At 43.4% G+C, this 71,794-nt stretch overlaps 1 protein-coding gene across 1 annotated transcript; it reads left to right on the top strand.

Moving 5' to 3' along the window:
- The first annotated feature begins 3,323 nt into the window (after positions 1-3,323).
- UMODL1 (uromodulin like 1) lies at positions 3,324-51,200 on the top strand. The gene is made up of 21 exons (XM_032677905.1): positions 3,324-3,441; positions 10,928-11,089; positions 11,501-11,607; positions 13,264-13,456; positions 14,396-14,527; positions 15,335-15,454; positions 16,743-16,997; positions 18,472-18,584; positions 20,676-20,895; positions 24,381-24,518; positions 25,014-25,208; positions 28,717-28,829; positions 35,162-35,375; positions 38,288-38,733; positions 40,030-40,172; positions 41,334-41,569; positions 41,798-41,894; positions 42,426-42,585; positions 45,298-45,385; positions 47,657-47,864; positions 49,549-51,200. Exons 1-20 carry the CDS (start codon positions 3,324-3,326, stop codon positions 47,842-47,844), a joined length of 3,438 nt encoding a protein of 1,145 aa, XP_032533796.1. The 3' UTR covers positions 47,845-47,864; positions 49,549-51,200.
- The last annotated feature ends 20,594 nt before the right edge of the window (positions 51,201-71,794 follow it).

Here is a 71,794-nt window from a genome sequence, read left to right on the forward strand (position 1 = left end):
ATAATCCCCTAGATGGGAGCAATGAGAGCAGAAAGCCAATTTGCTAAAGAGCCCAGATTGATCCAAGCCACATTGCTCAGCAGCAAACTGCTGTCAGCAAATAATTGAACTCTCTGAGTGTCAAAGCTTGTTTTAAACTGTATGGAAGTGATGGATGATGCCAAAGTTGGTCGTGCTGCAACTTTCCCTGCCACCTTCAGTCCAAACTCTTCCAATAAGGGCATCTTTTTGTACCACCAGAGCCATATCTCAAACCTTCTCTTTTGGCTTTAGCAGCCTCATTCTATATCTAGTGTATATATATACACACACACATACACACACATATATATATATATCTAGTATCAATGTTTAAGTATGAAATATGATTTCATATCTGCTCTGACAGCTGTGGCTTCTAATTATAAACTGTGTCTAATTCTACACCATTTTATTCTCAGTTTCATACCTGTGTTTATGTTGCACATTGCTGTAGAGACTAAGCCAGCTCAGCTGACACTGGAATTTTTAGCTTTCCAGTGCTATGTCCTTGCTGCAGCCTCAGCTCTGCATGGACAACGGGAATCCTCTGGGCTCTCCTTCCTCAGCTGTTCCCTTCCACTCCCTGCTTTGCTCCAACCATGCTATACCTGTGCTCTGTGGAAATGGAGGGATCACAGGGATGAGGAACAAGGCTGAAGTCTTCTTCCTACTCTCCTCTAACACAATAACAGTCTGGTTCCCTAATACATGAGGTGTTTGGGTTTTTTTTCTTCTCATTTTCATAGAATAAAATTTGTCCTGCTCCTTCTACTTTCCCTGGTCACCAATAGATGCTTATGCCCTTTTTCTAGAGAAAGGTTATAACCACAGTGATTTAAGTGTTCTCTCTATTCCCCTCTTGTTATTTAGCCTTTCAGGTCCCAAACTAATGAAGAAAAAAAAAAAGGCAAAAAAGCTGAAACAAGATTTATTCCCCCCCCCCTCCAAGCCTAGAAGCATTTGCAGGGATAAGTATTCTTGGAGCACTCTTAAGACGTGGCAAGGGAATGTTTTCTAAAATGCAGTCACAGCTCCCTGTTTCTTATCAGGCACTTGTGCCTCGTGTGAAGTGTTAATCCACCAAATGCATTGGATAAAAAGCAGCATAAAAATCAAATCTCTGATTTCTGCCCCAGAACCCACATTTGTTTTCTTTTCTCATTTCTCCCAGATGGATATATCCTAAAGTTATCCGGGGAGGGAGGCCACTTTGCTTTCCCTGACTCACTTCAGCCTCCATTCCCTCCTGCCCAGCCACAGTTGGGAATAGGCTTTCCCAGTCCTGGTCAGACTTCCATCCCGGCCACTGGGCTCCTCTCCTGGCTCAGGCTGGATGTGGGTTTCAGCCTCACAGCTGGGGACAGTCTGGGTGTCTTCCTACCCCTTGTGACTGTTTCCTTTCAATCTCTTCTTAAGGACAAGCCCTGGTGCTTTTTAGGGATGTGAAGACCTTCCAGCCTCTGCCTCTGAATCTTGCTTCAGGGACTGGACCCAGAGGTGCCACACGTGAGGCTGGGGAGGAGGAAGAAGCAGGGAGTGGGATTTCCAGCTATGCCTTCACTGTCAGTATTTTCCTGCTGACCTGCTCTAAGCAGCAGCACAGATTGCCTGGAGCCTGCCAGGAATTCTCTTGCTCCCACACGTGCTCCCTGTAGCACAACCCGGCGTCAAACTCTGCCTTTTGCTGCAGAAGGAAGGCACAGAGGGGTTGGGCAGAGCAGGGCTGGGCTCCCAGGGGCCGTATTTAGGTACCATATCTACGCCATGTTTTCTTCTGGACTGTCCCTGTGGTCATCTCGTCCAAAACTTTTTCATCAGTCCTGTTCAAATTCTGTAAATATCTTTTGTTTAGCTGGAAAGCTAAAAGTGATAAAAGCACAGATTCCCAAGAGCCTGACAATTCCTGAATTGTTTTTATGTGTTTCATCTTTTCAGGCAGCAGTGTACAAACAAGAGAAGCTGTAAATATTTTAATTGTATGTCTTTTGTGTATACTGTGTTAGCTTCAGTCTGTCTGTTGGCTGACCCTGGTGCCCTCAGAGCTCTCAGAAAAGAAAATAACCCTGCTGTATTTGAATCTCTGCAGCTAATTCATGTTTATCCTTGTTAAAGTTTCTTTTGCTTTGTCTGAAGGATGATGCAGGCATTTTAATTCTATCCGATCGGTTTCCCAAATGGGACACAGAGTGACTCAACCCCTCTGGCTTCTATAATATTTCATTAGGAGCCAGCCTGATGTCTGTGACATGACTGTAGGTTGCTTACTGCTAATTCTTAAACTCCATCTGGATCTGCTGCTGTTGTTGATGTTTCTCTGTGTTGTTTGGTGTCGTTTTTTTTTAATCCCCGTTCCTGTTCAAGTATTTCAGTTTTAAGTAAAACATGTAACAAGTTCACTCCTCATCACGAATGGTTTCAGAACTCTGGGAAATGAGTCCCATTCCCAGACCTGTGTGAAATGATGTAGTTAACGACCTTATCACTGGCTTTGTTTATCCTGTAGTCAATGAACCACTTCAGGTCTCAAGGCCTGATCTAACAAGGTCTGCTACAAATGCAGAGAGGCAGCACAGGAGCTCCAGGAATACCTTCTGTGTCAGATACCTGAAAGTCCTTCCCAGTGATGTACGAGGACCCAGTTTTAGCCTGGAGTGATGTCTGAAGGATGTCTTATTCCAGACGTCTACTGTGACTCATCTGCCCATGAGTTCCCTTCATTCCCTTTATAGCCAGAGGAGAGCAATGAACACTTTGGCATCATGAGGCTGGAGTGGACATGTGAAGTGCTTGGATGACTCTGGCCTGGAAGTGCCTATTTTGTTCTATTTTCCATTAACATATACTCATTTCCTTTCCATTTTCTTGAGTTAAATTGCCCTTTTTTTGCTTTGTTCCTGAAGGCACCAAGAACTCTTTGACTTTTCTGGCAATCTGCATCCTTTGATGACCAAAGTGATGCCTATGACAAGCAGTCACTACTAATTCTTTCTTCTGTCTGGTTTTTTGAAGTGATGTTCTTCCTAACATCAGCTTTCCTGGAAATCATTCATCTGTATTGGTTCTGTCACTGCTTTCTCATAACACTGTTTTCAACTAGATACTCGCAGGGAACTGATGCTCCGGAATGACAAGTTAATGCTGATCCCTTGCTTCCCTGTTTTTATTTTTCTTCCCCAGAAAAAGGCCTCTCTTTGCTAGGGTACCATCTGTGCAACTATACCCTGACCAAAAATGTGCTTAAAATGGTTGCCTACCAAAAGTCCTATGAGAGAAACACGTCCTGTGGAGGATGGATACCGTGGATGGTGTGTCCCCGGACGTACCATAAAACCCAGTATCGCACCATTGAAGTCTCTGAAACCATCACTCTCACAGATTGCTGTGAGGGATATGAACAAGTTGGACTCTACTGCTCTCTAGGTAAGTTTTGGTCAGATTAAGAGTTGAAAAAAAATGCTTCTTGTGGAAGAGCGTTCGTCCAGTTCTGGGGACATGGGTTCCTGTTCACTGGAACCAGTGAGTCTGCAAAAATGTGGAGTAAACTGTCCAACAAAGTAAGGAGTAGACATGAAAGACTAAAGCTTCTGGTTCTTGCTCTTTGCCACAAATCCACTAAAATTCCAGGGGATCTTGAAGAAGGGACCCCCTTGCTCTCCCCCAGGGGCTCCTTACCTGTCCTGGTTAAGGCCAATATCCCTGGCCAAGTGCAATAACTCCCCTGTGCCTGGTGCAGTGTCTGTTCTGAGCCTGTTTCCATTTACACGGAGAGCTTTCTTCTCAGAAGTGATTCGGGATGCACTTAGGATAACATCTCCTTTGATTTGAAGCAGGATCTATTCCTAGACAGAATGCAAACCCAATTTTGGTTTACGTTTAAAACAACCTGTGACCTCAGGGCAAGTCAGTACCAACAGCTTTCCAATCAAAACTATACTAGGGCCCATTTTCTCCTTGGTTATCTATGACTCTGGGGGTGCTATGAAAACTGGTGAACCTTTTGGTGGATCTGATCTGACTTCTGAGGGTTAACAAGGCTCTATTCAGGAAGACTTAAGCATTTTTGCCTCAAGATAGAAGCTTGTTCCTCTTCTCACATCAGGGCTACCAGTTGTCAACAAGAAATTCCCAGTTTTATTAGAACTTGAGATGTAGATGGAGGAGATTCCTTGAATCAGGAATGTTTTTTTTTTTTGATGGATAAAGTTACATGCTTTTGAGCTGAATGGACATCTTGGATTAGCTAGGCCAGCACTGAACTGTTCTGTCATGCAGAAAAGTTCTGCAGGACATAATTTAATCTCCTATTTTCAGCGTGACATCGCATTTTCTCCGTGTTCCCTTTTCAGTGTGGACCTGGGCATTTACACAGTCACACACTGCAACAGCAGATTGCAAAGGAAAGGTCCCATTGCAGCTCTGGCCCTTGTTTTGGGTCATGAGACTTGGGTGACTCAGATCTGTGGGAATGTCCCCAAACCTGCTCCTGCACCAGATCATATAACGTGGCATGAGAGGGTATGAGCCATATGTCCTGTCATGGGATCTGTCAAGAACAATGTGTTCATCCTACTTTTAAGCTGCTTCAGAGCTTTGGAAAAAAGAACCTCCCAGCAATTTTTTTCCAGGTGTTTTCTCAACAGTAGTAGAACATCATGTATAGCAGGAAAGTGCTTTTAAAAGAAAGATGAGAACACAGTTGTTGTGTTTTACTTGTTCCTAAAATTATTTGCTGTAGAAGAGAAATTAAAGCATAATTAGAGAGACATGATTCTTAATTTACTGTATCCTCCCATTGGTTGGCTCTGTGGCTGTTGTGGAGTGTCAGCCAGGGCAAAATTTGGCCTGCAGGTTACTGGGTGCCCAGGCAGTCTCGTCAGACTGGCAAAGGACCCATTGTTGATCATCTGCATTTTCCAAATACGAGTTCCACAGTGGAGAAAATCTCCAGTATGTCTAATTATTGTTGAAAAATTACTTCAGTAAGGTCTTTTTGTTACACACTCATGTGCATTCTTGTGTGCATGCATGAGTCAAATGACAAGACTAAGAGGCAATCAGAGAAAATGGCCTCTTAATTCTGTAGTGCAAGGAAAGAGCTGTGCCAGCTAAATGTGGAAGGGTCACTTACTAATTGTGGATATCACAGTTTGCACAAGAAACTCAGGTGTTTTGAAACTCTGAAAATCAAGACCATCTTCTTGTCTGGGGAAAAAAAAAAAGCAGCCTGGAAACACTTTAAATATTTTTTTCCTAGCATAATTCTATGTCTTTTAGAGGCATCTCTAAGGATGTTTTGGACTTGAGAGCTGTTGATGGGTTTGTTTCATCTAAAAGGAACAAATCTGTACATCTCCTGTAAACCTTGCAGAATTTCCACTCTGCCCTTACTACGTTGCTGGTGGGCACTCTGGGCAGGCTTGTCCATGAAATAATGTGGTCACCTTGACTCTTTTTCCTGTCAAAGTTAATCTGTGAACATTTTAAACCGTAGAAGGATTTGAATGGCTTCTAGGTGATTTCTGTGTTTACATTATTCCGGTATCTTTGCTTTTCAGGGCATTAGTCATAATTTCTGTGAATGGTAATGCACTGTCTAGACACAGTCTTAAATAAATGATGAGAAGAGAAACTGGAACTGCTGAAATTACTGCACAGCACACTGTTGAACTACTGTTATTTTTTCCTTGACGTTATCCATGCTGTCATGCTCTTCATCCTGCTAGGGGTGGGAAGGTCTCCATGACCTTTCCCAGCAACCTGCTCCTGGCCACTCCTCACCTTTTCTTCCTACAAGGAAACATTTACCCCTGCCTGGGATATGGCAGACCCTGTTTTCTTACTTCTTTAATGATGGGAAAAAGTACCTACATTGTTAAATGACTTTGTAGTTCTCATTAGTTGCCCATCTATCCACTGGGACAGCATTAGAGATGCGCACACAAATGACTTCAACATTTTTAAATAACAACTAAAAAGTTAATTATCTAAAAGTTAGGAAGTGCTAGAAGTAATTCCAAAGGTGGAATTAAATGAAACAACCTTTGTTTTCTCTCTTTGGGCCTGTGAAGATTAATAAACTCTTTTAATTACCTAATCCAGCTCTGCCGTGTCCCAAGGACCACATTTCCATGTGGTGCCCAGGGATGATGGAGCCCCTCTAAGGAGCTCCCCAGCAGCATTCTGTGTTGACCTCCACATTCAGTGCATGGTGCAGTGCTCTGCTGAGCCTCTCAATGAAGAGAGAATTATTTATCACCTCTTAAGGTGAATCCTGGGGGATCTACATGCAGCAATTTGTCTTCACACAGACTGCAGGAAGTGAGGGAGGTTCTCCGTCTTTCACAGATGGGCAACTGAGCTGCAGAGATACTGAGATCCATCCATTTTGTGCCCACTCTCAGACACCTTGGAGGCAGTTTTAATTTTTTTTTTTTTTTTAATTTATTTTGCTTTTCAGAGTGCTTAGAGCTGCCTTTAACAACTTGTGTGGTTGGGCCACAGAGATTCACATCCTCAATGGTGACTTTGAGAGGTCCCCCAACTGCTTGGCAGGTCCAGGGCTGCAGGTCAGGCTTGTGGACCTGCAAAACCCACGGCTCTGAAAGGTTGTTTCACCTTACAAAGCTTTCCCAGAATCTTGCAGGTAGAGACAGGGTGTAATTCCCCAGGCTAATTTCCAGCTGCTAGAATGGATGGTATAGTTAATTCTGCTGGTGGCTGGCTGCCTGCCCACTTTCCAGCACAAGATGAAACCAGAGAGCTCCTTATCTGTCACCCAACCCTGCTTGATCCCCAGCTAAGGAGGGAAAGAATGTATCAGCATGCAATGAACCCTGGTTTTTAAGCACACAAGTCTCTAAAACACTGTTTTAGTTCAAGTTCCCTGAGCACACTGTTAATCTGTTACCTCCATGAAAAACACCCTGAAATAAGAAGGCCCAGACAACTTTAATCCTGGATTTTCTCAACTTGAGAGTGTTTGATTTGCAATGTTAAGGTCACACTTTTAATCAGATCGCTCTTTGTGTGCATAACTTCCCAAGGTTTTCAGAAAAACCACTGTGAAGTAAAAAATGTTCATTTTTGGAGCCCAGGAAGCTCCTCAGCAGGACTGGGACATTTCAGGGCCAGTGTGTAGATGTTCCCATACTGACTCCAGCTGGAGCAGTGAGGAGCTGTGGCACAGCTGTCCCCTGTGCTTGAGCTGTCACCAGAAAGCCATGGGATGGTGGTGTCACGTATGGGTGGTGTTACAGCATCAGCCTGGGGTGGGAAGGTGCCAAAATGCCCTTTGGAACTTCACCCAGGAGCAAGTGTCTCTCTCTGCCCTGCAGTTTGGGTCCCTTGTGTGCCCTCAGCAGCTGCAGAAATGGGATTATACCTGTTCCCTGTGGTATCTGCTTATGGGAATCCTGTCTGGGAACTGTCTTGTCCCTTTTTGAGCCCACTGAAGCTGTCTGCCTCCACAATCCGTTTGGGTAAAGAAATGTGTGCTTTTGCTCATTTTGTTACTGTGGGCTCTGGTGAAAACCATCTCTGCTTTCACCTTACCCCCCACCTTTGGGATTTTGTAAACCTTGGCCACATCTCCCTCAGCCTCCTCTTCTTCAAGACAAAAGTCCTTGTCTTTTTAGTAGCCTTTTCTTAGAAGTCTTTCTTTGAAGGCCATGGTCCCCCATTGTCCAACAGCTGCATCCTTGCCAAATTTCAGCCCATGGCTTCTGAATGTGTTCTAGTGAATGACAGAGCTTTCCACAGGGAAGGGTGTTAAATATTTGTCAGATAATGGACCAACACACAACCTAATTAACCCTTGGAGAAGGAATCAGGATGGAAAACATCCACGTGAGCAGGTGAAGTCTACCAATGCTCAAAGTCTCACAAAACATGTGATGAAAACTGCCAGTCTGCCTTTGGAACAGACTTTGCCAGGGGCTCTTTCTATAATTTCATGGATTTGTCTCCACCTTCTGATACCTGAGACAAATGAAGGGTGCTGGTCCCTGGCTCTGCCATACCCTCTGGATGAACCCTGTCCCCTCCAGGTGGAAGGAGGGAGAGGGAGGGTATCATGGCTGAGATAATGGTGTCCTTCAGCATCAATCTCCAGGGAGATCCCTCCCTCCTGCATCCACAGCAGATCCAGTGGCTCTCCAGTGGGCAGGCTGGTAACTGACCTTTGGTTGCTAAGCACTGGGTGCTGCAGCTCTGTTTCCATACATTTATGTAAATAACAGAGGAGAAAAGCCTGTACTTCATCCAACTGACAGAGGAGTTGGCTGGCTTGCTCCCCAGTGCTGGCAGCATTGCTTGGTAGGTGACTGTCCCCAACGTTATTGAAGTGGAGAGCATAAATTGAATTTTCAAAGTGCATCTGGTACAATTAGGCAGAAATGTGAAGTGAATCCATCCCTGTTTCCGCTGATCCGAAAACGATGACCTTTTGATTTCAGATAAATGGCCAGGGAGGCACTGGGCCAGGATTCAATAGTGTTTTCTGAGATTGCATGTGACTCATTAAACCATTTACACTGCAGTTAAACAAGTAAAAAAAAAAAAAAAAAAAAAAGAGACTCAGGTGGAAAAAATTCTGCTTTGAACCTCAAACCTGCTTGAACTGCACCTGGATCTCAGAGCTGGAGGAATTCACATGCTTGGGTCCAGCTTACTAAGATCCACCTGGTTTTGAATAGTAAGGAGCACTGTTGAACAAGGAATATACTAATACAGGGAAATCCCTTGGTGCTCTGGTGTGAGGGGCTGCTTAGCTCCCTGCACAGGAGGCTGGGATGGAGCAATCACACGAGACTGGGAATGTCTGGGAGACTCATCTAAGGGCATCCGAAGCCATATCACACCTTATTGTGGTTTTAGACTGAAAATCAGGAAGAATATTTCCAGGAGTAAGACGTGTTTGGGGGGACAACCTGTAGTGCCAGCCCGAGAGCCAGAAGCAGAGGTTCCTGGTCTATACTGGGAAGCAGAATGGGATTCCTGGTGCTTGCTGGGCCCAGAAGTAACTTGAGTAAGATTGCACAGGGTCGATTTTTTTTTTTCTCATCCTATGGGGCCTGTGACTCAACTTTGGAGGCAGAGTTGGTCCTGTGAGAGACTAAAGAGAGTGAGTGCCTTTGGTTTACAGGCATGAAGAGGCTCATGACAGGCTGCATTAGGTAGCAGGACAAATCCTGCTCCCTGTAGGGCAACCAAACATTCATTGGGTTTGGGAATAGGGACAGAGTTTCGTAATTTGCTGCCCAGAGCTCTTGTGGGTCTCACACCAACTCTCTGTGAAAGATGCTCAAAGTCTTGTTAAAGCTTTTGCTTGTTGGGTGTGTGCACACAAAATACACACACAGAGTGGATGAAATACAATACAAAACAGTGTGGGAAATGCCATCCCATGTGCTCTGCATGCAGGTCTTTAAAAATATGTGTGTAAATGACCTGCATCCTACTGAGACAACTCAGCTCGGTGTCTTCCCTGTTCCCCAGCATTTGGATTTTGGAGGGGTTTTCAGTGGAGGTAACTCCCATCATTAAATTATGCCTACTTTTCATAGTTACCTTTCAGAGGCCCTTGACAGGGATAGTGTGGGCCCTTAGAAGGACACAGACCACTGCTCTTAAGAGTCTAATTCTTTGTGCAAATATCTCTGTATGTCCACTTGCGTAAATGGTTGAAAATTGCACATGTTGAGTTTTGCAGGCCATAGTTTGAGCTCAGTCCCTCAACTGTAGATTGAGCTGGGGATTTGGGGTGCTAAAAATGAGAACTGCTATGGAGTGTGCCAAAAAGTTGAGGCTTTCTGCTTGCAGTAGCCTCCAGTCTCCCATAGGCTAGTGGAGGGGGGAACCCGGAATGTGCATGTGGCAGCAAGTTACAGAGATTTAGTTTAAATCTTGATTAATTGAGATAATTTCCCTGTTTAAGAAGGTTACTTCAGTGAGGCCAAAAGTCAGTATCAGTATCCCCTTCTGCTTCTCAGAAACCTGGCATTTACTGTCATCTAGAGTCTTGGGATAACAGAAACTGTAAACCCACAGAACTGATGATTCATGATAGATTTATAATTTGTTGTGGACTTTTCACTTTCTGTGGGCTTCATTATGTCAAATGTGGTTTTTCTGCACCACAACTATTTCCATTGCAAGAATCAGGTTAATTTTCCTCCTGGCTGACTTTAATTGCCCAGTAATGGATCAAAAATCTGCAGGTGCAGAATGAATGGAAAAGAGAAATCTTTCAGGTTGATTAGAAAGATCAGAGCTGAGCATTACTTGGAGCTGTGTTTGAGACCGTGGGTGAAAGTAGTGATTGTAAGGCTTAGAAATGTTTTCTCTTTTCCTCTGGAGAGAAATATGTCCTGGAATTGAGTCAGGACCACTGACTGCCCTTGGCTTGGAAGCAGCAACCTTCTGCCTTAGCTGCCCTCTCTGCAGGGCTCTCTGGCATTGGCTACCAACCTCCTGGAGTGGCCAGCTGGTACAGAGCAGGTGCTGCCAGGCTGCAGCCACGGGCTCAGTTCTGCTCTCCTGTCCTCCTGTGTAACCCACTCACCTGCACATGAGAGCTACGTCGTGTCTCTGCTCTCATGGAACACCCACAATTACTGTAACTAAAGGTCAGCCTTGTGCCACGGAAGTTTGAATAATTATTAATGGAAATCTACAAATTCAAAATTTCTGTAGCAGAAATGTCACGAGAGAGAGAGAAAGATCTGAGAGCATTTACGCCCTTGGAATTAAATAATGGTATTTTTAGGCTGTTGTTTTCTCCCCGTGAAAACCTCAGAACAGACGGGCTTCTAAAGTGAGGAGGAGGTGTTTGCTATAAATTAAATAGCACAATTTTGGGGAAACAATTTTCTATATTTTTGTTCTCAGAAATGTTTTTGTTACTTAGCACTCAACAGATCCAGTGTGTTTGCCTCAAGACCTGGTATTTGTCCAATGGAGAATATGGAAACCTCTGATTATCCCTGCACGTTCGACGCTGAGTGTCCAGGGCTCAAAAAATGCTGCAGCTCATCCAAAGGAGCAGGCTGCGTGGACCCAATGCCAGAGGGTATGTTACTGATAAATTCAGGACTGCTTCTAACAGAAATATGCTTAAGTTTTCCTTCTGAGGGTGGGATTGGGCAGGAAAACTGTTACCATAGCTCTTCATAAAACAAATACGGGAATCCACCTTGGATCAGTTCCAGGATATTCAGCTTCAGTGCTTGCACCCGGGAGCGCTGAGCAGTGTGTGGGTGCTGCAGGTCATGTGGACCTTCCTTGGCTTCTTCTCCTTTGCTGGCACCTGCAAAGGAGGTGGCATATGGCAAAGGAGCCAGTAGGTGATGGGCTGTACCTGGGCCCTTCGTGTTTGCCAAGTTAAATCCTGCTTTGTTCTCTCAGAGTTTCCCTATAGCTCTGTTGCTTTCTATAGCATCAGACCTCAGATGACTTTGCTGTTCTATTTCATACATTTCAGGAAGAACATTCTGGTACAACGTGACAGTGCTTGTGAAAATGGATTTTAATGAATTAATCAGAGTGGACTCCCACCTTCTGAATCATTCCCGCCTTTTGCACTCCATGGTATGTACAGACACCAACAATCCCGTGTGCTGCTTGTTTTGTCCTTGTTTCTGTTACTCAGGGGCCACCCCTTACTCCCCCTCTTTTCTACCAGATTGATTTTTTTGGCCCTAATATATTTCTGATTACTGAACATCAGCTGCATCCTTAAGCAATTCAAGTAATGTTGATTTATCAGCTCCTTCAGTAAATTTTTCACATCTCTTCCAAGGGCAATTTAAAGACATTTTGAAATATAGGGGTTTTCCTGCTTAAATGGTGATTGCTCTAGCACTGATTGAGTTAAGTTTTGGACCTATGACTGACTGGGACCAGATTTCAAGACTTTCAAAGTGTGATAAGGAGTTTCGAGTTAAACCTTTCAAGAGACAAACCTGATCTCTGGCACTGGGACCTGCAAGGCACGTGGACTCAGCAGTGCCAGAAGTTTCACTGTGAAAAAACAGGATTAGGGCAGGAGATTGTGTTGGGACAAGGGTGTTGCCTTGTCAATCTTGCCCCCAGAATCAGGGCTGGGGCAGACAGCAGAGTGTTATATTTTTGCTGTAGCACCAAGGCTCTGCCTTGGGAATGAGTTAGCAGCAGTAAATCTGTCCCTGTCCCCAGCGTGTCAAGGAGGAAAAGTTGCAGGTAACCAAGGAAAACAGAGCCCTGGAAGAGGTGTGAGGCACACTTCCCGAAAGGAGGGTCTGCAGGAGGGACCAGGCCACAAACTAAAGCCTTGCTCAAACAGGGAGGCTCTTTCTGTCCTCTCAGGGGTACTTAGGAAATGGATTGATGAACTAGGACAAGACCCTCCAGGCCACAAACCCAAGCATTTCCCATGGAAAAAAGCAGGCTTGGATATGGCCTTTGAAAGGCACCCAAGAGGTCCCTAATTCCCTACATTTTTATTTCTGGTCTTCCCCAGTTTCCAGCTGGGAGTGGGCAAGTAGCAAAGGAAACCCATCTGCCATAATCTGCCATCACTGATGGGCAGGAGACTAGAAATGATAGCAGCAGCGTGGGTGTAGCTCTTCCTCCACCTGATTTACCCCTTCTCATATCCTTGTAAAAGCAAGAAATCTTGGTCCTGTCACTGTGTGGTAAGGAATAGAGGGCAAGGATCTAAAAAGACTTTTATATCTTGGTCTAAAACAAGCTATGTCAAGGTCAAACACTCGAGAAATAGAGACGATAAACAAGCTGCTATTCAGAGGGTCTCTCTGTGGCCCTTAATCTCACTTTTCATCCTCAGTCTATTGCTTTTCTTCTTTTTCTTTCCTACCCCTTTGCCAGCAGTCCTTTTAGCTGCTGAAAGTAAGAAGTGTTGGACAGCTTTTTTACAGATGAATTGTAACAGCATGTGTAATGTTTGTCCATTGGGACTTTGCAAAGCAGGACTTTTCCCGTATACTCCTGGATTACATCCTTCTGCCTAAGTGTTTTGAGATCAGCTCCACACCTCCCTTAGCTTGGCATTACTGTAATATAAATTAGCTGTGAAATGTGATAATAAGAGTGCATAAAGACAGGCCTAAATGTTACCACTTTGCCATGTTTTCTGATTTGGTGCTTTCTCCACTCAGATTATGATAATAATCGTGGCATAATTTACGCCTCAGCTGCGCTGAGGAATGAACGAGGTGCTCAAGTGTTTGTTCCCCCGTTTTCCAGATCACTGGTGCGTTGCAGCCCTTGAATGCCTCTGTGCACCACATCCAGAGCAATCCTGCAGGGATATACGCCGGGACAGTGGCCTCCCAGGTTCTCCTTGGGCTGCACCAACCAGCTCTGCTGGCTGAGGTCTCTTCTTCCCTGGGTGACGTGGTGAAACGCGTGTATGAAGTGATTGACACACAAGTGCAAGGTCATTGATTTACAATCCTGTCACGGGGAGGGGAAGCTTTTTTTAGGAGGTTTCATCCCCCTTCACTTGCATTTTCATTTATATGACTATTAATTTGCTTTAAAAGATTGTGTAGCGGATCTTGTAAAATTTGCAAATATGGCCCTGGCATTTCTGTTAAAGGATGGTGAGGGTTGTAGTTAATAATAATAATAATTTTAGATCGAATAGTTTAGAAGGGAATGCTCCTGAATGCTCAATTAAATTTATTTTCTCCCAATAGTATACCCCATTTTTAAAAGAAAAAGCAAAGGTGTCCATATATGTTATGTTGTCCATATTAGTTGTATTCAACAGGCCCTTAAGAAAAGTGTTTTCTTGGGAAGCAGATATACTCTATTGCTATAGATGTGTTGCTATCAGTAGCTTGCATGAAACAAGTCACATTGATAGTCTGCTAATTCTTATAACGTATTACTACCTACTTTTTAACTGTTAGGTGAACATTTCAGTATTTTAGTTTTAAGTTTTGTGAATCTACTCATTAGTGTGTAGCTGTCTGAACGTTTGTACTCCCGAAGTGCATCCATAAGCCCCACTTTCAATGCTTCTTATTCTGTGTTTACTCAGTCCAACTGTCAGTGGAATCACTTTCAGCAGGTCTCCTTCCTCTTCTGCTGACATCTCTTAGGTTTGGATGACATCCTGCAGCTGTAAGCAGGAGCTACCCCCTAACTGTCCTCTAATTCCAAAGAAATGGAGTAAAAAGTGAGAGGGTTGTAACTGCTTTGGGGAAGGGCAGGATTCCAATTTCATTGCACCCGTGTACATCCAGAATTATTTTAAGAGTTACTGCAGATTTACACTGAATTTATCATATCCAGAGCCTGGTTTATACACACTGCAGATCAGTCTCGATGCTGATATCAGTGTCTGTTCAAGGTGTGTTCCTCTCCCTAGATGTCAACGAATGTTCCTACGCTGAACTCAACGCCTGCCCCCAGAAAAGCACCTGTGTAAACCTGGAGGGTTATTACAGCTGTGACCCTCACACCCATGTCACCCCTCACCAGCTGAGCCGAAGGAAGGAAGGTAAGAAACGAAGATCTCACCTTGGGGAAACACTGAGGAAGTTTCTGTGGGAATTTGCTGTCTGTCACAGGAGTCGCCTGCAGGGCAAGGATTTCTGGAGGACTCAGTGCCCCTTTTCCTCCTGCTGGGAGGAGATGCCACATAAGCCAGCTGTTACCTGCTTCTGATTGAAATGCAGTGTATTTATTTCACAGTCCCTTGCTGTTTCTCCTATCTCACCCTCAGCTGTCCTCACTCATCTGCCAAAACCTCTAACTTCAGACCCTGACTGCTTCTCAGAACGTCATTCACCACCAGTGCACCTCCCCAGCCTCCTGGGAAACAATTAATTATGTTATTTATAAAAATTTTTAAGTTTTTTCTCCATTTTGACTGCGTGAATGCAGCCCAGACTCAGTGGTTGTGTGATCCCACCCTGAGCTGCTCCACTGCCCCCGAGCCCTTTGCTGCAGAGAGCTGGAGTTTGGCACTGGGTGAAATAATACCTTGTGGTACCAGCCCAGCAAAATAGAGAGGCATGTACTTAAAGCCCACAGACATCAATGGGCTGATAATAGGCTTTAAGTTAATGAGATGAGTAACTGCTTATAGATTTGATACTTTAGCTAGAGAACAATTCTACAATCCTTTAATCTCAAAAATTAAGATAATGTGTTATTTTAGGCTTTTGTGAGATGATAATGTACTTATTTTCTATTTATGTTACTTCTATTGCTGCTTTCCAGCTGTGGAAAACATGAATGGTATTATTTGGGATTTGCTTTGTTAGGAATACTCTAACTCTTTGATAATACTATTTCCCCTTAGGCATTGCAGCATCTACTCCAAGTTCAGCAGTAGATGCCCTTAGTACCAGCAATAGCTCTCCTTCTGTAATGAATTCAAGTCTTTTGTCCATAACTAACCAATCTGAAGATACTGGATGCTGTAAGTAATCTTGGATTTTAGTGAATATTGTCTTGATTTTAATTCAGTCACTCCTAGATCCCTTTCAGATAAGAGTTATCACAGCCCTTTTAAAAACACCCTGTCCTTCTTGTGAGAGGAAATAGCTTTCAGTAGTTCTTTGCCGAGTTCAGAGAGACAGGCTGGATATTCTTGATCTTCATCCACATCTTCTGATCCAAGCCCAAACTGGAGGAATTAAAGTGAGGCACCTCTAGTGCAGGAGGGGGATGGCTTTGGGGGTGTTTGGCAACCACCTGGCTCAGAGTCCTGGAAACAATTATGTCTTATTGAAGCAACTTACAAAAACAAACGTTTTTTCTTAGTCTAACCATCAGCATGAAAGAATTGAAGTTGTGGTAGCAGAATGACACGGTCTCTGGGTTAGCATGGGGTGTGATGCTCATCTCACCTGACCCCAGCTTCTGCAGGAGAGGTGTCTAGTCTGGGATCTCTCTCTAGTTAGTGGAGACAGACTGGCTCTGCTGGAGGGCAATTCATCCTACCCAGTTTAGACACCTCCTCCTTTGAGGAGAGGAATCATCTCTGAAGGGTCCTGTCTTTTCCCATTGGCATGACAATGATTGCACTGGACTAGAGAGGAATAACAGGTGCAGTGCTGCACACCACTGTGCCCCCAGCCTCTGCAAGCTGGGGTCTGTGGGGGTTTTCTGGGCATAAATCCAGACAACCTTTGCCTGAAGAGGTGCATTTTGATGATTAAAGTGACAAGAGGCAAAGCAGGTGTCAACACACGTAGAGTACACAGATTCACTCTTCCAAACTATTCCTGTTGCTTGCACCTGTAGCTCACTGCCTGATTATTAGTGTTCCTAGACATTCAGTGGAGATTAGTTTGCCAGGAGAAATCGTGGCTGCCACATCCCTGGAAGTGTTCAAGGCCAGATTGGACGGGGCTTGGAACAACCTTGGATAGTGGAAGGTGTCCCTGCCCATGGCAGGGAGGTTGGAACTGGATGACCTTTAAGGTCCCTTCCAACCCAAACCATTCTAGGGTTCTATGAGTCAACACAAACAAATATAGCAAAGGGAACTGAAAAGAGTAAGCACCAAATTAACCACTCCAGTGGGATGGTTCATGGGTGAGGGGACCTGGTAGTGTGAGGGGGGCAGATTCTGCCCTGACCTAAAGAGGACCTTTACCCTATTGATTGTCAAAGTGCTTGTCTATAGTGGACTTAGAATAGCACAGTGCTTTAGAGGTGAAATGTTGCTTTTTCTGGGCTAACTCTTCCTGGGACTTCAGTAGATCCTTCTGCAGTGACAAACCACCGAATCTTCAGCGTTACCGGCAACAGTTTTGAAATGTCCTGGCATGTCACTTCTCCTCTGAACCACACTTTCCAAGTCCAAGTTTTCAAGGGCCAGGAGACTGTCCAAGACCTGAAGACAGAGGAAATGAAAATGAATGTGTCTCATCTGGAAGCAGGTGTGATGTATTCAGTCGAGGTCAGCTACGAAACCTGTGGAAAAACCATCATTTCCCGACAAAGTGTTAAAACAGGTAAAGAAACACCTTCAAATATGCACACATTTTAAGATATATTAAAATAGATATACAACTTAAAATATATTCCCTCTCTCCTTCCTTCTCTCTCCCTGAAGCTGCTCTCCATTCACCTGCAGTTCAGCAATGATCCATTTGGTCCTTGCTGAACAACACTTCCCATCATCATCACAATTCATCACTTTTTTTCCCAGCATTTATCCAAGCCAGACTATCAAACACTGGTTGATAAAGCAGTGCTGGAGCTGACTTAAACTATTACAGAGATCAGGCTAATCTAGAATTCTTCTGTTTTTTATTTCTTTGGTGCCTGGCACTGCATTCTGCTGCCACCCATCACCCATCAGGTCCCATTTTTCCTGGCTGATGCCTGTGGCCAGCGAGAAATCCAGTCAACTGGTTTGTCAAGGGCTCAGCTGAGCTAACAAAAGTGCCAGGAGGAAGGGCAGATTCAGCTGAATAAAGGATTAAAAGGAATAACAAGAGCTGAGTAAGAAAGCTTACAGACTGCCTGCCTGGTTTGGTTCAATTAACCAGCGATGGTGGCTTCCTGAGGCCCTAGTGTGTTGATCAAACGTAATTTTGCTTTTCCTTTGGCCTTAAATTATTTCCTAGGCCTTCATGCAAATAAAGAAATAAATCTCTCCCCATTTTTTTTTTTTTGAAGAGCAGGCAATGAAGTATTTATTACTGACCACAGTGAGACTGCTGCTGTTCATGTTTATCCATAAGAGCCTTCCCTTTGATCAGATGAGGGATGACTCCAGCTTGGGTCAGAAGGAAATTACTCCCTTTGTAGAGGGAAAGTAGGAGGTCTAGTGGTTATGAAAACAGAGGGCTGAACTTCAGAGTATGAAGCTGGAACCCTTGAGAAAAAGAAGTTTTCCAAAGATCAGTCCAAAGAGTAACAGCCTCAGATTGTTTATACAGGCTACAGCAGTTATAGATTCCTTGGCTCTTGGTTTTGGCTCCTGTGCTGCTTATGTTATCTATCAGGGATCACCAGAGAAGTGCCATGCACTGCTTTTTGTTGTATTTTCACTTTAGGAATATATATTTATTATCCACTCTGCCAAGACGAGGAAAATAAATAAAAACATTTTGATTGGTGGGCCAAAGATGAACTTACTGGCAATTTAACCCTGGATGTAATTTCAAGTCAGGAGTTATGTAGGGTCAGGTCCAGATATGAGTATACCCACATATAAAGGTATGTGTATACCCAGTTCTCATGCAGTAGCAATCAGGCACCTCAGTGTCTCTATGGGCCTGATGTAAGTGCATCTTCTCAATGTGTAGGAAGCTCGTAGCAGCCTTTTGCCTGTATTTTCTTTATTTGATACCAAACTCTCTCAATTTCATCCTCCCTTCTCCTTCCATCATCTGAGACTTTGCTCTGGGTACATCAGTTTTGACTGAATCCTTTCCTCTCCTGTTTTCTCAGTGTGTGTTTTAATGTTGTGTCCTACAGAGGCCCAGATATTTGATGTCACTCTGAGGATTCTCAACTACAACTTCACTGATGATTTCCATAATTCCAGCAGCTCAGCGTATGAAGAATTTTCAAGGCTGTTTCTTACAGAGGTAACATTAAAATATCTGTGGGCAATACATTTTTTTTTCCATTTAAAATTCATTTAGTCTACTAGAGGACTTTATGCCTGGCTGAAATATCCCTTGAAAATGATCATGCTGCTTCCTGTGACCTTTCTTTACAATTAAAACAAAATTCAACTGACTAGACAGATCAAGCCCTTGGCCTTGTTAGCAATGGAGCCAACGAGAATTTTCCCCTATGGAAGAGTAAAGGAATTATAAATGCAGGCATGCAACAGGATCTTGGATCTTTAGTTTGGCAATAAACTCACACTAAATTGACTTGAGGCTTTTTAATGGATTATTGAAATGACATTCCTGGCATTCATTTCAGCGCTATCATCTCAATAAATGTCTGACTGCTCTCAAAGCTCTTTCTTCTTTTAGGAAAAGTGGCTGGATCAGGCTTTCTCCTCCAGCCACGTTCACTACCTGCACACTTGTAGCCACTGTCCATGCTCAGGTGTAACCAGCCACAAACAAAACTTGAGTCATGAAGCCTATTACCAGCTCTCAGCTTCCCAAAAAGGGGGGGGAGTTTCAGATGGAGCAATCTCCTACAGTTTTGCTGCAGAGAACAGGGCCCATACAGAGGAATTGGGATCTCCATCCAAAACGAGACTTTCCCAAAACAAAGGGTGACTCATAAATATAAGTAAATTTATATCTGAGGAAAAAAAAAAACAAACACCAGTAATGGAGCTTTACTTTCAAAGGCAGCAGGGGAGAGGAGTTTGCTTATGAGAAACTGCAAGCTGAACCTCCTGACACGGTTTCATTTCCCACGGTTGCAAATTGTTCACTTTTGTTGTGTAGGAGGATTTTGGTGAGTGAATCTTCTCTGAGACTAATGCAGATCTAATTGGCATCATGGGGTTGTGAAGGAAAAGGAGCATTTCCCATCTGTGTTGTCTCTGCCTCCCTGGGTGTTTGGGAGCATAACATCCCCCTCTCACTTCCTCTCTCCTCTTTTTCTTGCCTCCCCACCCTGATGTGAGCTTAGCCCAGTCAAACAGCTTGTTTGTAGGAATTTTTTGGAGCAAACTCTGACTGAATGGGAATGAAGCTGTGCTGATTTATGGCTCTGCAATGCGTGCTCAAAGGCATGCTTTGAGGTGTATGAAGGAATAAAGGCTCAAGCAAGGAGCTGCCTTCTAGAGGTGTAAGGAAGAACTTCCAATTCCTGCACAGCTCAGATACTGACAGCAGTGTGCCAGCCTTATTGTTCAGAGCAATGCCATTTGTTCAGCTGATGTGACTGCTCACCAGGCTGGTAATTAACCATGGTGTAATTGTGATATTGCCTTGAGGCTGGGCTGTCTCAAACATACTTTATTGAAGTTATCCACCCCCATTTTTCTTGTCTCTCACCCTGAGATTTCTTTATTATTGGACTCAGCTGCAGGATGAATTTGAACTGGTGAGTTCCAAATAATCCCTAGGAACTATATCTATGCCCACGCTGGTAAATGAAATATTTCCTGAGCCATTCTCTGGCACTAACCCTAACTGGCACAAGCTAGCCTGCATCCATGCAATTGGGTCTCCCAAAACACAGTGGTCACATTGGGATTGCCTGTCGGGACTGGCCCCAGGGCCATGGTAAAAGACAAACCCTCCCTGGGGGACTCCTAGCTGGTAGTAGTCAAAATCAAGCCAGATACTGGTCAAGCCACAGTGGACATGATCCAATTCCAGAGTCTGGGAGTGCAGAGGTGAGTATACAGGACAAAACACTTACATGACATACAGAGCTAACATGAGCTGGGCCAGTTCTGCTCTGGCCCAGGCAAACAGTACTAGGAGCAAACCTTCTCCCTTGAGCCAAAATGAAGTTTGGTTTGTAAGACCAGTGGTCAGGTGGTTACCATTTTCAAAGGGTGCACCAAGGAGACTCACATTACTTTGGGCCTCAATAATCTCTGAAAAATAAGATTTCTGAAATGCTTTGGTACTTGTTTTACAACATTTTCTATGTTGTGCATACATAAATCTTTAAAAATGTAGCACCCTAGTTCAGTTTTAAAGGAGTTTTCCTGTTGGCTTCCTAATTGTCGATGCTTCTCTCCCTTTGCTCAGCTTGAACATTCATTTCCACCCGACATTTCTGCTTTACACAAATCTGGGAAGCTGAAATTGCAGATTGAATCCCTGCAGGCTGGAAGTGTCATTGTGAGGCTCAGAATCACTGTGCAGGATCCTGAGTTTCCAGTCAATACCTCCACATTTGCCCTAGTGCTTTCCTACCTGCACAACAGTTCCATGATTTTGGTGGATCAGCAAAACACCACAGTAGGAGGTAATTTTTATTATTATTATTTTTCCAAAGAAGAAAACAGGGTTTTTGTTTTGATCACACAATCATCAGTATTCTTCAGAAAATGTGCTTTATAGGGAGACAAAATATGTGGTTTGTTGGAGGGAAAACCATGATGTGAGAGCTCCTCCATGAGCTTTATCCATAAGCCTGGAAGGGTCAGGCAAAGGAGTATTGGCTGTCCCCAGGTACCTGCAGGCACTGCTTCCCTCCAGTGTTTTTAAGGAGTTGAGCCCTTTGTTTCCCTATTTATTTTCCTCCCTCTCCTCTCTGCCCCAAGTTGGAAGTTTGCCATATCTTTCTCATGCTGAATTGCAGATAGGATTACTGTGGAATATTTGCAGCCTTTGGATACACATGCCCTCTAGACAGTTCTGTGCTTCAAGACTGTGGGGCTGCGTTTGGGCCAGGATTTAAGAAAAGAAATCTAACATCTTCACTCTGGAAACCCAGCCAGAGAAATTCCCAAATGTCCTTCCTGTAAATAGGGCTAAAGAAACACACATGGAATTTATGGTAAACGAGGCCTTTGTTTGATCTTCAGTAATCACCATTTTTATCTTCAAAGGACTAAGTTCTGGCTTCAGGTTTCCCAGCTGGCAGAGACAACCAGAGTTCAGAAAGTTGCCAAAGCCAACAGAATAAGTTATTCTTCTCTCTCAGTGTGCTGATCCCTTAAAAGCTTATTTACTGTGAGCAGGGAAAACTCCTTCTGGAGTCTTGAAGATGCAGAGCGCATGGAGGTTAAGGAGAACAGGACAGGAAAAAACCAGTAGAGACAAGTTGCACCCAAAGGCCACAGATATCACAGTGGCAGCAGATACTGAATTGCAAGATGCTGATGTGTGCCAAAATACTTTACAACTGTTATTGATCCTGGGACTGAGAGAGTGTGGAGGAGGAAGGCAATAGCTCTGGACTGTCACTTGGATTGCAGAAAACCAGGTGGCTTCCAGTAGCACCACTCTCATCCAGGAGCATGGCCAACTCCTCCACTCCTCTTTAGGGGCAGAGAAAAGGGGTTTATTTCTTAGCTCTGCCCAAAGGAGTATTTGTTTGACATGAGTTTCCTAAGTCAAATGTAGAAAATAAGGAGTGAAGAACATGAAAGACAGATTTGTATAATGGGATGTTTTTTGCTTCCTGACCCTTGAGAGCCCCAGGATGTGACCTTTGACAGTAAACCCAGTAATCCCACACGGGGATCCTCTGTGGAGCCTGGCCACCACAAGGCTTTGTGCTTGGTTTAGTGACAGTGAGTTCAACCGTGAAAAGCTGGGATGAGAAGTCAGAAGGGACAGCACAACTGAAGGGAGTGGAGGAATTGCATCTCTCTTTGAAGATGCATAAATTATTAAGTTTATTGCCATGATGAATAGAGACAATAAAATCTGTTGTGTGAGGCACGGTAAGAAAAGAGAAAGGGATGTGTGGTGAGTCAGGCCCAATATCACATCCTCAGTAGCAGCCAGGAGCCAATTCCTGGAGAAGTGTAAGAGTACAGCAAGTGAAGGTGATGCCTCTCACCAATACTCTCTGACCCACCAACTGTTTTCAGCTCAAGGACTCCCTGAATCCAAAATGATTCCTTTGTGTTTCTTCTCCAATGTGTTTCCTGTGAAATCATGCAGGCTTTTAGCACCTGCAACATCATTAGGCAAGGAATGTCACAGATTTTTACCCGTTGCGTGTGTCCCTTACAAGTATAATGAGTAATCACAGTGAACACAAAGGTGGGGTTTTTTATAATTTTCAGAGCAGGACTGTTGGCTGAGGGGGGTGTGTGTGGGGAAGTGCCAAATGGGGAGGGCCAGAGAGATGCCAAGAGAGCAGAAAGAGAGCACAAAGCACACCTTGGCTGAGATGTGATGGTTATAGAGGAAAAAAACTCTGTGTGTGTGTACATGCCCAAGTGATGTACCAGTGCCAGTGAGCACTGAGACGGGAACATAAGTGATTTGGGCTGATGCATGATTGAGTGTGGCCATCAGAGGTGAAGGAATTTGCTTAAAAAGCCATGCTAAGTGAGGAGAAAGGAAATCCTCAGAGACAATGGAGCCAGTGAATGTAAGTTATTTGGCAATTAGCACGGGAGCATCTCTCCGATGGTGTGTGAAGCCATCAGGAGTCGCAATTACTTCACAGCACAGTAAGGAATTAATGAGAGCACTTTCATTGCTGGTGTTTAGTCAATCCTGCACTTTTCTGCCTTCCCTCTAAGTGGCTTAGACTGTAATATAATAAGCAGATGCTGGCCACAGGTACATGAAGTTGTCTGATGGAGGCTATCATGGACACAAGAATTAGCTAATGACAAAGAAAGGAAAAAGAACTGAAGTATTATCTGGAAGGAAGTAAAAGGGGAAGGTTGTCTGCAAGCAGAAAGAGGAGTGCATGTATGTGCATGCACACAGACTGGGGCATTCCTTTGTTTAGGACAAATAATCATAGTCATTAATCTCTGCCTGTTTGCAGAACAAGCATTTATGCTAATGTGTTGTTCAAAACAATTTTCTGCCTCTGATTAGAATTATTTGTCCCAAGACACAGTTTTCAGTCTGGTTTGCTGCTCTCCCTCTCTCACAGCCCTGAGGCAGGGAAGGTGTATCCATGAGGGAGTGCACACAGGGAAGGCTCATGTGGGATTCACTGACATTATTCATGTCCAAAGCACTAACTCAGCCTTTGCAGGTTTGCTGGAACAGGGTGTGAAAAGCAATACAAGACTCCAGATATAAATCCCTTCAGAGTGAAGAGACAGCATTAAAATAGGTCTATAATTGCATGAAAGAAGCATCTCTAACTGATTCAGAGCAGCTGAAACCAGACATAAGGGACACCCTGAGAGCATATTCATGCATTGATGAAACAGAAGCTATCTTCTGAGACTATCAGAAAGAGGGTCACAGTTTTACAGTATTACATTTGAGAAGAAATCCTGTATAGAAAGAGATTTTGCCCTTAACTCTTCCTTTGTTAAGAATTGAAGAGTGCTTCCCGTGGGAGTTACTTGCATTTACTTTTTATTTTATGTGGAAGATTATTTGGATTAAGTCTCTGTTTAATGTTCACTAGCTACTAGTAGCTAATGGTAACAGATCTATTAATTTCCTGATGTATCTGGAGGTACTGTACACAGAACTTGGTACAGTGTGTGCTTTTGATATGGCTATAGCACAAACCTGCAGTATTTTTTGTCATTTCAAGTAAGTTTTTACTTCTAAAAATAATTATTAAAGAAGTCTTTACACAGAGAAAATATTTGTCAGAGTACAAGAACAAAACATTTATATCTGAGAGGATAACCATGCAGATAGTATTTTGCATCACTCAGCCTGGCTGACAGATAAATGATGGAAAAGGAAGACCACAATAATAAGCTGAAAAAGGACTACTTTATGATTATTTTTATCTTAATGCAGCCAGAAGGGAGGCTTTCTGACCCATGTTCTTGTTTTGATCTACAGACTGGGATGAATGTGCTTCTCACACCGAGAACGACTGCTCTGTGTTTGCAGAGTGTATCAATTTGATGGGCTCCTACATGTGCAGATGCAAGACAGCCATGGATACCAATCCATCCAGGCCTGGAAGGAACTGTGAGGGTGAGCAAAAGAGTGGCATGTAGTTTTTCTTTGCTATGAAATGCTGGAATAAGTTGTAGGGTTTTACCTCTTCTTTTATGCCATCTGTTCATGTAATTGCACCTTTGCAGTCTCTGGCTGAAAGACTGTATCTGATCTGACTCTGAACCTTATATATTTCTCTTCAGATGAAATCTCTCTGAAATAACTGACTGATGAGCAATAAGGAGTAATTTTTCCTCTTTTGATGTGTCTGTGGCTAATTTCCTTCCACTGTAAAGGTCCATGGCCTGGCAAGCAGAGACTCAGGAATCAAACCTGCCTCTCTGTGTAGTCACAAAGAAGATTCAGCCCTATAAAACCCACATATGCTACAGGGTGATAATGAATAGCCAAGACCTGTTTCTGCAATGTTCTAACATGTGGTTGAGGGGCCTTGGTACCATTTTCAGGTGAGACCCTGGTGCCTCCTCTTCCAGTCTGAGGTCCCATTTAAACGTGTTTCCTGTGTCGTAGGTGAGATTGTGGATCCTCTGGCTGAAACAATGGCTCCTGAAACAAGAAACAGCACAGAGTTTGCTCCTGAAGAAGGAAGCCCTGCAGGCCTTGCATCTCCTGCTTCCACTGAGACAGCGGCCTCTTTGCTGCCCCTGGGTGACAAACAAGTGTCCCACAGTCCCACCAGTGCTCCTTCAGCCCCTTGGAATAGAGGTCTGGCAGCACAGATGGGCTTTGACAGCCCCAAAGCCACAGGGACCACAACCAGCAAGGCACTGGCTCTGAGCACAGAGAGTCAGGGAGCCACAAGTTCATGGCAGCAAAACTCCCTGGAAAAGGCTTCTCCTGGAGCACCACAGCCAGAGGCTGCTCTCACAGACATTCCCACGGGCACAGCTGGGCAGGAGCGACTCAGCTCCCCACTGCTGGCATTTCCAAATCAAACAGCCTCTGCTACCACCAGAATTCCTGGTGTGCCCCAGGCCAGCTCTCGAGGTGGCCCTGGCACAGCTCTGCCGGCCACAGGGAATGCTGGTGTTCCCACCCTCAACGCCACTCTCGGAGCAGATGTGGAGGTGGGAAGAGAGAACAGCTCTTGGTCCCAGGAATACACTGGATCCCTGGGGTCTCCAGCTTTTCCAGGTGCCTCTGCAGCTCCCAGCCTGATGCCAGGCCCAGCCATGGATCACAGTGAGTATGGTGGGGATCTACAGGCACGGTAATTCAGCGGTGTGAGAAGCAAAGCCTCACTCAGAGTCAGCAAAGTTGCACAGCTGGAATCAGAGCTCTGGGGTGAAGGCATCTGAAACTAGTTTTTCAGTGTCAAAATTGTTTTCCTGCAGGAGCTGGCACTTTTTTTTCTAAATCAGCTTCTCAAAATGATTTCTCTTCCGGGCAATTTGGCAGTTGGTTTTATTTGTGTTGCTTTTCTTCATCTCAAAGAGGAGGAAGCACATAATAGAGGAGGAAGCACAAATAGGAGGAAGCACTCAGGATGCGCTGAACGTGGCTCATCACAGCATTTGCTGCTTGTCCTTTTGCCACACATCTTGGTTTCTCCTGCATCCTCTGGCACCAGGGCACTGCAGCAGCAGCTGCCTATAGAGTTAACTTAGAGAGAGCCAGGGAGGCAAACGACCTGCCTTCCTATTCCTCTCACCAGAGGATGATGAGTCAGAGTCCCCCATAAATCCCCTGTGAGGCAGGAGCTGCCTGGAAACCTGTGAGATGTTTTTTCAAGAGCTGTAACTGAGAATAACAAGGCTGTCGGGTAGGGCTTAATCTGTTTGGGTTTGGGCAGATGTGTTGCAGCTAATTAGGGGATTTTTCTGTTGGTCGGGGCTGAATCATATTTCAAAGTTACAGTCAGACTTGGTCTTTAAAATCACAGCTTTTTTGGGGATAGGAATGCTGCTGTCTCTGCCTATCACTAAATGTATTTTCTTCTGTAGTGTGTTACTATTCAGTAGCTATTTCAAATTTTTTCTGCTTGTCTTTATTCTCTCTCTGTGCCCTCCTCATCTCTCTGATCCCAAACCACACTCACCTCTTCTCTTTCCTCTCTCCCTCTCCTATGATCTTCTGTTTCTGGTGGTCTCCCCTCATCCAGCCCTGCTTCTAGTTCTCCCTCGTTCCTTTCTCCCTGGAAAACCACTTTTTCAGCCATGTAAGGCCAGTTCTGCTGCTTCTCCAGCCTCTCCTACCCCCAGCCCTGCTCACCAGTGCCAGGGTGTCCATTCCTGCCACCCTGCCATGCTCTGGGCAGCCCTGCCAATGCCCTGCTCAGCTTCTGTCTTCTCTCTTTCTTGGCTCTGCTTGGTATGGATGAAACCTGGAAGAAAGATGGACAAATACTTGATTTGGGACCTCAGTGGTCAAATAGAGGAAACAGATAATTTTGGGCTGAAAAACATGTTATGCTGAACTGAAAACCTTCACTTACAGCTTCGCTTTGTCTTCCCCTGCCCCCTTTCAATGTAGGGATGAGTAAAACAATGGGAGGTTTTGTTTGTTTTTAATGAAAACAAATTTTTTTTTTATATCAAAGTATCTAATTTTAACCGACCAAAAAAATAGAGGTAATTTTTTTTCAGCTGGAAAAGAAATTGAAGAATTCTACACAAGTTCAGTTTATAAAAAAATTGTTCTCTTTTCCCTGAATCAAATATTCAGCCAAGGGCCTTTGCTGGTAATACAGCTTGTGAAGGGATTATGCCTGAGGAACAAGAACAAGAACCACCATGGTGGCATCTCACTAGCCTGGGGCAGGAGTTTAGAGGGCAAAAATCCATGTTTGGTGGAGTTTAATATGTAGCTCCTCCTTGTGGCATCATCTCTGACCTGGAGGCTCAACCTCAGCCAACTCTTCATAGTCTGTCATGTCTTTTAAATACTGATTTTTTTATTTTTTTAATTTGAGAATTGTTCAGAACATTTTCCCCTCTCACCTGAGATAACTGAATATGATTCACCCCTCAAATCCCTATGTTCATCTGACAGGACACAAGGCACAGCAAAAAGCAAGCCCAAAATCTTGGATCAGACTGGTGGTGGAGGGGGCTCCTTCAGGATCAGAAGTATGCTGGGATAAAAGAAGCCTCCTTCAGTGGCTTCCTTCAAGCAGGCATTTCTCCTCTCCCCTGCAAAGCTTTACTTGATTACTATTTCTTTTTTTTTCCAGATCCTGTCCCAGTTCACATGATTTTTATCCCAATGTGACTAGAACCAACTTTGCTGTAAAGTGGCCCACAGAGTTTATGCAGAGCCCTGCTTTACAATTCTTGCTGTTTCAAAAATACGAGAGACTAAAACTCAGTACAGGAGTCTGACAGTCTCAGAGCTGGCACCTGGTGCCTTACACACTGTAGAAATGCAGATGGGTGTGTGTAGGGAGCTGCTACACCAGGGAGCAAAGACTTGTAACTTGATTCACAAACAACTTTAAACTGAATCAGATAATAGAATCCCTGAGGTTTTTGGTGAAGACTATCCCATATTTTTATATACCATTGTAACATTAGGTCTTGGTATGCCAGGGGTGATGACCTGTCAGCAGCTGGGAGGCAGAGGGAAGACGAGCTGCTGGCAGTGGTCACAGTGTTGAGTGATGGCAGTCAACTTGCCTGGCAAGCCACTGAAAGGATGCCAAGGGTACAAACCCTGTCTTGAGGAGCCCTTTTATCTGACCTCTGATCACCTCCAGTATCTGTGGTAATGATGCCTAACCCAGAGAAACTGGGAAAACCAGCAATATCAGGAAATAAGCTAAAATGTTTGAGACTACCTTAATGTGATGGGACTTCAGGGGGAAAGAATACACCCTGTTGGGATTCATCTTATCCCACCACAGCTGTCTAAAGTGTAGATGTCCAACCTCAGGCAGCTGCCCAGCCTTCCTCTGAGGCTGCAGGGAGGACCTTGGTGCTTGCAGTGGTTTGCCCTCTGGAGGGACTGGTGGGACAGCTAACTGAGCAACCCAGACAGAGCTGGCAGAAATAAGTCTTACAGGAGGTCAGTGCCCTTCTTGGGGCTCAGACAGGGCAGACTAAGGTGCTGGATGACTTACATATAGACTTTTGGATACCTTTCAAGCTTTCTGCTGTTAGGAGTTGATGCATACAGATATCCAGGTGGCCCGGCATGCTGGAGACTGTCCCACCCCTGTCCACGGGCTACAGTCCATAGAACATGAATTTAAACTTTTTTTTTTCTTACTTTGCAGATGTCCAGAAGCTTAGTGGCACAGTTCGGATAACAAATGTGAAATACTCCCCAGGCTTTAGCAATACCAGCAGTGAGGAATATCAAACCTTTGCACAGCTCTTTGTTGATGAAGTAAGTGGCTTATAAGGATGTGACCTGTTACCAGTCTCAAAGAAACCACGTGTATGGTCTTTCTCCCAAGAAGGCTCGTGTGTGTCCCTTGGCACAGCTGTAAGGTCTGAATTCCCCCAGCTGTCTGAGACTGCAGGATGAGTGTACAGCTGTCTTTTAGAGGGAGATAAGGGTTTGGGGTTTCTCTGGTGCCTTCATATCCTCTGCTTCTCATACCCAGTTGTACTGGATTATTGATTTCCTCCAGGGGTGTGGTGAAAAGTTAATGGAACTTGCAAAGAGCTCTGCTACCTTTGCCCTGCACAGCAGTAGATTAATTAACTGTATGATTGCTATTACCCTTTGTTATAGTACCTCAAGGCTGACAGTTCTTATAATCATCCTTGTTTTTGTAGCCCCATATCTGGAAAGGGAAAGGTTTCTTGTCGTCACCTCTGCCCTGAGTTCTGATTAGAGTGCAGGATATCAAAGCACATTGTGATATTCTCTGCACATTTAACATTCTCAGAATTCTCAGGCATTGCCTTTGACAGTATCACTCTTCTAATTTTGTAGGGAATTTATCAGAAGTTTTGTTCCTTTGGTGCTCACTCAGACACGCCCGTGCCTGAAAAAACCTCTGCGCTGCTTTATTGCCTTCCTTATCTCCCCTTTACTGTCCGTTTATTCAGAGGCCTTGATAACTGTGGTGACAAATCCACCGCTGATAATTGTATGAATTTCAAACCCTGCTGAGGCCTCCCTAAACTCACCGTGTGCAGAGTCACAGCCTGGCACTGAGACACAGCTGAACGCAGCGGGTGCACCGACGGCAGCACGTGTTGGGGCAGAGGTCAGGCCAGCGTGGGGTCAGAGACAACTGCAAGGAGGGAAAAGGGTGGTCCATTGATCTGTGCATGATGTTGTCTTCTTGGATATCAAATCAGCTTCCCAGTGGCCGTTGCTGGTTTGCACCTTTCTGGATGTGTTAGCCCAGCGCAGCTTTCACGGAGCTGCTCCGGCCCCGAGCTGTCACATCAGGAAAACAGTGAAAAAAGCAGAGTGACGTGATTAGCAAAGTGAAAACGGAGCAATTCTCCACTGATCTCGCTCTCATTCAGCATCACATTCTGCCCTGGGGCTATTTCAGAACAGCATAGTGTTGAAATGGACTAAAATTAATATATTTTCTTCATTCGGTCAGATACTTTAATCCAGAAAATCACAGCTACAAGTATGCTTGGAAAAATCGTAAAATGATGGCATAAAGGAACAAAAGTAAGTTTTGTGTCAGTTTTACCTGGTTCTCAAGTGCTCAGGCAGAAAATGACTGCTTGTGATTATGAGGAACTAATTCCTTTTTCCAGAGCTCCAGTTTTGTGGATCAGCTGGCGAGATGTGTTAGTGCTGATTCCTTCCCACCTCTGAGCCACTCTATATAGTCTGTAGTTGCATAGCTACTGGATATGGCAAAAAATATTATAGCAAAATAAAATCACAGCAAAATAATAATACAGTGAAATAATATTACAAATGTTGCATTTTTAGAAGCCAAAGGAAATGAAGTTTAGGAGACCAGAAAGATCTGCAGATTTTCTTTTCAGGTTATGAGAACCAGAAATGGATCCTTTAAAGTGAATTAAGAAAGTTCTATGGGTTTTAAAAGCACTATCAGGTTCCAGTTAAATACACTTTGCCCGAGATGTTTTTTAAAACCTCTTTGGAATCACTATCTACAATTCAGAGGATTTATAAATCCTAATGTGTATAATGTTCTTTAGCCCCAGCACTTAAGTGCCATGTGGTTAAATTGGCAGCACAGCAAATGGAAATATCATCCTTTAAATAATGTGTAGATCAGAAGGAGGAAAAAATTTGATGGGACAACTTGCACTGTCATTGTCCAGGGTAGTTTCACCATCGTCCTTGCAATGCAACTGAAAACCAACATAGCTGAGGGTGAGGGAGTGTTCTAATCTTCTTGGGGTGTGCTCAGCCTGTCTTTGAAAAGAGCCAGGAAGAATATCATGGCACTAGGGCTTGTCCTCAAGTAAATGGATCAGGAAAAACAAAAGGTTTGAATTGAAAATGCATTCACTGAGGTGCATTAAATTTCTCAGTGGCTGCTGACATTTTCCCTGGACCTGTGGATGGGTGCTCCCAGAAAACCCACCAAACATGCCACAGCCATCCCTGGGGTAAGCCTGGTTGCCTGGGTCTGCCACTTCCCTTTTCCTAAAAAAAAAAAAATAAAAAAATATAAAAATTGGCCTTTTCCATCCTGTTAAATTGGGTTTAGTGTGGCTTCCACCTGGCCCTGAAAACGGACTTTACCTGCTCCTGTTCTTCTTGCCTGAGAAAGGGAGCTGGTGTTAATTTTGCTCATGTTCTCTCCCTTTTTTGTGACTCTTCTGGCATTCTGATTTCTCCTGCTCTGCCACTGCTCAGGTTTCCTTTATGTGCTACAGAAATTGTAGATACAATGACAGACTCAAAGATAATTTGTCTCATGAGAAAAGCCCATGCCCAAGGGTACTGAATATTTCTTTCCAAAAACTTCTCTTTTTTTCCTCTTTTCTTCTAGCCCTCCTTCATCAAGCATTGTTTTGATAACCCAGGGTGTGGTACCTGTTGTGAAATCCTGAAGCCTTTTGCATAAAGCGTTTTGTAGTGTCACCTAGTGGCTAAACACAAGCACAGTGAATGTCCCCTGACACTGAAAGCTGCAAGATCTGCTTTGGGAGGAAAAATAGGAATAAGGACAGAAACAAAACAAACTCTAGAGATTCAGTCATATGAGGAGAGGCTGAGGCAGCTGGGGGTGTTTAGCCTGGCGAAAAGGAGGCTCAGGGGGGATCTTCTCACTCTCTATGACTCCCTGAAGAGAGGTTGGAGCCTGGTGGAAGTGCGGCTCTGCTCCCAGGAAACACTGATAGTACGAGTGGAAATGACCTCAAGCTGTGCCAGGGGAGGTTCGAGTTGGACATAAGGAAGAATTTGTTCGCTGAAAGGGTTATTAAGCACTGGAATGGGCTGCCCAGGGAGATGGTGGAGTCCCTGTTGCTGGAGATGTTCAAGAAACTGGGTGTGGCACTCAGTGCTCTGGTCTAGTTGACAAGCTGGGGATTGATCAAAGGTTGGACTCAGTCTTGGAGCTCTTTTCCAACCTAAATAATTCTGTGATTCTGTGAAAAGGAAGAACTGAAAAAATAAAATTTTCAGGATAGATAAGGAAAGAGGATGAAATCAGGGTGGGCTAAGAGGATGTCACAGGTGTTTGTATTCAGTGTCCAGAAGTTCAGACAAAAACTATGAAAGATGAAAACTTAGGGATGACCTCCAACTTTTCAGTACCTGCTTGTGAAACAGCAGAAAGAGAGAGGAGAAGGGGCCCAAAGCCCCCAGCTTGGTGAAATGGGAGATTTTGGGTCTGACAAGGACAACCTACGGTCTGCCCAGGTTTTATAGGGAAGTTAGCTGTTTCCATTCTCATGGGGCACTGCAAGGTTTGCTTTGTGGGATTTGCAGGCAGATGGGAGCCCTTTCCAGGTGCATGTAGGGGGTTTGTTCTGTGCAATGTTACTTTGGCACCCAGCACATGCAATACACAACAGCCCCGATGACTCAGGGAAGGGCTGCAAATTAGTGTGCCTGCAAATCCTGGGGCTGTCTCCAGGGCTGGATAATGGATAATGGGCGAGTCAGGGCTGGGTAATGCACAGCAGGCAGGGCACACAGGTGTGCAAAAGCTGTGATCACCTGGGATAATCCAGAAGAAAATGCACCAGCTCCGCGTGTGGGCGCAAGAGAAACAAGGCTGCTTCTCCTGCTGGCTCCCAGCACTGACTCCTGCCTTACCTCTTCCCAAGGCTTTCCCTGGCAGGAGTCGCTGCTGGCAGCCCTGATCATTACACCACTGGCACGACCTCTGCCTTAAACTCATGGCTGAAATCCACCCTTCCTGCTCCAGATATTTCCTGCAGAAGTTACGTGGAGGAAGAAGAGGTGGCTGCAGTGTAGCCCCCACCTGGCCCCTTCATTCCCTGGAAATCTGAGCACTGGAAGGGAAGTGAGTGATGTACCCTAAAGAGAGGGCCTAAAGCAAAGTGAGGTGTGGGGAAGAGGTGACTCTCCTGCACAGCTCTCACCTGGGCCAAATGCTGCTTGTCTGGTCCTTACAGTGAGGTTGCCCTGCTGCTCTGTGCCTTCCTCTCCTGGGAGCCTGACAGCCACTGGAAGGGGAAGGCAAAGAGCAAATATGCTGAGAAATCACAAAAAATGTAGGTGTTTCTTTGGCTGTTTCCGTCTCTCTGTGTCCTGCATTGAGGCTGGTGGCTGCTGTGTGTACCCCAGGCTCGGGAGGGTTTATAGGGTCAGCACGGGATTTATCTTTCCTGTGCTGCTGGGAGCTGCTGTCTTGCTGTTGACAGTGTCCCCTTGCACTCTTGATGGCAGTTTCTAAGTGCAATTTTAATACTGATAGCTCAGAACAGCCTGTACTGTCTGCCTGATGCAGGCTCGAAAGTTATGTCCCACTTATGCTGCACTTTCTACCTGTAAAGTGTAAAAGAATCTAAAAAGACTTCCCAGACACATGTGAAGGAGATTAAGAAACACAGAGGATCTGTGAGCATCTCCTGGAGAGAGGGAGAGAAGAAAATATACAATTCTAATGGAAAAATTCAGGACATTGATGGATAGTATCACACAGTCTGGGCTCACCCAGGCACCTGGTCTTCAGGTATGTGCTCTGCCTGTGGTTAGATGGCATGCAAACCTCTATGTGTGTGTTCCCTGCTTTCCTTTGGGATGTCCAGTGCTGTCTTATCAGGCCCCTTTTCTGGGCAACCAAAGGAAAAGGACTGAGGTGAGAACTTGTGGATGTTTACCAGTTTCTTTTCATAGTGAGTTTCTCAGAAACAGTCTATATTTCTGTGTATGATGTTTTCTCAAAATGTCCTTTAAAGCTGAATTAATATTAGCCTTGTGTCTGGTCTGGTGTTGCTCCCATGAGATGATGCCATCTGACCTATGTCTGCTATGACCTATGGCTGGTGCTGGGGTTGGAGATGAAGGGGAATGATGCTGGAAGTGCAAATGCTGTTGTACATCCTCCTTGGGTTCCTGCATAAGGTCAGGTGCCCTGTCCCATGGAGTGCTCTCCTGTGTGAAGAGGAGGAGATGTTCCCGTGGTTGGGTGCCCTCCAGAGGTATCCAGCCTTGGAGGGTGGGAAGGGAAGAGGTTGAGCATAAGCTGCAGCCTGTTTAGCTCTTTGAGAGGGGTTGGTGGCTCCATCTAAGCCGGGCAGTGGCAAGGCTGAGCAGCCAAGCTGCTGCAAACCCTCACACAGGGCTGTGCTTTCCCATCCCACAGAAAACATTCCATCTTCCTCTCCAGCATGGTGAAGGAGGCAGCTTTTGGAGCTGCCCAGACAAGTCATGACTGAGGCTCACTGCACTTTGAAAAAGGTGGCATTTTCTTTTCTGGGCCACCAGTGAAGTCCAAGGTGACTGTGCACACTGTGAGTGTTTATTTTATCGATTTTTCTAGACTGACCTAAATTCAGCAGTGATTTGGTGCTGCGATATTTTGAGGCTGACTGTTCCTACTTAAAATAGTGCAGAGCCATTTCCTAGCCCAGCTCTTGGGTTCTCCAGGAGGATCAAGAGTCGGGGCTGTGTGCCCTGATGACAGTCAGATGTTGCAGAAAAAAATATGACACTCCTCACAGAAGATTTTAATGAAATATTTCTGAAATCAAATTGAAGAGTGGGAGGTTGAACTGTTCAGCAGAGCAAATGAAAAGAAACACCCTTCTGTTTTCTTTACCCTGGTTCTGGCCACTTAAAAAGAGGTGTTATTGGCTTGGCTCTGGTGAGAAATCAGATGTGAAGAAAGGCTTGAGAGTGGTCTGCTGTAAGCTGTAACATACCTGGGCTGTGGGACCCCTCTGAGAGATATGTGCAGTGTGGAGTGTCAAGAGCATCTCCACTTCCATTGGCAACTCTTCCTCATTTTGGATTTCCCCTTCTCTCTGGAGGCATTTTGAGAGGCAGAACATGAGAACTCCCCTGCAGCCTCCTCCCTCCCTTTCTGTTACCAGGGGCAAGGACCAGTGCCAAATGACAGATGAGATATTTTAATTGCTTGACTTGTTTAATATTCGTGGTTAAATATACACCACATCCTTCAGTTGCTGTAGAATGAAAATGTCATGAAGCAAAAGGTCAATTTTCTGCTGCTTCCTTCTAGAGTATGGAGCACAGTTGAAATGCATAATGCTCTTCTGGGAGCCTAAAAATTTAATTGCCCCTATGTATCCATCTCCACGTGCATTTTGTTTTTGTTCCAGGTACATAAATCTCTACCCCTCGATGTTCTTCAGCAGGTGGATGCTGGTGTGATTAAAGTGCTGATAACGGGTATTACCAATGGCAGCACGGTGGTAGGTTTCAATTTAGTGGTTGCAGAAGATGTGGATATTCACTGTGTCATCACCACTTTTCGGGATGCCTTGGAACACAGCTCCTACTTCACCATCGACAAGAGCAGCCTCTCCATAAAGGGTAAGGAGCAGCTTGTATCCCAAGAGCTCTTCAGAACTAGAAAGATGATAAAGCCTGTTATTAATCTGTATCTTTTGAAGTGAAAGTATGTGTAAAACAGGTGGATGAAAAGCCTTTCTCTCTCCTTATATTGCTCCTGCTTATCCATCCAATAAGTTTTTTCACACAATATCAATAGATGACCCAGGAAATGAGGTACCACTGATCCAAAAGGACAAAACCAACTGGTCTTTTTGTCTATATCGAGAAACAATTTTATAGTGGAGAAGGTAAAGGGATGTTAGATACACTGGTCACAAATTTTAGGGTCCATAAACTACCAGTGGAAATGGGTCCCTGTACACAACCATAACTAGCTCTGTTTAAAAGACTGAAAAACACATTGCCCTCTGCTTTGCACTGATAATTTTGAATGTGATAGAAACCCCAAGAAAGAAATAAATGAACATGTGAATTCTTCTTCACTGGGAGCACAAGTTTTCCTCACACATCTGTGGATTGGGAGTTCAGGTGAAAACCCACATGTTGCCAAGACCAGCACGATGGCTGATTGTATAACTTCTTTTCCTTTACATATAATTTAAGCAAGTAACAAGAAATATTAGTCTCCTAATGGCTGACTTACAGCTGCTGAATTCTTCTCACAAGTTATCTCTGAAAAAATACCAAAACCAATATCCTTGACGTAATGCATTTGTCCTAAGAATATTGTCAAAACTGTCAATTAGAATCTAAAGTAAAATTACTTCAGAAACATGTTTATGCTCTGCCCTATGCATCCTTTTTGCTTGTTACACCCACAGCTGTAAATCTGGAAAGTTACAGATCCTGTTAATTAGTAGGATCACAACTATCTCATGGTGGGGCTTGTAGAGTACCTGTCCCCCTTGAACCTGTGCTAAAACAAATGGTTTGTTGCAGGGACAGGTCCCCATAGAGCAGGTGCTGCCTTCTGAGTCCCACCTAAGGTGGTATGTCCTTACCTGCTCTGATTTTTAGACCTTGGGAAAAGAAAGGGAAGTAAAAGCGTATTTTGCCTTTAAAAAGTGAAAATTCTGGCCAGGTAAAAATTAAGAAAGCAACCAGATGGTGATTTGGACCAATCACACAACTCTTCTGCTTCACTCATGCTGGGAATTTCCCAACAACCTCCTTAGGAGTGTGAAATGGAGGAATAACCGAGGAAGCCTCCAGGTTAGGAGCATCCCCTTGGGCTGCTGATCAGTTTAGGAGGACAGGAGCAGTGTGCCTATATTTAAACATCAACTGAGCATCACTGGCAACCCAGCTCTTGAAGGGGTTTGTCAGTGCCTTGCAATTTTCCCTCTAGGCTGTGCTTCTAGTATCCCACCTCTCCTAGACCCAGCAGCTGCCTGACACACAGAGTGGGGTATCACACCTAAGAGGTGTGATCTCATCGTGACACCCCAGTGATTTGACTATTCTCCAGCTTCAGAACTATCAGATTTTCATTTATACGCTCTCCAGCATTGTCTTCTGCTTAAATGTACCACCCAACAGATTATGATGAATGCACAAGCAAAGAGGGGACAGAAAACATAACAGAGAAGGTAACAGAAGGCACTAGATAGGTGGCTTGACCTCTGTATGGCAAGAGGAAGGAAATGTTGGTGTTACAAACTTCCTTTTGGTACGAATTGATTCATCTGGCCTCTCTCTTTCCCCAAGTCATTTGTTAGCTGGTGTTTGACGGGTCTTTAAGCTCCTTCTCTTAGACTTCTTCAACAAATTATATTTGCTTTTGTAACCACGTTGATAAGGAACTCTTTCACTGAAGTCACATTGATTTGTCAACTGATACCAACCAGTTCAGTTTTCTTTAACTAAGAGAATAATGTCATATTAAGCTTTTGTGAAATCCAGCTCTGAAAGAGCTCAGGCTTTTATTTTTCTTCCTCTGTTGCTCAAAACAGTAACTTTTTCATTTGGGGCATTTCTGGAAGCCAGGGAGTTTCAGAAGGAGATATATATATATGGGGGGGTGTGTGGGTGTGTTTGTGTGTGTGTTTGTTTTTGTGTACAGATTTTACATGTTGCTTGAGAAATAGATGCTATTTGTATGTTCAAGACACTAAAATTATTTGAGAGAAGTTTTGTGCAATGAGACACATCCTCTGTGTTTCAGTGCAAATGGAGTTTATTATCTTCATGGTCTCTAAGTCAGTGGTGGATGAATAATTAGGATGCTTCTACCAGAAAAGAGCCACAGGGTAACCCCAGAGCCTGTGCTGGATGTTTGGTGTTCAACAGGCACACTGATCTCAACCTGTGCTTCTTTTCCCCTTTCTTTTCTCCACTTGCTTTCTTCCTGAAACCATTAGAGATTGCTACCAACACATTTGTTCAGCTCCCCACTCTCTCTCAGGACACAAATGGGCAATGTGGGTCTGCTACATGAGGTTTGTCCCACACTTCCCCCAAAGTGGGTTGTCCAAGTGCTCAAGGTCATATTTTTTTGGGTAGCAACTGGTCACAAATGGGGCCAGGTTTTTTTTTAACAAACTCTCCTCCTGTTTATAACCTCACCCAGAACTGTGGAGTCTCCTGCAGTACTAAGCAAAAACATACGAACACTTGTTGAGCCACTTGCAGGTGGGGATCTCTCGCAGGCACCGATCTTCCAAAAGCTGTATACACATGTTTTACACACTAATTATTGCAGCTGTCAGGAAATAAAGCACTTGAGCTTTACTGACAGGCACTGTGTGTCTCTCTGGGGCTCTTAAAAAAAGCCACAGCTTTGGCAGCAAGTGGAACAAGTTAAAAAAACAAAAGAGGCTAGTTTCCTGCCAGTAACTGTGAGTTTCCTCCTTGGACTTTACTTTTGACTTATGAAATCAATCTGAACCTGTAAATTACAACAGTACCTTTATTTTTTTGGCACTCTTCAGCACTTCCTATCAGCCAGAAGGCAACAGTGACAGATAAGAAACCTGTGCACAACACAGTTTTATCTGTGACATCTTTGCAAACTTCTTTCCCTGCTTCACTGGACTTCTCTGCTGCTGAGCACAAAGCTCTGGAGGACACCACATTCTCCAGCACGGTGGTGTCTCCTCTCACCAAGGATCCCGTGTCAACTCCTGATGTTTCTCCTCAAGCATCTCCAGCCCCCCTTGCCAAACCTGCCCAGGAGGCTTCCATTAAAGACGCAGTGAGCGTGTTCTGTGAAATTGAGAAGATCGTCCTGGCCATCCAGAAGAGGTTTTTACAGCAGGAGTCCATCCCAGAAGCCTCCCTCTACCTGGGGGAGCCTCACTGCAATGTGAGCAGGAGCAATGGCACCCACGTTGTGCTGCAGGCAGGATGGAGAGACTGCGGCACCGAGGTGGAGACCGTAAGTCCTCTGAGCCAGGGAGTGCAAAGAAACTCTGGAGCACTTTTGTCTCTGGGGGTGGTGAGGGGAGAGGCAACGGCAGACCCTTAGTTAGGTGTACAGTCTATCAGTTGTTGAAACTCCTTTGGAGATAGAAACCTCCTTCCTGTGATGGAAAGTTACCTCTCTGTTTGGAATGAGGGCCAAGCACAAAACAGAAGGGGAGTCTCTGAGGTCAGGCAGCAAAACTCACAGAATCACAGAGTGTGTTGAGTTGGAAGGGACCACAAGGATCATCGAGTTCAACCCCTGGCCCTGCACAGGACCATCCCCAAGGGTCACACCATGTGCCTGAGAATATCATCCAAATGCTTCTTGAGCTCTGCCAGGCTTGGTGCTGTGACCACTGCCCCGGGGAGCCCGTTCAGTGCCCAACCACCCCCTGGGTGAAGAACCTTTTCCTGATATCCAACTTAAACCTCCCCTGACACACCTCCAGGCCATTCCCTGGGGTCCTGTCCCTGGTCTCCACAGAGAAGAGCTTAGTGCCTGCCCCTCCTCTGCCCCTCCTGAGGAAGTTGTAACTGCAGTGAGGTCTCCCCTCAGTCTCCTCTTCTCCAGCTGAACACACCAAGTGCCCTCAGCCACTCCTCACACGGCTCCTCCTCAAGGCCCTTCACCATGTTCCTTGTCCTCCTTTGAATGCTCTCCAAGAGTCTCTCTAAACTGAGAGTCACTTCCCACGCCTCTCTAGGTTCCCTTTGCAGCTGTCAGAAGCTCCTCTTTTCTTAGAAGCAATTTCGTCGTCTCATTTTGACAAAGACTTCAGTTGGTACCAGTAGTGGGGACAGAGAGTGATGGCTATCTCCTTGGATCCCAAACCAAAGGTTGTGCTCAGACCAGACCAAAGTACAGAAATTCCCTTCTGGACCAATGATCACTGCTAAGGAAGGATCATTGTCCCATCCCTGGAAGTGCTTAAGGCCAAGCTGGATCGGGTTCTGAGCAACCTGGTCTAGTGGAGGTGTCCCTGCCCATGGCAGGGGGTTGGAATGGGATGATCTTTAAGGTCCCTTCCAACCCAAGTCATTCTGTGATTTTATGATTCTGTGACATGATATGAAGGAAAGTGAGGAAGAATCGAGGATTTTCATTGTCTCACTGTACAGCAACAAAGATATTAGAGGTTTAATGTGATTTTTGTAGCCAAGAGAATGGAGAATACCTGAGCATTTGACACTGGTAAGCCTGTAGCTCTGCTTTATCCCTATAAACACTGATGTTCACAAGCTGTGCTTTTTTCCTTCTGTGTTGCAGAACGTGACTAATACTGTAGTGAAAACCATCCTTCGGAACGACGTTCCTGCTCAGGGAATAATCCACCACTTAAAAGTTGCCAGTCCCATTCACTGTGTGTTTCAAAATGATGTCTTGGCTTCCTCTGGGTACACTGCAGAAGGGTAAGTAACAACCCTCTCTGCTTTGAAATGCTGCTGTGTGGCTGAGTGCTGCTGCATTGGAAAGATCCCCAGGGGCTGTGGCTGTATCCAGTGAAGGTGCTTGTAATGCTGAATAGTCTGCCATCCTGGGAGTCCTGGGCTCAGGAGATTCCTGCTATGTGCTTCTCACCCACTCCACCTATTGTGCCATTAGATCCAGCAGCCAACAAGCTTGAGAGGGAAATAAACCTTTGGGAGCCACTGGTGCAGGTTCAGGAATTCAGAGTTCCTCACTTCTCTTTGCCTTCCTGAGCAATCCCATGTAGCAACAACAGCATTTTCCTGCTTTTGGAACATATCAATACTGTATCTTTTTACCTGATGTGGGCCTGCAGACTCCTCTGTGGGTTCTGAGAATGGCAATTATTAACCCCCACAAATCCTGATTCGGTCAACTTGGAAAAAGAGGAGACACATAATGCAAATCATGGGGGTTTTTATGGAAGGCCCTGTCTTCAAGTTAGATGTAATCAAATCCACACTTCACAGAAAATCAAGCTCATGCTCACAGAAACTGTGGCAGCACAAGCTTTACTCTGATGAGGAATGTCCTCCCTTCATACAAATTCACTTCCTCTAGGACCATGCTTAACCTACTGGCAGCAAATCCACCTTCTGCTTCTTAACCCTGTCCAGACATCACATTTTTCTTTCTGATCCCCTGCAAAGTCTTTGTCAGGCCCTTTCTCTCTGAACTCTATAATTTTCTCATGCCCATCACTTTCTGGGATTCAGATTTTGATTACTGAGTTCAGATTTGTCCTTTATAATTTCTTTTGGCTCTTCTCTTCTGCACTAAGCTTTTACTGTCCTTATTTTAAACTTTCAGAGACCTCATGGTCTTGTTCCCCTTCTGCTGCACTCAAATTTCTTTCTCTGCCATGATGTATTGCAGAGGCATTCCACCCCTTGGATTTTCCCACTTGTGTTTCCATGCTCTCTGCCTTCCCAACTGGATGCATTTTCCTCCTTTCCTTTTGAACAGTGTCCTGACACCCTGAACTGCAGATAACTCTTCACTATTTATGTGCTTAAGAGGTGGAGAAACAGCCACTGATTTATAAGTTACAGAAGCATACAGTAAAATTTGTGGTCTTTAAAGGACGCTAATTGATTTTTCAGACTTTACACCATCTTTGAGGACTTGCATGGATCTGGACACTTCAGAACACAAATGCAGCTGTTTATTGGGAACTCCCCAATACCAAAGAACTTCAGTGTCTCTGCCAGTGACAATGTGCTGATCGAAGTGGGGATCCAGAGAGGGGACAGCAAGCTCAAGGTGGTTCTCACTGACTGCTGGGCAACTCCAACTAATAATTCAGTGGATCCCCTCTCATTTGTTTTATCAGCAACAGGTACAGCAATACCACTTAAAAATAGCATCTGCCATGCCTTAGATCTTCCAGTGGCACTGACTGCTAATGTGTTACATTTTAAATGCCTTTTATGTGTGTTCTTGTCATTCATGTACATGTTCCCTTTCCATTTGGACTGGTCACACCTTTGAACAATAACAGTAGGTGTGAAAAGGGTTTTCAAAGGGCCATGTCATAGTTGTTTGAGCTTCCTTGTCTTCCCTACAGTTTTGTCAAGGCGTTGTACTTTTGACCTAAAGGTGATTTTGGCAGTCAGCAGTGAAAGAGCATTGGAAAAAATGGGTGCTTTATCTATTTCTCTGTGGTTCAGAGGTTTCTCTTGTGGTTTCAGCTTTACCAAGAGCTTATATGCCTCTCCTCAATGAATAAATAGGTTAGCTAATCCCTCACACATGATATTAATGCAGCCTCTGGTAAAAGAGGAGCTTTGTTCCTGTCTGGATCACTAATGTCACCCCAATGTCATACCCCTTTGGGCTCACCTGCCACCTTAAAATACAGAATAATCCTTTTGCTCAGTAACAAAACCTATTCCTTTTAATGTGATGTTTTTTCAATCTGTGTTTGGTGAAGCCAAATTTAAATCCTTCTTTCTGCTACTCTTTCCCTTGTTTTCCAACCCTCCGACCACTTCTCAAATCTCTTCTTCTATTTGGTTACTGTGGCAATAAGCAGCAAACATCCCCTTATCATCACTGCACTGCCAGAGTTGCTTCATGAAGGGTCTGGCTGTGACTTCCTGAAGGAAGGAAAGGCCTTAGAACCCAATTTATGTGCTACAGCCACAACTTGCCTTCTCTAGCCCTGTCTGTCTGGTTTTTCTCTTCCTTTTCAGCTGTCCCATCCCAAATGCATACACCACACTGCTAGAGAATGGGAACTCAAGCAAAGCCCAGTTTAAGATGAAAATTTTTTCCTTTGTCAACAATTCTGTGGTTTACTTACACTGCAGAATTCGTATCTGTATGGAGACACCAGGAAGAACCTGCAGGACAGTAAGTGTTTTGCTATTTTTCTTCCCAAAAATATGTATTTTTCTCAGTGCCTTATGCTGTCCTGCAGTGGAATGGAAGGACAAACTGGGCTTAAATAGCTCTTGAAGTTTCCTTCATTCTCTGCTGGGAGCAGAGAGAAGTGGGGAAGGACTACAACCATGTGGAAGTGTCTGCCTTTCTTCCTGTTCCTCATGCTCATAGTTAAAATCATGGAGCTTGCACAGAACTGGGGAACCTGAGAATTGGACCTTCCTCCTCTGCATAGGAGTGGCTGGAAATTAGACTGTTCAGAAAAGTATCAGTTCAGATGGACATGACACAAAAAAGTGAGCACCCATACTTGCAGTGTCAGCAGGAAAAATCAGAGTAAATTGGTTCAGGATGTTTTCTTTTTTTTTTTCTTTTCCTCTCGAGATCTGATGCTTCAGCTGAGACTTTAGGTGCCAGGACAGGAAGCTCAGTGGCATTAAGTTTCTAGGTCTGTGACTCTAATAGAGTTTATTAGGGCTTTTTAAAGCCTGATTGCTTTTTAAAGCAATAAACAAAGCAGTGTTCTGATAAGAACTGCAGTTTCTAATTGTCTGTGCTACAAAGCATTGCTTTGTTTCTATTTACTTCCAAGTAAGTGGTACACAACTTTATCTAAAAATGTGTTGCTACTATAGAAATAAGAAAAAATACGTTTTGCTGATGACTTTTTTTTTATTTTAATAGCAGACAGTTGGGAATTCTCTTCTGACAGCCTTCCTGGCTCTTTTTCTATCAAGGATGTTTTCATTAGCAGTTTGGTGTTCCTCCATTGTTTACCACTTTCCTCTAGCTCTAAATAACACAATTTCAGCCCATTATAAAGCAAAAAATCTCTTCCTGAAAGATTAAAAATGGCTACCAGAAGATACCTGTTTCCTTTCTCTGAGTATAAAGCTTCCTCCAGATTTAATAAATAAATAAATAAATAATAAAGAAATAAAGTAGGGACAGGAAACAAGACTGACAGTGGTAAGATGGCTCCCATTTTTGCAGTTCAATATGAATATACATGTTAAAAACCAGTGGTTCAGCAACTGCCAGTCTATGCCTTCCTTTGCAGGAGGTGCTGCCCTCCCTGAATTCAATGTGCCCTGCACAGCTGAGGAGGAATATATCTATATATCTCTCTATACATATATATCTATATGTATATGTACATTTTTCTTTCTCCTATGCAAAATTTACCCCCACGAAAAGTCAGTGAATTCAATATCTTTGATTGAGTCAAACTGTGATGTGGAGAAGACAAGCATTAGGCACCTCTACATAAGGATGACCTTTTTCTTTCACACAGAAGGGAGTGGGAGCTGCAGAAGGTGCAAAGATCAAGGAAAACTGGAGCAAGAGGGTATATTTGGAAAGAGTGTAAGATGGCTGGGAAAGGGCCCAGGGTCTGGGATATGATCCTCTGATCTGTTACTTCAGACAGTACTGTCTTGTTCAGGTCAGGTTTGCTTCAGCTCTTTACCCCCAAAACTGAGAGTTGCATGTTGCATTATCTCTTCTTACTCAGTCTTTTTTTCCCCCTTGTTTTCTCAGTGGAAGAGAGTAAGGTGCTCTAGAGTTTGGAGTAAAAAGAAATAGGCTGGGGAGCAATGTAGCAAGAAATGAGTAAGAAACATGACTTTGAATGAGCAGTGGTGTCTGGTGGAACGTGGCTGCTCCGTGGCCACGAGGAACCAGAAAATCATTGCCATCAGGGAGCAGCTACATGAGCATATTCTCTAATGGATCCACCCAGCTGGGAAAGCTATTTGAGAGTAGGCCAAAATCATAGACACATGGGTATTTTTCTGGGGGTTGACCCAGCTAAAGACACCGTTTCTGGCACTGGATTGTAGAGGATTTTCGGTGTAACCAGTGGTAACATATTCTTGTGTATATAAACTGGTAGGACACCCTTGCAATTCCCTGCTTTCTTTTGCTGATTATAGTATGATGCTGCAGTATCTCTATTTTATGTGCACTTCCAGGAGAACCACAGTATTTTTTTAATAATTCCACTAGGCTGCAGTTCCCATCAGAGACCTTTAGGCTGCAACTTATACCAAAAAGGTGGCAAACAAAGTGAATAGTGCTGTCGAGGCAATGTGCAGAGGATGAGTGTGCTGCGTGTTCTGAAAGTGCTGCTCACACAGAGCTGAAGCAGCTGATCCCCAGCATTTCACAGGGCAGGGCTTTCAAACTAGTAGTTCCCAGATTATTAATTCACATGTCACTGAAGTTTGTGTGTAGCTCCAAAATGACACATGGCTTGGCAGGGACTGAAAGTTGCTGCTGCTTCTGGTGGTGCTGGTTTTGGCATCTGCTGTGCCCACCATGGGCAGTAGAAACACCCCAACAAAAATGTTTGCAAAACCCTGGCATACAGAAATAGTGATAAGTTTATTCTCCCATAAGGCTTCTTTAAAACAGAAAGTTAACAAAAAGAAAGGGATTGTCTGTGTGAAATGTCTGTTCACAGCAGTGTTTTCCAGTGTGACTAATTACAGATTTCATACTGATGCCATTTCCTTTGAACTTCCTTTTGGTGCTAATTTCAGTTGAACAAAGCACAACATTAAGAAACAAAAACCCCAATGAGTGAGAGTAGCACTGGGCTTTCACATGCTCATCAGAAGGCTTTGTGTTTTTGACTAAGTAAGCCACATTACTTGTTGGAGTTTGAATTGATTGTTGCAGAGATGCCACCCAATGGTTCGGTTCCTGAAGGCTGGAGAAATCATTGCTACACAGAGAACATCCTGGGGACCCCTGTGTAAAGCAGCTGGTGAGTTCTGAATAGATGCTTGCAAAAAAAGGGACACCACAAAACAGATCATCTTTTACTGGCAAAGGAAGCTGAAGACCTGTGATGCAAGGTTTTCGTGCCCCTCTGCATATATTCCTGAGGATCGTGGGTTCTTGCTGAAGCCACGTGGCAATGTGGAGAACCCTGTGCCCTCCTGGGTGAAGTGACTGTCAGGTTGTCAAGGGAATGTAGAAAGGAAGATAAAGTGCTTTGTGCAGCTGTTTGCACAGGGCAGCAAGTGCAGCAACCACAAAATCAAACAGCAATTTCAATTGTGAAGCGTGAAAGCAGCTTCAATCTTTCAGATTGCAATCGGTTTTCCAAGTGTTTACCCTGCTGTTGGTCTGCAATTGTATTGAGCTCTGAAGGCCAATATCTGAGGATGTAAGAGATTTTGTTGTTGTGTTTCCTTTGACTCCCTGGCATTGGCTTCTTTACCACCATGAGGGGAAGTGGCAGAGAGCACAGCTGGTGCACAGCACATTGGAGGAGAGGTGCAGTACAGGTTAATAGAGAGCAAACACCAGTATTATGTACAAGCAAGGTCTGACTTGTTATGCACTTGCCTCTTCTGCATTCTGAGTGGTGTTTTCAAGGGCACCTGTGATCTGTAATGTTTTTTGTCATCAGGCCTCCTCCAGCCACTTGCATTCATAACTTATTAATCTAAAACACTTTCTGAGAGTATTTGGGCTCACCAACACCAGAGTTTTAACATGTGGCTGCTATGAATAGACAGTTCATAATGTTCTTTTGGACCTAGAAACGGACTCTGACTTAGCATATTGTATTTTTCTTCCATTACATGTAAATGTTTGTCTTTTCGAATAGGCCTTCAGTGTTCATTTCTGAACTAGTTCTTTTTTAAAAAAACTTAGCTATTAATGCAGCTTGTTTTGTTCTTCAGCTCTTACGACAAGCAGTTCTCACACTCCTTTTCACAGGAAACTCCAATGCTTTTCTAATACTGAAAAATGGCCATTTCCCCAAATGACCTCTGGTGAGGGGAGTTTTATTTGGGTTGTACTGCACTGATTCCTAGGCAAAGGTGGCTCTACTAAAGGTTGTCTCCTATTTCCAGTTTGGACACTCACAACTCATTTTAAGTGTGAGGATAGACCTAGACAGTGATCTACATCTCTGTGTTGAAGGAGACAACATGAATTATGATGTCAGGTAATAACAGGTGTAACCTGTGCAGTGAGACAAAAAAAAAGCTCTCACTGCTCTACCTACACTTGGCCACATTCCATAGCAAAGGCCACTGCTACATGTCCTTAGGAAGGCCTGTTCTGTCTGTATCTGGATACAGGCTGCCACTTTCACTGTGCATGTTCTTCTTTATTCCTGTGTTTCATACTGAAATTCAGAAATAAGACTGAATATGTTATACAGCACTGCTTTGACCTGTCTTGGAATGATGCCCTGGATGTTATGTAGCATGGACACAGGTATTACACACCTCTGTGGCTGCCAGCAGTGCCCTTTGGCCAAAAATCTTGTCTGTAATTGCAGGAATGAATGCAGTAGTATTTGCCTTCTGTGTACCACATAAGTGCTTGGCTAAATAAGCACTGTCCTGAAAATGTAAGCACACAAATAGAAGGGTTTTGTAGGTGTATCAAGCCTTCACAAGAATGAATTGTAAGTACATGTACAAACACGAAGTGAAGCACAATGTTAAAGGGAGAGGCGGATCTTTTGGCAGATTTGGACCAATATATGGAAGTGTCTAAATGTAAACCAGGAGAACACATTCTTTGATGGTTGGTGGTGCCTTGGGAGACAGTTGGCAACACAAGCCTTGACACAGCACACATGGAGAATCCTTTTCTAAATACTTTGTGATTAAAGAAGAGTTACGTATGTGATAAAAGCAAGTCAAGTGGGTTTTAATAATCACAGATGAAGAGAGGCAGGATTGAGATGGGAGAATGCTTCGCCTTTAAGGTTCTTCTTTCAAAAAGTCTCCAGTGTTGATTCTTTAATTCTTGTTTTACTGAAAATCACACTTATATCTGCAGGGACTCTACACTTGTATGCAAAAGGGAGAACATGGACCATCCTCATGACCTTTCCATGAGAATCACCCTCCTCAAAAAGCTGATACACTACTGCATCACAGTTCTGTGCTGGCAGATTCTGTTGGATAATTTGTAGGAAAGGCTTGTTTTTTACCCCAGTAAAATATTCAAGGATTTCAAAGCTTTTTTTTCTTGCACCTCTTGGTTTTTCATTTTTTTTTTTTAGCACCTGATTTGAAGAGGGAAAAGGAGGCTGGAATGGGAGTTGGATACATCATCCTCATTGCCCTCGCTGTGGTTGGGTTTGTGCTGGGAGTTGTGAGCCTTCTCATTTTCCAGTACCAGCGAAAGATGGGAAGATACAACTTCAGATTCAAGTCTGACAGCGTCAGCTACCAAGTGTTCTACGATTAGAGATCCTCGGGTTACCTTGTGTAAGTACTGAATTATGACCAGTTACTTTTTTTTAGCTGTTTATCTCCTTCCTGAAATGGTGAAATACTTGTAGATGACCATCCTCTATTTGAGAGTATTTGAACCTGCTCTCCTTTTGGCTGTGGGTGAAGGCCAGAGAAGGAAGAAAAAAACTGTTCCTGCCTGTTTTCAAATGCTGCAGGACTACAGAGGAGGAAGACAGCATTATGTTCTTCATCTTCCTTCATGGCTTCCATCTCAGGCAGAGTAAATGACACACCACTTGAAAAGAACACCAATAACCATTTCCCTAAAAGAAACACATCACTTTTGGGTTTGGACCATGGATTGGCATAATAAAGGAGACAAACTTTAGCACTCTCTTTATAAACTTGCTTCAGAAGTTTTCCCTTTCTGCAATAGCTTGGGGATTTTTGGTGGGGTTTTTTTGTTTGTTTGTTTTTAAGAAATATTTTTCAAGAAAATAATGGGATGTTAAACATAAAGAGCTGGAAATGTTGATGATGTATGAATAGTGCACACAAGTGCCTGCACAGAGTCTGAAAAGATAGCTCTGAGGAGACTTAACCACTGTCACACATTCTGTCTCTGCAACTTGGGAATTTAACACTTTCCCAGAATACCATAGGGTTCAGCACTTTTTCTGTAAAAATTAGTGTGTTCTAGCAGCTCACCACCATTTGGCTTGCTCGCCTCTTTAAGAGGAGGAGAGAGAGGTGAGAAAGCTGGCAGGCTGAAAAAGAACACCTCACTCAGTGGACAAAGAGAAGAGGAAAAAGAAACAATTTTTGCTGCTGGCAGCCCATGATTACTACTACTTCACAACTCAGGGATGTTTACCGTGGATCAGATTCTGTTCCTGGAAACAGGCTTGTTTGACATTGTTACCAGAGTTAGTCAGCAACCCTTTCCTGGGGGGAGGGCTCCTGCATGACAGTGCAGCTGCCGTGACTACACTGATTTTACTGGACTCATCATGATGGTATTTGCAGATAATTTAGTTCGACTCACCTGAGTGCAATAATGTTTGATATAAATCACAGAGAAAGGGCAGGGAACACTGTACCCCAACTGTCAGCTTGTGAATCTTGAGTAGTAGTCACCAGTAGCTCATTGTCTCCCAGTTTTACAGTCAGGTTGATCACACTCTGTAGTCACCCATCTGTGGGCAGCTCCCAGGAGACGGCTGCAGGTGAGGGTGATGCTCTGATGGCTTCCCAAAGGCTGGGCAGGGCTACCTGTTGGGATTCTAAAGGGATGATACCCAGGACTCCTTGGACTAACTCCATCAGCTGTACAGTTCCATCAGTGACACAAGTCCCACCATGGAGCCATAAAGGGCGTTTTGAGGTTCATTAAAATAAAACCAGCATATGAAGCCTTTGAGTCTCTCCACAGAGAGAAGAATGGCTTGTCTTATATTCATCACCCTGCTCTCCTGAGTGGTCATGGGTGTTTACAACACCTGATAGTAACAGGAATTCTGGAGTTGTGCAAACAGAATGCAGCATAAAGCATATTTTCAGGCTCATAATGCTTACACACCACGTTGGAGTCTCAGCTAATGGCTCCTTTTACAAGCTGGAGCTACTCAGCTCTTCTTTCCTATATATTAACTTTCTTTGACAGTTACTTTCTTCGATTTCTCAATCATGATTAATTTGTTTTAATTCTTTTTCCTAGTGGGATCATGTCTCATCATGTGGAGAACTGAAGCTTGTCTTCACTCAACATCTGGCTTTCATTGCTCTTCTCAGTAGTGGACTGGATGGGTTGCAACACTGACCCTTCCAAATTAATATCCTACATAAAGGGCTTCTATATCCTCCGGGGTTTTTTCCCTCTTTTTTTCTTAGCAATCTGGCTCTTCCCTGGTGTCCTAAGAGCTATTAATGACTACAGCTCCAGCTTCAAGTGAATTTTGGCAGTTTTTTCCATGGATAAAATAGAAGGGAAAAACAAAGACCTCATTATTAAAATTCCAAGATTTAGCTCTCCTGCTGTGCCACATCACTATGTGCCCATCTCAGCATCACTTGTGCCCTTACTATTGACAAGCTACCTGTTTTTATAAATATTCCAGGAAGTGAATCATCAAACCTGTAGAGAAATCTCTTTTTCACTTTGTAATTGACTGTTTACTTAAGGTGAGGTGGAAACTTGGAGCTGCAACAACGTTGAAGACCTAATTGTGCAACCTCTTAAGTATACTGAGAACCTGGAGAACAAGCATTGGATTTGCCACCAAGTAAGGAAAAGGCACCATGAATCCGGGGCTTAACCTGCTCAGAGTGTTCTTCAGCACTCTGATTTTGGGATTTGATGGTAAATTCTGTAATCAACAAGGACTCAGTGGAAAAAGAGAAGAGAAAAAAGAAACGATTTTTCCTCCTGGCAGCCCAGATAAATCAATTGGTACCTGTATATTCTGTTAATTAGACCATAATGATTGTGCAGTCAAGCCACAAGTGAGAGCATTCCAATTGCAACTGAATAGTTTATATATTTGAGCTGAGTTTTGCCCGGCTGCAAGACCATTATTACTGCAGCAAAGGCTCAGTTTACACACTCTGTTGGGTACAACAACAGTTTGTTCACCTGGATAAACTGGACCAAAAGCCACTTCCACACAGTAAGCATCTCCTGCAGGATTCTTTCCTGGAGTGCTCTTCTGTGCTGCCCCAAAACTCCACTTCAGGGAGTGTGTTGGAAGATGGAGAGTGAAATGGTGTTGTAACTTGTCCCACCTCCCCTTTATTCTGTTTGCTGCATGTGCTCCTCCCACACAGTGACAGCCTGCTGTGACTGGGTCACATCAATTTATAGTGAACAAACTAATTCCTCCTCAATACCAATGGACAACATTATGAATAATTCTTAGTGGAAATGGGTCCTTAATTCGAAGGCATGAACACTTTTAGTAGCCACAGCACTTAGGTGCTGATTTTTTGGTACAGAACAGAATAGGAAAGTTGCTTTTCTATCCCCCTAGTCCAATTTCTGTTAGGTAATAAGATTAACGGGGTAAAAGACTTCCACATTTTGCAAAAGGTGATACTAATGGATCTTAGAGGTTTTATATACACCTTTAAAATACATAAATACATTTCAGAGTTAGTCATTTGCATTGGGCTTTAGATTCAGGTGATTGTGTAAGGAGTAAAACACTTTGACTTAACTTGTCCTTGCTACCATACCAGATCTTGATATATATATATATATATATATATAAATAATTTAGTTGTCATTAGTGAAACTAAATTATCTTTGCACTCTTAGAGTCTGATGAACATAGAAGCATAGAATGGTTTGGGTTGGAAGGGACCTTAAAGACCATTTAGCTCCAAGTCCCTGCCATGGTCAGGGACAGCTTCCACTAGACCAGGTTGCTCAGAGCCCTGTCCAGCCTGGCCTTGAAAATCTCCAGGGATGGGGAGTCCACAACTTCTCAAAATAACCATTAGCTTTTCTTATGTAGGAGTCTCTCAACTTTTGCTCAGTTTTCTCTCAAATATGTAATGTGGTTGCCTTCTGCACACAGTGAAAGAATAAGCTATTTTGTTACAAATATTTTTCTAGTTTTTAGTACTTATAATCCTGAACTCCTTGGAGGTGACAGGACTAGAGATCTGCCTATTGATTTTGGTGGAACTATGCCATTTACAAGGGCTGAGCAGTAATCTTTAGAGAAAATGCAAACCAATAGCTTGTCCCCCATGCTTTGGATGCTCAGCAGAAACTGCTGTTGTGACTGAGCCTGTTCAGAAGAATTTTCATACCTTAATAAAAGCAGTCTTGTAACTTATTGTTGACTTCTGTACTGTTATATTTTCCTTTATGATTTAGTCACAGGTATTAAGATGTACACTGATGCATGTGGCAGCTTCAAGTATCAGTATAATGTTCAAACATCACTTAAAACACAATACATAGCCTTATCCAAACACCAATGGACTGCAATCACCAACAACTTTATATATTTACATATACTTAGTAAGGGTCTTTTTCTCCAACTTTGCAAAAGATAAACATATTTTTAGTTTCATGTTTTGCAGAAAATACAGCCAAAGGAGTATTCAACCTTCCCAGTTCAATAATAGTATTGCAACAATGTAGTGATTTAATCTGAAACTACCCTCACACCAGACTCCCTGGGCTTTTAATTTGTACAGTTCTAACAGCTGCTCCAAAAGAAGAATTGAGAGCTCTTGTGCTTTAAAAAATATATCATTAAAGAGCAGTCAGCTCTATATAACTCCTTTATCCCTGAGGACAGTTGTCCAGGGGGTCCCATCCACTAATTCCTTAAATGACAGAAAGTTTGCTCTTCAAAAATTTAGTGTCCTGATCCTACTCTTCACCTGGCCTGTATACCTCAGGCTTGTGAAACCCACCAGGACATGATCACTGCAACCCGGGGTACTGCCAGTATTGACATCTCTAACATTTAAAAACATAAATAAAAATAAATAAATTAAAAAAAATAATTAAAAAAAAAATTTAGTTCATCTATGCTGGTAAACAACAGGACCAGTAACACTTCCTCTCTGGTTGGACAGTCTATCACATGGATTAAGAAATTATCCTCATGGCACTCCAAGACACTCATGGATTTCTTACAGATTGCTGTGCTCCTTTTCCAGCAGAAGTCAGGGTGATTGAAGTCTCCCAGCAAGATCAGAGCCTGCAAGTATGAACGTTTTGTCCACAGACTCCCCCTGATGAACAGCCTGTAGTAAACACCCACTACAAGGTTTCCTTTGTTGGCTTGCCCTCCAGTTCTCACCCATGAGCTCTCAGCTCGTTCATCACTGTTTTTCAAAGACAGCTCTGTGCAGTCAATCGAATTTTTTGCACAGAGAGCAAACCCCTCACCCCTCCTTCCTTGCCAGCCCCTTCTGAACATTTTATAGCCATGGATTGCAGTGCTCCAGCCACGGGATTCATTTCACCACGTTTCAGACAAAGTTCTGATGCTTTAGGGGGCTCGTTTTAGACTGCTGTGATCAGTTCCCCAGGTCAGGGATGAAGCAATGTCACCAAACAAGTAGTTCTGACACTAATTGTTTGGGGAGAATTCTAGAGGAGCAGCACTGACCATCTCCTCTTTCCAGTTTGCATTGCCCATGTTTTGTTCTTTTAATGAAGCACTGGCTCTAGGTAATTATTTAAAACAATGGATGAAAAATATGGAGAAACGAAGATTTAGTTTTGACCTCTTACCTAGTTTTCTAGGAAGCACTTTAGACCAGTGGTGTGTGTACCTCATGTCCCTATTGTTCACCGGGGACACAACACTGCTGACACCTGAAGTGATTATTCCTTTCTCTTGTATTATAATGTTGCCAAATTCTGGTCCCAGCCGGGTTGGGGACAAAAAGCTGAGATAATTGGAAAATTTCCTTGCCCATTAAAATATAAACAAACCATGTTTGTTTATATAATGTCTGTTTATAATGTCTGTTTGGAAAGTTTTCTTGTAGGCTGCGGAAGGAAACAAGTTAAAGGAACTGAAAAAGTTTAGCTGCAATTGATCTAAAAACATGATGTTGTCTCAGCCTGGTGGAAAGCCTAGAGCAGAGAGCCACCTAAGGGCTTCCCTGATCTGCTCCATAACATCTCCTCTGCCTGGGGATCTGTCCTGCAGAGCTTGTGGTAATTTTCTTCAAGACCCCTCTCTTTTTTTTCCCCTCAAGGTTTCTCTCCTTGCTGCCTGATGATCCAGGCAGGCCCACTTCAGCCTAGGGTTTTCAGGGAATCTCTGCCTGTTTCCACAACTCACTTCCCTCTGGCTGTGTGTACATCTATCACCTCATGCTGAAGGGTGCACTGTGTACATTCTTGGATACATAATCTGGATGTGATACTGCCAGGGGGTAACACAGGAGACTTGTCAATGCAGCACCTTTCCACGTGCAGAAAATTCCCCTGAAGGTGTTCCCTGCCTCTCCTCCCCTTCTTTCCCCAAACAGTGATTTTTGTCCCCCCTGCAATCTACAGAGAGAAGAGTTTCAGAGACTTAACACAAAGACTTGTACACGAAAACCAATCTTAGCACAAGTGTAAAAGCAGAATTGAGAAAAAAGCCAGAACATTTGGAGATGGCAAGGAAAAGAGCAGTAAAGGACCGAAGCAGTGAAGCTCAAATGCTGTATGGAAGTGTCACTAATAAATCACTGGTGTAGTGCTTGCAATGGATCCTGAAATGTCCACCCACAGTATTCTCTTTAAATCATCTGCTGCTCAATCCTGTCTATAATAAAAGCTATAAAAGGATTGGAATGATCAGGGTGAATGTGTGTTGCTGCCTAGAACTGAATTTGCTGAAATAACAACTGTAAGGAATGAAAAATACTAACAGTTTTATCAAACTATTTTTGTGTGTGTGTTTGGGTTTGTGTTAGACAAATTTCAACACAGTTTAGGAATACTGCAATTATTGAGTGCAGAGAGCTCAATTTGATCCTGCTTTTCTCCCTTTTCCTCTTCCTGTCCTTTCAGAGAAAGTATTAGTAGAAGTGTTTTTCCTAGGCACATATAAAAATACTTTATACCTGCTGGAAAATTGCAAGTATCTGTAGGCATAGATGAAGTAATAAACCTTCATTTAAACAGTGATTTTCTCCTTTTCCTGCTTTACTATGGAAGGAACAAATTTAAAAAGGAAAGTGGCATTCCTCTTCCTGTAAGGAACACAATCTCTTGGCAGTTGCTTTTCTTTGGTGTCTGTTTTTGTTACAGATAACTCTGAGGAGGAGCAGAACCTAAGGACAATGAGAGGAGAAAATATGCCTCAGTTACTTTATTGATTGTGCAGTGAATATTTGGCACCTTGCTACATGGGTTTACTCTTTCTTCACCTGAATAAAGCCTTTGGGAAAATCCAAGGGTAAAACTGGAAATGTTAATATAAGTATTGAGGAATGTTTAGGAACTCCAAGTATTCTGACATTAGGGAGCTATTTTCAGGGATATTTGGAAGCAGATCAGACAGGGCAGGTTATGAGTAGCAGTATTCTCAACAGGTTGACACAAATCCATCTCAAAGCACCAAGAAACCTCTGGGATTGTGAAGGTGACTCTGAATTCCAAGAAGAGACTTCCTTTGTGACAGAGACGCTTGGGAAGAATTTTCATTCAGGTAAAATTATTCCAGCAAACAATATCACTGTATCCCTGGGAATGTGCTGGCAGCTAATAGCACTATTGACAGTGTGGATTCTTCATGGCTCATGTTCAGTAATACTGAAACTCTTCAAATCCACTGAGGAAATGTCTGGCTTTGCCTCTCATAGTGCTTTAGCTTTGATATGAAATGCCTGCCACAAACAATGCTCCCGTTTATTAGCTGCCTTTGGCATCTGGCAATTTGAAAGGATGAAGGAAGGGCTTCACATTGATATTTTGAACAAATACAGCTATTATTAGTACATGGAGACAGAAGGGTCTTGTGTTTGTTCTAGTGCCAACCTTGAGAGACTAATTACTGAGTATTATAAATGAATAGCGGTCTTAAGCCTAGTCCAGAACATTTAATTGTGCACTGCATCATACCTGCTCAGAGACAATGTAAATTGTCCACTGAGTTACTCAGCCAAGAATGTGAAAATATGGCTGAATTTGGAATAGCACGTTTACTGAATCCAACTTCAGTTTTTACAGAGCAGCTTTTGCAGAGCACAGGGCCAAACCAAATGCCACAGCTCTTGTCCATGTCCATGATACATGAGTCAGGAGTTACAGATAAACAAGATGCTCTTGGCTTCTGGAGTAGTTTTTCTTTATGCCCCCAAAAGATTTTCAGCTGATAGGTTGTTTGAGACACCATTTTGCAGTCCATCTAAAAATCACCTGGTTTAGTCTCAGGAGATACTAGATAGCACTGCAAAGTCCCTGAGTCTCTTGGCGCTTATTTGAGTACCTGCTAGCATCTATTTGACTGCTGTTCTCCTCCTTTTCACTTGTTTGACTACAGCTGTGACATCTAATTTTTGAAGAGGAGAAAGGCACCTCTGTTGTCTGAAAGATGTATGAGAAGCACGACCTTGTAAGATTTAGTCTCTCCCCTGAAATGACATCTGACTGTCATCTAACTTCTTATGAAAGCCAAAGTCAGTATGGCAGGATGTCCAGGCTGTGTCCTTGTCCTATATCCTGGTTGTCCTACATCCTGGACTTCTCTCATGGGGTAGTACACCTGAAGATAACACACAATCCCTCTTCTGGTACTTCCTAAAACAGACCATTGGAGGCTGCACGGGAAGACACATGTTTAGCAACTTTACCCCAAATTTGTTTCTGAAACTGGTATTGGTATTTTCATGGAATAAAGCCATACACATCAGAGAAAGGAACACTTGGGATGGCCTATGCTACTGACTTATTGCCTTCTTTGTTGTGACCACAAATGGTAGTGTTTTCCCATCGACAGGAGCAAACTTGAGGTAAGTCTGCATGTCATCTTCTTACTGGAATTCCTGCTGCATTTGGCAGATGGTGGGTGAGGCAGGAGATCTGACAAAGGATGAAACAAGGCCTTAAATTGTCCCTGTGATCATACAGCTTTTTATCTTTTGTTAAGGAACATGTGTTAGTGACCATCAGCTGAATAAACTGTATCTGTGCTCTAAGAACACTTGCTAGGAGTTTGTTTTCTTCCCAAATCTCTACAAAGATACAAACAGAACTGCCTTTTCTTTTAGCACTTCCTGAGGGACTCAAATGGGCCCTGATAACCTACTTCTGACAGAATCCCTTGGCCACGCTCTGCACTTTCAGTGACACACTTGCATGTATCCAGTTACAAAATCTGCAGTTACAGCTGTTGTAGTTCATAAGTGCTTGCAAACCTTACATTATTAATATGCCTAAGCAAAATCTCATGGAAAGTTTTACTGCATTTTCCCCGCAAATGCAGCCTTGAGTAACACACTCAGCATGAGTGGGTGAGTTAACCTTCTGTACCTGTTTCCCCGTTTTCTGTGCTCTCTCCCAAGAACACACAGTGGTGCCTTTCAACCTCTGCTTTGTTAGGAGATGATTTGCAACTCCTCACAGCTGTAAATTGTAAGCACCTCTACTGTACTACACACGCCAAGGTGAGCCAGCCATGGGTAACAGGTGGACAGAGAGCTTTTGTCACATTGCTTCCTTGTCACATAATTTGGCACTGATGGATTTTTCCTTCCCAGCAGAAGGTGGAAGCTGTATCTGAAATGAAAGTAGTGCTTCATTCTCAGTCTAGTATTTCATTCTGCAGTGAGACCTTTCTAGTGATCTGGTACATTTATTCCTGTTTATCTGCTGAGCAGAAGAAGACGTATAACTAACTGTTCAAAGCAGTTTGAAACTGTGTCCCAAATATATCAATCAATGCATGTTTTAATTTTATTTACTGGCAATAACATGTGGATTGTGGTTAAATTAATTAATGTAAGTATTGTAGCATTTAATACTTACAAAGCAGGTCTTTGTTGGAGAAGCTGATCTTCCCATTTTTACCTGAGGCAGTTTAGGCATTTCACTTAATATTCACCAAGGCAGAGCATGGAAGAATTCTTGCACTTGTGAGAAAGCTGCACACCTACTAAAAGTTCTGTCTACTAGATACATGTGTGCTTATTAGAAAGATACTATCAACTCTGTCTCTGAGTGGCCTGGAAAAAATGGGGCACACTCATTTAATGAGATTTAGCTAATTAATCCTAAAAGACATGGAAGAATACTGTCAAAACCAGTGCCAATTGCCTCTAAGGCTCACTTGGCTATTGCTGACAGAGAGACTGTGAGTGTTCCCCCAAGCTTTACCTTAACTCAGAACCTGGGAGGTGCTTAGCCCCAACATACATGTTCCTTTATTGCTGAGTAGGTATTAGTTTATAGATGCTGAGAACAGCACAGGTTCCCACATTCTTTACAGGTAAATAAAAGATGGGTTTGGCTTTTGTTGTATTTCTTTTCCTGTTGTGCATATATTTAATATTTCCAATATAAACTTCTTAAAGTATTATAATTTATGGCATATTTTTAAAGCTTGATGACTTGCTATGTCTTGGCAGGGTGCATTTATTACTGCAAATTATATGTCATATTATTTTGTACCACAGATATATGTAAATTCTCAAAGTGTGGTTTTAGCTTTCAAAGGGATTTGCAGAGCCATGCACAAGAAACCCCGATTGATAATCCATGTGTGACACAGTGGTCATACACAAAACATGTATAGACTCCTTTTCCCTAGATGCCTGACCTGTAACTACCTCTTAAGTCTGTGCAGGTGGTTCTGACCTCAGGAAAGAATTTTTTCACTCATTCTTCCACACCTTTCTCAAACTGTCCCTTTAAAATAGCAACAGATATCATAATTCAATTGTTCACAGTTGGCTGCTACCTGCCATGTACTTCTAATCTGATAAATACACATTACCTATGGATTTCTCTTCTTTTTTTTTGTCCCGTGGCAAATGACATGTTACCATAGAGATCAAAGGCCATATCACTTCTTTTCAGAACTGGATACTCAGTCATTTCTAAGCTTCTTCAAATGGAAATAGCTTCTGTAATACAGATCCTGTTCTATGGCTTTGAGTCACTCGACTGAGTAAATAGAGAGACTATTTACAAGACCATTTAGTGACAGGACAAGGGGGAATGACTTCAGAGGGAAGGAGAGTAGATTTAGATTAGACAGTGGAAAAAATTTTTACTGTGAGGGTGGAGAGGCCCTGGCACAGGTTACCCAGAGAAGCTGTGGCTGCCCCATCCCTGGAAGTGCTCAAGGCCAGGCTGGATGGGGCTCTGAGAAACCTGGTCTAGTGGAAGCTGTCCCTGCCCGTGGCAGGGGGGTTGGAACAGGATGATCTTTAAGGTCCCCCATGACCCAAACTATTCTGTGATTTGAGAATTTATGGTCAAATGGGTTGAAACCAAAGAGGAATTGCAGCCCTCTGTAGCACAGAGTGTGATCTCTGGGAGAAGTGAAGGTCCAAAGTTCGCAGAGAAGGGCAGTGCTTCCTTCATGTAGCTTTCCCTCTGCTGTGCTCTTGGTTACACTCTCAGAAATATATCTGAATATACTCTCAGGAGACTCTCCTGACCATCCGTCCATGACCTCTCCAGAAGGCATCCCATGGCCTAAAGAGGGTTTGAGGCCTGAGGCAATATTTTAGCTCTTCCGTTTTGGCTCTACTGCATTCATACACATGGGTGAACATGTATTGTGCATTCCCATATTTATATGAAAAAAAAGGGAAGTGTTTGCAACTGATCTTCAGACATGACGTATTTACTCTTTCTATAGTTCCAGCTCTCTGCTGATAGCCATCTGGCAAAGTTGTTGACTGTCTGCTCACATTGTTACAGGGAGTTAGGAGAACAACTCAAGGACAGGTATGAGTGAGGTGTGTCATTATTTCTTTCCTACACCTGTTCATTTCTTTTTCAGTTTTGACCAGCAAGAACATGAGGAGGAACTTGCTTAAAACTGTAATTGCATTATTGTTGTACCTTGCTGTCTGAGGTATCTTGCTGTCTGATTGCATCACTGTTGAAAACAGCTTTTTCATTTGTGCTGATTCAAAACTCTCCCTTTTCTCCTCTTTGCCCCTTTCATTCGGGGTAGACAGACTCGTCTCCCTCTTCAGCCAACAATAGTTCATCTGAAAATACTTGGAAAAACTAATAATACTGAGCTTCTGGCAAGGTTGGAGTGCAGCAGGTAAAATTCACTATACCAGCCAAATGAACCCACTCATGATGTCAAGAAACCAGAATTTAGGTGGCGAATCTCACCAGAACTCTCCCTGGTGTTGTTCTCTTATCCACAGAGGGAAGTGAAGATATTACTTACTTGGAGAAAGGAGGAAAAGCTCTGGAATGGTAAAGGAGTTTGGAAAGTCACTCAAAATGAGTCAAATCTCAGCCTTCATGGCACAAGAGTGGGTTCTTTCTAGAATCCTACAAGAGTATGTCTTTGATAAATAACTTAGCAGAGAGGAGACCAACCTCAAAAAGAAAATATATTTTTCCAGTCAGAAAATGAACCTCCACCTGTTCCTTCCTTCACCCCCTCTGCTTCTGGATTGGCAGCAGTATTAATAACTATTAATTTCAAGTGACATGAGTTTGGGTAAGTGTTTCTTTCAAGTGCTGTTATGCAGGTAAAGAGCAAAATCACAAGCCTGTCTATAGATATAGAAAGCCAATTGTGCTGTAGAGAATAAATTTACATGTAAGTAGGAACACAAATCGTCACAGACCAAGCAGTGTCAGTGGAGATTAAGCTGAGTGTTTAAACACACCAAATCAAATAGATGGTTTATGACAAATCAAGAAGAAATATGAGTACATAATTGCGAGTTCCATTCACGCATGCACTGAGTGATCCAGAAAAGCAGCATAATTTTTGCTGGGTCATCCCTAGTCTTTGTGTTGTTGACACCTCTTCTCGTAGGTCATTTGTTGTGAGTAAACACAAATTCTACAGCGATGTCGGTGACAGGTGAATATGGGGAACAGGAAGGAAGGAAGGAAGAGGGAGTGGGTCTCACAAAAGCTTGTCCAGTTTGGGAATCATGGTGCTGTGGAAACAGCAGAGGCCCCATAGGTGTTTCTGAACAGGGATCATCCATTTCCCAGAACTTTGGACAGTCTTAGTGAAGACACCCACTAAGGCTTCCCTGAGCACAAAAATGCCCTTTTTCTGTATAGTGGTGCTGTCATCTTTATTTGTATTAGAGTGGAGACAGCAGAATTCACCCATCCAGGGTGCTCTCAAACTAGAATTAGGGAGCTGTATGGAAAGGGCAGAAGGTTTTCCAGCTTAAGGCATCTTCATGTTCATCTGACCACACACTATACAATATCTGTGTGCATCTCTCTTGGTTAAAAAAGGGACACCTTGAGTTGTCATCATTTGCCAGTACAAAGAACAGAGAGCACAGACCAGACCAATGTCTTCCAGCAGCACAGGATAACACAGTTTCCACCTCCTTTCCATCTCTTTTTTTCTCTTCCTTAGGCACCCAAACCAAAGCACTGTTTACAGAGTTGTGGGGAAAGTACCTTGTGACAGTGTGTGAGCCTATTGAGCTTAGAACTAACTCATTGGCAGACAGTGGAGAGGACTCTCTTTTGTACCTATTGACTAGGGACACTCTCAAGCCCCCAAAATATCGTGTACACAGTCTTCTAACTGGCTTGGTGACCCTTTGTTTGGACTTGCTTCAGTCTCACAATATGTCCTTTGCACTTGTGAGTTCCAAAACTGAACACAAGATTTCTACTGTGGCCTCAAAGCTTCCAGTTAGAGGAAACAGTCGCTTGGCTTGACCCCTCCAGCTCATACATTCCCAGGCTGGATGCAAGGATGCTGCAGGAGAAATTGTCAGGAGCCTTGCTGAGGCCCAGTTTAAGGATCTTTACTCTTCTCTCCCTGTCCACAGAACCAAACATTTCGTTGTAGAAGGCACAGTTTGCAATCTACTGATCTACTACTGGCTGTTCACAATGACTTTCTTCTCCTTTGTACATCTGGAATAAAAAATTTCCAGGGGGATTTGCTCCACAAACTTTCCAGAAACTCTAATGCAGTTGACATGAAGGTCTCTGGATCATCTTCCTAGTTATTTTTTGAAGAGGAGCCTCAGATTTGTGTTTTAACTCTTGTCAGTTCAAACCTGCTTATCTGGGATTCCCCAAACTCCCCTTTTACCTTCCCTCTTTATGTAATTGGATGAGCTGGGACAGTAACAATATTATTCCTTTCCTCCATCCACTACTCCCAAAGGAGTGTTATACTACAGAAGGCAGAGGCACAAAATACCAGGTAACTCCTCTTCTGCAGAACCCACATCTAAAGGAGTGGTGATTCAGGAGGGCAGGGAGAAAAAATCCTGATGAAGTTTGCCTGAGACACTGAAGCTGGACGTGGGATGAGCTTTCAGCAGAGGTGTGTATTAAACCTGTAGCATATTCCAATGATATTCAGACTCCTTCACTGTCTCCAGTGAGGTCTCTACTGATTAAGAGACGTGTCTATACAGGTTTGAGACTTCAAGTGCTGAAGTCTGTGTCAGTGTGTCACCCCAGACCACAGTATGCCTCGTGTGCAGACTTCTGTTCCAGAGAGTCTCAGAGCTCATTCCTAAAAGCTTGGTCCCCTGAGCCTCTTTACCAGCCTGACCTCATGGAGACCTGCTGTGCTGCCTGAAGATTGTTCTTCCCTGCTTACCAAGAGTTCTGCCAGTCCTGGGAGCTGATCTGGTTACCTGTCTCCAGGCGACCCACAGCACAACATCCTGCCTGTGTGTGCAGCAAACAGGAGAGGGATTTTACAACCCCACATTTTGGACAGGGAAGGGTGCTTTTAAGTGTCTACACATCACAGTAAAAACCAAAGTGCTTGTAATGTGACTTGAGTAAAGAAAAATTTTAGTACATCACCTGAACACACCAAGTGGGAAACACTTTGTCTCTGATCAAGATCTACCCTCTTGCTTTTGGAGGAGCTGGGCTGTGACTAACCTATGGTTTCTTCCCAAAACTCCTCTCAGTTGGTGTAGCCCTGGTCCTCTCCTTCCTCCCTCACATACCTTATGCCAGCACCGTGCAGTCAGCCACAACATCCCACAAGGATGGATGACAGGGAAAGCCCTTAACAATCCTGCTCACAGATAGTGCCATGAGGTACTTACAAATCTCAGCTCCGAGAACAAGGAGAAAAGAATGTGCTGGAGAAAAAATAAACACAGATCTGCAACGATAAGATCAGAAATGGCAACGGCAGGTTTTTTCCTCCTTAAATAAATGAAGGTTCTGACCTTTGTACGTTAATTTTAGAGGCTTGGCAACAACTTTCAGAGAGTGTTGCTTGTTTGGACAGCACCTACAGTGAAAGTTGGAGTCAGGTTTACGAAAATACCTTCAATCAACCAAGAAATCCTGCGGTAAGAAACTATAGAGGAATATACTTCAAGAGTACTTGAGTTATTGCCTTTCCTTAAGCAGGTGTGCACCCTTCTTTGATATTTGCATATAAATCTTTCCCCATAAATTTTTTTCACCTGTTGTTTGAGTCACTAACAGGATAAGTGGAGGTTAGAAGGCAGTTTTCACCTGACTGTTAGCATTGCAAAGTTATGTGTGTCCTCAGGATTGCACAATAAAGGAGAGGCTCCTTCCTTGGCTTGTCTCCCCATTCCCTTTCACCTCACCCACTGGAGCCATTTCCCCCCATCCCTGGTACTTAGAAGAGCTCAACAGAGAGTTGTCATAGAATCAGAGGACCACAGAATGGTTTGGGATGGAAGGGACCATAAAGATCATCCAGTTCCAACCCCCCTGCCATGGGCAGGGACACCTTCCACTAGATCAAGTTGCTCCAAGCCCCATCCAACATGGTCTTGAACACTTCCAGGGATGGGGCATCACAGCTTCTCTGGGCAACTTGTTCCAGTGCCTCATCACCCTCACAGTAAGGAATTTCTTCCTAATATCTCACCTGAACCTGCTCTCAGTTTGAAGACATTCCCCCTTGTCCTGTCACTACCTGACCTTGTAAATAGCCTCTCTCCATCTTTCTTCTAAGCTCCCTTGTCAGCAGCTTCTTGCAAGACTAATTCAGAACTGTAACTAGTTTTCATGTTCAGTTCATGGTCCCTTTTGTGCCTTCAACAGTAACTGAAGACAAGATTGCTAGAAATGCTAAACAAGTGTTTTCAATAATTTGTGTTACAGTAGAGTAGGGAGGGCAGATTGGCCGTGGAGTCACTGTGCTTGGTGCTGGCACTTTGTAGCTCGTGACTGTCCTTTCTCCAAAGAGGTTTCAGTGTAAAAAGGGACAGTGGAAGAAATAAGCATTATGTAAAATACCCAACCACTGATATAAAAATTATTTCTGTTTATCTTTAAGCCATGTAGTAATACATCTCCTATGCAGCAATACATGCCACATCACAGAAAAGGAAAGTACTTATCAACAGACAGTGGTCTTTGTGGTTTATATTTTGTGTGTGCATATATTTATGTATTTTCTCTGTGCTGTATCCTGTAAGGACACATATGTCGTGAACACCCCAGCACTGAGGCTTTTTCATATCAGCAGCCTCTGGACCCACCTCCCCTTATGTTCCACACAAAGGGGTACAACACCACCCTCCACCCCCAATCTGTTTTACACACTGTGATTTTGTTCACCTGCAGAAACCTGTTGATCAGAGAGAGAGATGGTAGAGAATGAGCAATAAGTGTGTGTATGGACAATGCATCTCTAAGTACTCGAGTTATCAGCAGGTAACCAGTTCTCCCTTTCTTGTGGAAATATATTCACGTTACAGGTACAGAACTCCCTTTTTAATCCATCTGGAGAGGAGAAGTGAATCTTGAAATCTTTTAGTGAAAGGAAATGGCAAGAACTTTCTGTCAAATATGAAGTCATATTGATAGAGCCCTGAAATGGTGCATTACTGGGTGTGGTGAGCTGAAAGTCCAAGCATCTGTGCCACACTCGTATAAGGTTGTGAGCTGCTACAAGGAGGCCACAGAAGTACTCTGACCTCTTCTGCACTGCACCATGACTGCTGATTACTGGTCCAGCTTAGTGATTTCATAGCAGGGCAGTCTATCACTCACCTTGCCAGGCTGAATATGGAGTTTAGTGTCAGCAGGGACACAAACAGCCATGAAGACCCTCAGGTGGGTTTCTTTTGAGTGACCAAAAGACAGAGCTTTTCTAACACTGGGAGCCTGCAGTGATGTCCTGGTTCTGGAGGGACAAAGCAGTGAACTGTCTGGCTCAGGTGCAATTTATGGAACTTGAAGGGGATCCTGGTCATGAAAGATAAGTGTTACAGGGATTGGCCATCACTGTCTGGATTTTCTCCACCTTCCTTGCTGGAGAAGTAAATGACAGAAAAGCTGCTTCAATAAGAGGAAAAAAAAAAAAAAATAAAATTCAAGAGTGGTAAAGTGTTCTCTGAAAGCCAGAAGCTCTGATTTTAACCCCACTTTACTACTACCATTTGGGAAACCTTTTCTGAGAGTGAACCAATATCAGACACTTCAGTGCTCAGTCTTCCTGCACACGGGCAGAGCTCACACACTGCTGACCTTGTTATAGTATTATCCATAACTCCCATCAGGGGAGTCCAGAGGCTTGCCTCTACCCAAACCTGATCAGCTGGAAGTTGTAAGCTCTCTAGTGGAACCTGTAGGTCAGGCAATGTCCTGCAAAGACATTCCTCTCCAGCCTTCCATCACGTACAGCCAAGGTTCATACCAGGACTAGCAGGAAGAGCAGCCTCACCTTACATGAAGTGCCTGAGAGAGATGGATTCTAGCACATACTGCAACCCAATTTCTGTGTTGTCAGTCGTTAAACAAGATGTCCAAAATTTGAATGCATTCAGTGCAATGGCTACTTTCATACCATAATTGTAACACATACATCATAAGAAAGTAGTACAGCTTTTCCCTCAAAACGAATCAGGGGCTTTTCTTAATACAGGAATATAGTATTATTCCTAAAGCTCTTCTATTTCTGTCCACCTACAGCTCTCCCCAACTTGCATCCCTATCATAAAAGTAAACAAACAGGATACATATCCTCGTATTGTTCAATCACTTACATTTATTTGGATTTTAAGCTTTCTTCAGGGAAATAGAAAGTTGTCCAAGTGCTGGAAATATCAACACACCAGTTCTTCACCTCTTGTGGTACCAATTGCACTAATTCATGTGAAAGCTTTCCTTGGCAGATGAGGGCAGATTTCTGGCCCCTAAGGAGTGATATCTGTAGTCTTCAGGAAATCTTTTGTGGAAGTACTCGAGCCAGGAGTCTAACCACTCAGTTTCTCTGTTAATAAAACCAGGGAAATCTATCTTGGAGAAACCCTTGGAGCAGATGATCTGTGAAATGCAGCCAAATCCCTTTTGTAAAACGTTTTGAAAATCTCAAATGGCAGCTGCTGTAGAGATGCAAACTTTAAGGTTGTTTCACAACCTTCAGGCACTGCAGTCAAATGACTTTGACAATGCCAGCACAGACTTGGAGGACTAGGAGTTTGCTCTTTTAATTGTGAATATTTTTAATGATTTTGATATTGTTTTATTTGCTGGTGATCATGGATACTCTTGCTGTCCTGTGCACTCTTCACTTGAGATATAGAATCACAGAATATCCAGAGCTGGAAGGTACCCATTCTGTAGCTATAACTGGGTTGAAATGCACAATCTGAAGAAAAGTTTCAGGTACTGTGTCTGACATTTGGGTTGCACTTTCTCAGGCTCATTTCCTTTGCAGGGCTTATAGAGGAATTTGAAGATTTATTTTGTTTTGCTTCATTTAAAGAACTGGTGCTTTAGAGAAGGATCATTAGCTTAATTTGCTTGGAATAAGATGCCTTCATTTCTGTGTCTATCCTTGCTAGATAAAGGTGCCAGTTTATCATATGTGCATTTTGAAAGCTGTAGACAGATAAGGCTGGTGGAGGAGAGGGTCTCCAAAGTCAGAACATAGGCTAGAAGTTTATTGAATTTATATCCCTCTGGAGAGAAAACCAGACTAAATTAAAGAAAGCAAGAGAAGAAAAGAGCATTCTATAGAGCTGAGACACAAAGAAATACAGCAGGGGACAAGTCTTAGTCATTGATCTTCCCCTGGAGTCCTCAGAGGGAGACAATAACAGGGAAAGAGAGCCTTCCTTTATATTCAGTCCTGAAACAGAACAAAACAAGAATATGGGGCCCATCCTCCTCCCATTAATGCTGGCAGGCCCCAGAAGAATAATTTGCATTCCACCTAAGCCCTTGTTGTTTCCACATCTGACTTGCAAAATGTTTTCTCACAAAAATGGACAACTGCAGCCAACCTGCCCTCACCTTGCAGTTATATTAACCCAGAACTGAGTTTGATGGCTCTGAGTTGCCCCAGAGCAACTTCACAGGCAAATCAAAAGTCATCTTAAGCTAAATCATCTTTCACAAACTTATGCAGAGCACCAAAAATTGGCTCTCCTGGTTGAGATGGTCGCAAGCCAAGGCTGTTTAATGCCTGTACCCTGTTCACAAGCATCACCAACTTCTTGTTCCCACAGCTGTGTTGTGTGGGGTCATGTTTTGTGAGGCTCTGGAGTACAAAAAGGGATTGTGCTGCCATGCCAGGTACATCGAACAGTCATTAGAGGTAATTAAGTTTTTTTTCCAAAATCCACAAAGCTTGGGGCTGTTATTTCATAGGGAGTAAAAAAGCAGCTGGAAGTATTCAATAATCCACATGCTCATGGAATTAACTTTGTCACTGGTTGTAGTAATTGGCATTGACATTCTGCTGTGGTGCTGAGGACAGGCAGAGAATGGGAGAGTCATAATATGTATTTCTAGAGATGTAAATGTCTGTATCTCTATACCCAGGCTGGATGAGGCTCTGAGCAACCTGGTCTAGCAGAGGGTTCTCTGCCCATGGATTTAATATTTATATTAAATATAAATAATTATTTTATTTATAATTATATGAATTACCTATTATTGCATTTTTATATATGCTCATTCCTCTGAAGGTGTTCATTCTGTTGTCACTTACCTGTCTGTGCCTTCATTTATTTACTCTATTTAAGGAAAAATACCAGGATTTAAGGATATTGGAGTACTTAAGGATAAATCCCAGATTTTCCCTGGGATGATTCTATATAAGGGATACCTGTCTAGAAAAACAGGCTGTAGTTGCCTTGTTGCTAGTGAGCCAAAGAAATAGTTCTTTGTGACAGAAAAATTAAACTAGGGAAAGAAGATTTAAACTAACATCCTGTGTGTTTTTCTACAGGCTGGACTAGTGAGAAATCCAGTGTCAGTCACTTTGCCTGTTTAGCAGGGAGCAGTTCCATTGCCCCTGTGCTGTTTGTGCAGGGGGATCCAACTCAGACTACAAGAACTCGGCTGAATTCCAAGTGTGTTCAAACAGGGAATATTCAGCTGTCTCACACAGTTGGTTAAGCCAAAGGTATACAGTGAGTTCTTGAGAGGAAATTGTTTATTTAGCACAGAAACTAATTAGTGTTCAGCATTTGGTCCTCATCCTAAAGAGATCCCCCCAAACCCTTTGCGTGGGTATGTTTTATTCATGGTGGTCTCACTTCTAATTCTGGTCCTGAACTTTCTAGATCTTGCACGTGTCAGTGAGACAATGGAAAATGTATGATTGGAGCCCTTCCCTGAAAAAATCAGAGAAAAGCTTTCACAAATGTCTTCTCTGCACAAAAAGAGATAACACATTCTAACCAGTGACATCTATGCTTCTAAAAAAAAAGTGAGCCATGGAAAACGTTTATTCACTAAACTTCTGATCTTTCACAGTGCTTAACTCTTAAGTTCACTCCCTGGTTCTCTCCAAGACAAACCTGCTTTTGAGGGATGAGCTCTAAGCAGTGTAATTTTGAGCCAGTTGTTGTCTCTGGCCTTGGGGTCCAGGAGCAGTTCATAGCCTCTATTTAGTGGTATTTGTGTTGATGGTGATCTTTTGGCACCTCCTCTTCTTTTTCACTTCCCATTCCTAGAAAAACAGATTTTTTTTTTTTGTAAAACCTCAACCTTGTGCCTTTTGTGCAACCTCATGAAGGAAATCTCCCTGAGAAGCAGACTGACTTCACTGGAATTACCATGGAGAAGTTATCATAACACTTCTTTCCAAAAAACTGTCAAATAGGTTTTGTTTTGTCCTCATAATTTTGTATTTTAGATAACATTGCCACTTAATACAGTTGGGAAATCAAAGTGTTCAAACTTGGATAAGGGTCAAAACCAGACTGTTCAGCCTTAATGCAACCAAAAGTTTCCTTCAGACTGAAATTTTTTTTTTCAGAACACTTTGTTTCAGGAGCTCTTTGAAGAGTGGTGACATTCCGAATCCTGAGTCAGATAAGGTAAAAGTTCAAAGTCTTGAAACAACACAGGGATTCCTGTGGTTCTCACACCTACTGCTGCTTTTTCAAAATTGTATGGCTGACCTCTATGGACTAAGGCTGGAAAGAGGAGACAGTGAGTTATAAAATACCCTTCTTAAAAACATCCTGAAACACAATCTGTAGCAAAAAGTTGCTTATTGAATGAGTTCTTTGTTCCAGAGAAATAAATTGATAACAAGGGTAGGCAGAGAGCATGAGAGTTCTGGTTTTCAACTATGTTAGTGGCAAAAAAAAGTTGCTGTACAGTTGCTGGTTTTGCATCAAGATTTGTTTCATGGGAGACACTGAACTGCAACAGGGCATGAGAGCCCTGCCAACCCAATACCTGGCAGCTGCCAAAGGGAGCCTCCTCTCTATTCACATACCTGTTATGCCCAGCAGTTGTTTCAAATTCCGTGACTCTGTGGCCTCATGGACAGTCAGTTCAGCTGGCAGTTGCTACTAAAACGGATCCTTCAAAAGAGAAGGAAAGTTGTTGAAAAGGGCTTTTTGATAGATCAACCAGTTTGGTCAGCTCCCTCAGCAGCCACGCTGACGGAAGCCTGAGCTCTGTGTACCATCATATTTCTCTTAGTTTGTGAGAAAGGCCTCAGATCCCATGCAGCAAGCCTCCAAAACAGGAGTATCTTCCTTGAGAGTTACTATTTTAGTTTTGGATGCCTTCCCTATGCATTGAAGTTATATCGTTATTTTGGCAATAATCCCTGGCTCGGTGCTGTCTTGAATTCTACCCTGAACCCACAGCTAACTTCTTTATTTTCATCTGTGGTTTATGATTAACACTGGTATTTGTTCTTTGCCAATGGGCTATTTTCTTATATCCCTGAAGCAGATGTTGCATCAGTGATGCTCCTTCGTGGAGAACTGGAATTTCTTTTCTGGAATAATTTTCTCTTCTTCATGTTCCTTTCCAGACTTATGGGGACTACACAGCTTTATTCCATAATACAGCTATAACTAAACTGTTGCACATGCACAGTACAAGCTTAAGGAAAAAAAAGCGTCTAATAAAGTCGGAGAAGCAGCACAGTGTCATTAGTATAGATCAAGATTATTAGGATTTTTCTGATTCTTGTTCTAGAGCCAACTTGGTTGGTCTTTGTCCTGGTTAGAACAGCTGGGACCGATTCATCACTGAATGGGTATAGCCCAAACTGTGTATTCTATAGCCCTCCATGCCATTTCCCAGAAACTGTTGTCAGTAGAGGCCTGCGAGGGGGGGTGGGGGGGGGGGAATGTTCCTGAGCACCCTCATATCCTTTTATGGAATGAGCACCCTCATACCCTTTTATGGAATTCCCCGCTCTGAGGGGAGGACTGAACATTCCCACCTGAACTGGAGAGTATATAAACCTGGAGTTTCGGAACCTTTGGGACCACTCGTGGGATCCAGAGGAGGACCGCAGCTCATCGCTCTCAACCTGCAGCTCTTCACCACCCTTGGCCGGACTACAATTACCACTTTTGGTTGGACTGCAGCAGCTCTCCCACCAGCAGGTTTTTCCCCTCTCCCTTTGTTTTGGACTCAAGGGGGGGCCCAGGTAGCACCGCTTCGTTTGTGCCCCGGGGTGCTGGGTTGTACATTTGGGTTTTGTGGGTTATTGCCTGTTGCTTGTCTGTGTGGTTGTACTTATTGTATTATTTTATTAAATTGTTATTCTGACTTGTAATCTCTCTTTGAGTTGGCTTGGTTTCCTCTGCTGGTTAACTTTCAAACCAGCACAGTCTTATTTCAGATATCTCTCTCTGCAGTGCTACTGGGGGAGGTAGAACCATTCTCTGATGATGGTGCCCTTTGATTTTGTGATTTTGTGGGGGTTTTTTTGTGATTTTGATTTCAGCTGTATCTCTGATTCTTTACCTGTTTGCTATTGTCATCGTATTTTGTACTTGATTCCTCTTCCATTTGCGCTTTCCAGGATAATCCAATGCAAGACTGGGAAGGAAAATGTGGGTTTCATTTCATCAGAGATAGATAGAGCACACTGCTTACCTTTGGAGCTCAGCACCATGCCTCATTTTTCCGCCACAAAAGGAACTGAACTTTGCCAATTGTAAGCAGGAATAGTCTCTAGGAAACATATTTTGCAAGCCTGGAACTTCTTGTTTGATGACACATGGTTTTTTAAAGCCTCGAGCTTCCATAGAAGCATGCATCTTCAGCATTCCTAGTTTCTCTGTCCAAAATTTTCAGTCATTATAATGCTCAAAAAGTATCTCAGCATGAACTCCAAATTCCCCAAATCTAGAAGGTAAATAGAGGTACCTCTTTCCCTTGCTTGTTTCCCTCTTGTTTCTGTCTTTTTTTTTTTTTTTCAAAGACAAGATTGTGACTTTTCTTAGCTTGGTTGGGCTGAGCCATGGATGGTTAGGTATGAGGAGGTGGAAGTTGAAAGAGCTCAAAGCTCATGTGAATTGTTTTTCTGAATTAGGTGGGGGGTTTTTTTGGCGTTTTCGAGGTCAGAAAGCCACAAAAGGTGTTTTAGCCACCTGGGAGCGCCCTTCCCTCTCCACCCCTCTGTATTGCACTGAGCCCCAAATGACCGAGAGGCCCATCAGTGGACAGGGACCTTCTAAAGGTATCTGGAAGTCCTGTGTGGCATGAGGGAAAAATTTACTTCCTTCTTCTCAACTGGATTGTTTAAGACCTGCTAGTTAGGAATTTTTTTTTACCTCTAATCATGCTATGAGTAAATAAATATCCCCCAGCCCTCAGTCTGCCCCTGTGGAGGAGAGGTCTCCCAGCTGAGCTCACATGGTGTGCTAAAAAGCAAGTAGCTTCTCAGAGTTATATCTGAGACATCTGTGTCTCAGATATCTATACTGGCAGAGCTATGTGGTACCCATGGCCCATGAAATGTCCCTTGTACACTATTTTCCTATTGGTGTGAGGGACAGGAACACTCTAACCCCTCCCTCAGATTGTTTTCTTACCAAATGTAAAGAGACAAGGGAGGAATACATCTTGTTTTAAG

The sequence above is a fragment of the Chiroxiphia lanceolata genome, chromosome 2 (genome assembly GCF_009829145.1).
Source record: "Chiroxiphia lanceolata isolate bChiLan1 chromosome 2, bChiLan1.pri, whole genome shotgun sequence".
NCBI classification, from domain to species: Eukaryota; Metazoa; Chordata; class Aves; order Passeriformes; family Pipridae; genus Chiroxiphia; species Chiroxiphia lanceolata.

Excerpts from the sequence above, each read along its gene's own strand:
- UMODL1 (XM_032677905.1), top strand. The coding sequence starts at position 3,324 with ATGGTGTGTCCCCGGACGTACCATAAAACCCAGTATCGCACCATTGAA. Across the intron at positions 20,896-24,380 it reads GCAAAACACCACAGTAGGAG|ACTGGGATGAATGTGCTTCT; the intron begins GTAATTTTTATT and ends TTTGATCTACAG. Across the intron at positions 24,519-25,013 it reads GCCTGGAAGGAACTGTGAGG|GTGAGATTGTGGATCCTCTG; the intron begins GTGAGCAAAAGA and ends CCTGTGTCGTAG.